At 42.5% G+C, this 60,948-nt stretch overlaps 2 protein-coding genes and 1 pseudogene across 3 annotated transcripts; all 3 read left to right on the forward strand.

The window, feature by feature from the left end:
• Positions 1 to 7,328: 7,328 nt before the first annotated feature.
• Positions 7,329 to 36,189, forward strand: LOC129819766 (tenascin-X-like). The gene is made up of 17 exons (XM_055876337.1): positions 7,329 to 7,505; positions 10,238 to 10,817; positions 12,590 to 13,771; positions 14,387 to 14,502; positions 23,925 to 24,078; positions 24,206 to 24,484; positions 25,261 to 27,578; positions 31,602 to 31,689; positions 32,153 to 32,272; positions 32,555 to 32,707; positions 32,849 to 32,991; positions 33,110 to 33,242; positions 33,345 to 33,496; positions 33,776 to 33,872; positions 34,423 to 34,584; positions 34,783 to 34,946; positions 35,093 to 36,189. Exons 2-17 carry the CDS (start codon positions 10,424 to 10,426, stop codon positions 35,192 to 35,194), a joined length of 5,757 nt encoding a protein of 1,918 aa, XP_055732312.1. The 5' UTR covers positions 7,329 to 7,505; positions 10,238 to 10,423; the 3' UTR covers positions 35,195 to 36,189.
• A 7,411-nt stretch (positions 36,190 to 43,600) lies between these two features.
• On the forward strand, positions 43,601 to 47,120 carry LOC129819760 (proteasome subunit beta type-7-like; annotated as a pseudogene).
• A 621-nt stretch (positions 47,121 to 47,741) lies between these two features.
• On the forward strand, positions 47,742 to 59,001 carry LOC129819765 (histone H3-like centromeric protein A). Of its 2 annotated transcripts, XM_055876336.1 has the most exons (5): positions 47,742 to 47,837; positions 51,250 to 51,421; positions 53,115 to 53,245; positions 53,724 to 53,798; positions 57,657 to 59,001. In XM_055876336.1, exons 2-5 carry the CDS (start codon positions 51,298 to 51,300, stop codon positions 57,783 to 57,785), a joined length of 459 nt encoding a protein of 152 aa, XP_055732311.1. In that variant the 5' UTR covers positions 47,742 to 47,837; positions 51,250 to 51,297; the 3' UTR covers positions 57,786 to 59,001. The 2 variants fall into 2 exon arrangements, with proteins under 2 accessions (XP_055732311.1, XP_055732310.1); XM_055876335.1 differs by lacking the exon at positions 53,724 to 53,798.
• The last annotated feature ends 1,947 nt before the right edge of the window (positions 59,002 to 60,948 follow it).

The raw sequence follows: 60,948 nt of genomic DNA on the forward strand, positions 1-60,948 counted from the left end.
TTATAATCCACATAACAATTAACATTTTCTGTTGTTGCAGGATTATTTTCCTGCTGTAGCAAACTGGCTCAAATTAAGCAAGGTATTATAGTATCTAATAGAAATGTTTGATAAGGATATTCAGTAGGCCTGGCAAAGCCTCTATCCTGGCTGGTTTAATCCAGTAGTTACTTCAGAGTTTCTAGTTCCGTTGAACACGAAACCAATCAAATCACTGGAAATAAGTATTCAGTCGGAGGGGGACTAAACACATCCGACACCATTCTAAAACTCAAAGTGAGTAGCCTTGGTATAAGACCTACGTTCTATTTGTAAAAGGGCCATGCTCACTCCAGGTTCCCTGTCCTCCAGGCTTTCATAGAATGAAGAGCACCATATGGCATTTTTTTTTAAAGTCAGTGAATGAGAGCGATAGTGGCTTGTCTTGTAATCGCTCTCTCTCTCTCTGTTGTTTCTTGATGTCCTTCCAGTCCCTACTCTGCCTTCTGAAGATGGACAAAACAGAATTTTCCTTCCGAGCCCCCACTTAGTGCACCATATGGCATTCACTGTTTGTTTGGAATTCCATAGCAAAGAGCATCCTGATTGCACCATAAAATGTACACATCTGTTTGTGTATCCAACAGTGTATTACGTGTGCAACCGCCAATAGTATAATTCAAGGCAAGTCCTGCATGAGCGGACAACAATCAGAATACGCGTTATGTCATTTTGAAAGATTTAAGTCGTCTTGAAGTCAGAAAGCTCTTTGATTAAATCTCACATCACAGCTGCTTGAAGCTTCGGTATGTGTGCCCGCATGTTTGTGTATGTGCACTCGCATTCCGTTTAACCTACCTGGAGCAGTGCTAGTTTGGATTGCACCGTTGCAAAGTCTGAGTCAGGACAGAGTGGATGGTGCTTCTATCTCTACGTGTGGCCAGAAAGCTCTGACCCCTGAAAAGAGCCTGGGTATATCGGATCACAGAGGGTAGGCAGGTCACGTCTGTATGGCACGTGTGGATGGATATGTGTATGTTTTGTTAGTGTTTGCGTAGGTGTGAGCCCATGTCTTTCAGAAAAGGGGTGCTATAACAAGTGTTGAGTAATGCTAACACAAAGCGGTGCTATAACAAGTGTTGAGTAATGCTAACACAAAGCGGTGCTATAACAAGTGTTGAGTAATGCTAACACAAAGCGGTGCTATAACAAGTGTTGAGTAATGCTAACACAAAGCGGTGCTATAACAGGTTTTGAGTAATGCTAACACAAAGTGGTGCTGTAACAAGTGTTGAGTAATGCTAACACAAAGCGGTGCTATAACAAGTGTTGAGTAATGCTAACACAAAGCGGTGCTATAACAAGTGTTGAGTAATGCTAACACAAAGCGGTGCTATAACAAGTGTTGCGTAATGCTTTAACAAGTGTTGAGTAATGCTAACACAAAGCGGTGCTACAAGTACCAAATGACCAGCTCTAGTATTCCGACTCCGCCTCAGAGACCAGTGAGGTCTCTATCGTCCAGTGGGCCATAAAGTCAATGGGCTGACCCGCCGTGGTGTCAATCAACAATATTACGGCCCATGAGTAGAGAGCGCTTGCCTGGTAAGTCCTAACGGATTTCAACTGGGCTCAGGGCCAGACATCCACGTCATGATAGTACAGTGAAACAGGAAAGTAACGCATATATAAAAATGTGATCCTCTGTGACGTAAAGCATCGAATCACTTGCTATTTACGTGAGACCCCAATCCAGAGAACAACATGGATGGCCATTCTAGGATATGTGCTCAGAATTCTTCAACAGATGCTACTGGTAAACTTTCTGAATATGAAACCTGCAATTACACATATTTCTTATTTAATGTGACAGATAAATTACTTAAATAGCACATGACAATGCATTAGTATTTGTCTTGTTATGGTTGAGGAACTATGGGTAAACTCTTAAAGTCTGATGTACCCTACGTTATTACATTCCATTCATGTTCACCTCACATTTGAGTGCTTTCTGAAGAAAAGAAATACCTTCACCAAACCAGTTTCATCCTAAAGCTTTCAACCATAACTGCCAAGCGAGGCTGGTGACTACCCTCTTTTGACGTACCTCTTTCTTTCCCTACCTTTTATTTGAAATGCCCCAGTTGATCTAAATGAGCTGTACAGTATGTGTGGCACAACGTGCATTGCATAAATATGCATGCCGTTAATATGCCTGCCAATCATTGCAAGCCTTTGATGGGGCACTCCTGCATGTATTAGCATGGGGAACTGTACATACAGAGTCGACCTGGAGGGTCTGTGATGGGGTTTTGTGGGAAGGGTGGCAGTGGCTCTTTCATGTGGCCTGGGACTCACTGCCGTAGGTGGATAACGTCACAGAGTCACATCTATAACACCCAAGACGTCTAGGACTGCCGCCCCACACACCCAGAGTCAGCCACAGAATCACCTTTCAGTCACACTAGGCCTCTACAAGCTCTCTATTCTGATGAATGGAAGTAAGACACTGATCTAGGATCAGTAAGTTTGGCAGCTTACACAAAGGGACCCATTTTGACAGCACAAATAATCTGCGCTTAAAACGAGACCATAGCACTTTGGCTGTTTTTCCAATGCCGTTCATTTCACTGTAAATAGCAGAGGGTTTATGCACATGGTCCAATTGTGAAACTGTTGCATTGCAAATTATTTGGAGTAATACAGGTCTACTTGGAATAAAAATCACAACGCTAGCTGCAGATGTCATTGACTGATTGATATCCTTATAGCGATATGATGTGATAGACATGAACGCAGCGGCTGGTGGAGAAACACTGATAAACTAACAGGATCCTCTGTACAGCTCTGATTTATGCTCAGCATACTGATGTCAGTTGGCTTCAGTGCCTTACCTGCAGTTGATTGACACACACTGGGGTTAACTAACCACAGCAAAAAACATTCAGTGACACATGGACAAATTGACCACAACAAACCATGCTGAAAATGTTCAACACCCCACTAGTGTGAGAAACCGGAGACCCTCTTTATATGCACCACGATATGCACCCTTGTCTTACGGTCCAACCCTTCATGTCAAAACAGAGAGGCTGTTTACAATGTGTTTGAATCGTTTCACTTGATTGATTGCCATCGCCGATGGTGCTCACACATACGGTACATTCATCAAAAGCCGGCCTGGACAGCTGAACATTAAACGAGCGTAACAGATCCCCCCCCCCCCCCCCCATCTCCTCAATTTTGCTGCCATGTGACAAAGTAAAAACATGCAGGGTTTGGTTTTTGTCATTGACAAGGCCCCGGGGAAATGGCCTAGAGGGAAACATGTTTTGCAAATACAGGAAACGGACTGGTAGTGAGGGTGAAAAAAAGGAAAACGAACAACTTTGGCTGCGGAAAATACTTAGAGGACTACATCTGCACATTAGTGATGTATTAATTGACATTTTCTGACTGTGAGCAACACTGAGCGGACCTCTGAGCATTGCTGGAAAACATCGGTAACCCCTCTCCTTCCTTCCTCTGACCCCTGACTCTTTAACTGGACGATTTCAGCTTGTGACAGGAGTCTGTTGAGAACTATTTCAGTTAAAAGTAGAGCTGAGCTGAACCAGAATGTATACCTGTGTCCCTTCGCTAAGACACACCCCTGGCCATTTGCAGGTCAAATCATTGAGAGAAAAAATAAATGCATGATACAATTACTAAAATCCATAAAAGCGGCAGTGCAGTTAAAAAACAGATTTTCCTGCTTTTTTAAATGATAATTCCACACTATGAGGTTGAAATAACACTGAAATTGTGACAATGATGATAATGCTCTTTTGGTGTAAGAACTCTCAAAATAATTGCCTGTAATTTCAGCCTGTTCAGGTGGAATGGAACTTTTGGCCCACATCATGACATCGCAATGTGATCTGATTATAATAGACCGATAACTGGCCAGCTGGGTAAGTGGGTGGGCTCTAGACCATCCTATTAACCAATCAGGACTATGTATGTAAATATATTTAAATGTATTTCCTAACACGATCAGACTGAGCATTGAAAGGGCCAAAGGAGGCTCAGGGAAATAAATTACATATTTTTGATTTAATTTTTTATTTTCATTAAATAAACACATTACATTTTTCTTCAAAGGCTACATGGGGGCTTTTTCCTCACACATTTCAAAGATCAAGTCTAGTCATTGATAGTGACCATAAAGAAGTGTTGATGGGTCTATGGAGGACAACCATCCCTTTGAGCTCAATAATAAACTCAATTGCCCTTAATTAAGCCCTTATCACTAGGCCTGAAACGACTCTAACTTCTATCCCACTCCAAATATGCAGTGGCCTGTAAATGTCTTCAGTACATAACCCATAGACTAAAAGGTGCCAATTCGACCCAATGGAATTATTATGCACACTATGAACCAAAGTAGACTTAGTGCCATGTAAATTGTGTTTTTGTGACTACTTGTCACCCTTTGTCCTCATTATTGATGTACAAACCCTCCTTAAGAAAACATGGCTGGTGAAAGTGCTGCCAGGGGTGACCCCAGAAAACTGACATGAATATCAAAGGAACATCTGTACCTATTCTGTTACACTCATGAGCCTTTTCTGACACAATATGAGCCTGCTATAAGCTTTTGAACAAAGAACGCTGTGTGCTTGGTTCAGACTGATGCCTTTGCATTTGAAAAGTGAAAAGCTGGAAATACAGATGAAAGATGAAGTGGCCTGGCAATGTAGATGAAAGAAAAGTCTGACCACTATGGCTGCGTTTAGACAGGGAGCCCAATTCTAAACTTTTTTTTCAATAATTGATCTGTTAAGAAATCAGATCTGAAAAAGATTGGATGTGAAAAGATGTAATGTGATTGGTCAAAAGACCAATTAGTGGAAAAAAGTTCCGAATTGGGCTGCCTGTGTGAACGCAGGCCATGAGTGATATAATGTATTCAGATGAAAACGGAGAAACCTGTCATCATCAGAGACCAATTAGAAAGTGCAGGATGACTGTCAGTTGATGATCATGATGATAATGATCACGATGAGGGAATGGTATAATGTTAATGATAAGGATAACAAAAAAAGACTGTATGATGACATTGAGGGGAAGATAGCGGTAAACATTATATGTCCACAATAGTTTCTAAATGATGGAAAAATATGAATAGATGACAAATTGAGAAATGTGTTTTGCTTTAACGATAAGAACAGCTCAAGAGATGAGGCAAGAGGTGCTGATAGTGAGTTGACATAAGGTTTGGGGAAAAACTACTCGTTGCCAGTGTGTTAGCATGGGACACAAACACAGGGGGGAAATAAGAGCTACTGTAGCACAGACTAAGCCTGTAGCACAGGCTACTGTAGCACAGAGCTACTGTAGCACAGAGCCACTGTAGCACAGACTAAGCCTGTAGCACAGGCTACTGTAGCACAGAGCTACTGTAGCACAGACTTGTGTTTATGTTGTGACCTGTTCAACATTTCCTTAAACAGAAATTGCACCTGCCAAGTTGAGCATTTCCTTTAGCTTTTCTATACATTACATTTACATTTAAGTCATTTAGACGTACATAAAGTATATCAACGGACTCAAATTAGACTCCTGTCCCTGAGTGGGATGGCCAACTTTAAGTTCTGCACCGGGTTATGTCCATTCCATCCTAAACTCAACCAGAAATTGAAGTGAAACATCACTGGTTACACTGGGACACACCGCATCTGACATCACCACTTTGATTGGCTGCCTGGCACCCTCTGGTTTCGTCAAAGATGATCTATTACATTGACAAGATAGTCGAGTGAGCGCTTTAGCAATAGAAGTACATGTCCTCAAAGATGGAAGGCAGGCGGGAGGAGGCGAGATTAGGTGGGACTATTCTAGCCAATGAGAGGGCAGATACATGTGTGAACAACAGGCACAACTCATTTTATAAAGTGTTTTTTCCCAAGTATCCGAAATGCCACGTGCGTCTACTTATATCAGTGCATTCGTAACAACCTAGCCATTATGAAACATATATTCCATCATATAAGCTTCATGTAGAAAATCAGCAATTCATTTTTTACCAAATTCAACACAAAATTTCCTCACTTAGTGGTCTTGTTTTCATGAACAGATTTTGGCCGGAGTAAACCCTCTCGCTGCACCTTTTGTGTCCCGGGGTGCCCTTTGACCCCAGTCTGCAGGTTCTGTGAACTTGGTGGGGTCAAGTGCGTGGGCCGAGCGAGGAGCAGTAAGAGGAGGAAGGATGGGAAAGAGACAAACACTCAAATTAATTTCAATTCAATTGATTCCTAGAAATCAAAATGTTAAACAGGAATGACCCCTACCCTGGTAGATGGTTTTAACCACAACAGAATATCTTGCCAATGGAGCTCTTCAATTGTAGTCTACTCAGATTGCAAGGGAAAGAACATTAATCACATGGGAGTGGTAACAACAAGTGAGGAAGACGGCATCTGTAAAAACTATAAATTACTTTGGGGTGAGAATGTGGACGATACGGTAGGTGGGAAAGTCTGGAGGACAATGACGAGTGGATGGATGAGGAGTTGTACTATTGTGGGACTAAGGATGCGTTTCCATGGTTTTGGAGTTGGAAAAGAGTGTAGTCTACTAGGCGAGGATAGGGCTGGATACTAGGCGAGTTAGGGTGAGATACTTTTGAAAGAGACGAGAGTGTTTACTATGAGAATAACAGAATTAATGAATTTGGGAATGTGCTATGGGTTGGTAGATAGCCGATTGATAGTGCTATCTGCTTATGTCATCTGACTTTACTGTGAGCTTTCCATACGTTCAACCATGCATCTATAAAAGACATCAAGTTAGGGATGGTTCCCCTTTTCTCACGACAGACATCAGACAATTCCATATTTTCACTTCCCAGAATCCCTCGATACCCCTAAAGCCTAAAACCACATTTCAATCACAGCACAAATGAAATATATTATGACTGTTTTTATTACGGTACAGAAAATACAGTGAGGATGCATATTGCAAAAGTCTGAAAACAGATGCACTCACAAGCCTTATGTGCAAATGTACTGTCTGAAGAAGCAAATACGACTGATATAAAACATTCAGATTTTGTCAACTGCCAAAAAAGAGCAAACGGAAGATAACGAGGAATGTCTCACTAACATCATAAATTGTCCAAGGAGAGGACAAAGATGAGTTCAAAAAAAGATTAAAGATTAGGCCCAGTTGTTCAAAACATCTAAAAATTCAGATGTTTTCCATCGAAATCCACCGCCCAAAAGGGACCCGTAAAGCACATAGAATTACATCAGAGAGAAAGAGGGAGAGGAGGGAGAAAGAGAGAGAAGTGAGAGAGGGAGGAAAAATTCTTGAAGTATGAGAAAATGTTACTGCTCTCCTCCCCTCTCTCTTTCCTTCTCCCTCCCGCTCTCCTATCCCCCTCCCTTTCTCATGGTCAGTCAATCAGAGCTTTCCAAGAGCAGGGAGAGGGAGCTTTGGACTGACTGACAGACATTGGTCAGGGAGAGAGGCAGAGTATCCAGGTAAGCCCTATGCATTTGTACTTTACATTAGCAATGCTTTTATGATCAAATTTATATTGACAATAAATGCCAAAGATGGTTAATTCATATCAATAAGAATTAAATCAATTCATTATTAGTTATATGAATAAAAAGTAGAGCTGAGTACATTATCTGGGCATCCTAGATGTACATTTGTAAGCAATGCATATTAGTATAAGTACTGAATAACTACATGAGGGAACGGTTTTAAACGGTAGGATCAAATCCATATGACTTTGGCCTGTAAACGTTTTATTACAGAAGTCTGTGATGTAGTTCATAGTGTCTGTGTAGACTTCAAATGGAAGCGAGTGAGTCACTAGTGCCAATACACAAAAGCATGCCATCCCTACCCGTTATACAATCCAAAACCACTCTACAAAAGGTGTATTGACAGGCATAAATAGTTTTGATATTCCATTGTATATTTTAATGTGTGTATGAGTGTGCTTGAATGTGAGAGAGCCGGAGGGAGGTGGGGATGTGGGAAGATGATGCAAACGCCAAAAAAGGATGCAAAGCAATTGGAAACACTTGACAGTCCATTTGACTAAGATATCTGCAGACAGAAGTGCTGTAAAATATATTGCTTTCTTTTGTGACTAGATAGTCATTACCAGCTGTGACAGGTATTCATAAGGAAACTTTTGGAGGATGTCAGTACTTTTGAGTCTATTACTGAGTTCCAGACAAGGATGGAAATCACAGAGAGTTGGAAACACCAGTTCCACTGTTAAAAATCCCCATGCTGCCTATCATTCAGAGAGGTGGCAGTAGGCACAGTAGTAGCTGAATTCCACAAAGCCTGGTCCCTGCTCAACTCTGTTGGAGGAGTTCATCAGAACTTCCTTCACCATGGAGTTGGGTTTCGTCAACTAGCGCAGTAGCAACCATCACTGTAGTAGCTAGGTGGACTTTAGTATTTTTTTCCTCTGCCTCTCCTTCCTCACTCTGTGATGTTAGCCGTATGTTGTGACTGCGAGTAAGGCTGGTGTGAAGTTTTGGTATTCCCGTGCCAGAGATATTATATGATTGTAAACCCTGAGCTACATAGCTTCGCGGGATTGGAAGCAGTGTAGCTCTGAGGGACTGAGTGAATCTATCCCTGAGTGATATGTGTCTGTGAGTCTCCTCATGCTGACAAGATACAGTGCATTTGGAAAGTATTCAGAACCTTTGACTTGTTCCACTTTTTGTTACGTTACAGCATTATTCTAAAATGGATTAAATTAATATTTTTCCTCATCAATCTACACACAATACCCCATAATGACAAAGCGAAAACAGGTTTTTAGAAAAAAATCATGTTTATTAAAAATAAAAAACTGAAATACCTTATATTCATAAGTATTCAGACCCTATGCTATGAGACTTGAAATTGAGCTCAGGTGCATCCTGTTTCCATTGATCATCCTTGAGATGTTTGTACAACTTGATTGGAGTCCACCTGTGGTAAATTCAATTGATTGGACATGATTTAGAAAGGCACAGACCTGTCTAGATAAGGTCCCACAGTTGACAGTGCATGTCAGAGCAAAAACTAAGCCATGAGGTCAAAGCAATTGTCCGTAGAGCTCCGAGACAGGATTGTGTCGAGGCACAGATCTGGGGAAGGGTATTTCTTCTAAAAAACTGTTTTTGCTTTGTCATTATGGGGTATTGTGTATAGTTTGATAAGGGGAAAAAAAACATTTAATCCATTTTAGAATAAGGTTGTAACGTAACAAAATGTGGAAAAATTCAAGGTATCTGAATACTTTACGAACGCACTGTACTTGCCCACCAAGGGCCTCGATTTATAAGCTTTTTCCAGGCTGCCGGAAATGTAATAACATGTTGTCGTTTCCTGGTGCTATTTTGTTTCCTATTCTCTTTTACTGCCCCCTCATTTTTTAAATCTCTGTATATTTATCTATTTCCCTCACTCAACTCTCTAGGTGCTATGACGTTATGCTGCTCTTAATGCTTTACCTCTCTGGTCATTTGAGCTGTACTGCGTGTGCATAGATCATTTGAACATCATCCACTTTTGTGCATATACATTCTGGGGATGTTAGGTAGGTTGTGACTTAACCTAGTTAATTTAGAAAAGACATAGCACATGTTACTGGACACATAGCAGGTCGAGGCATTAGGCTGGTGATATGGCAGCCATAGCATTCCATATTGTGAAACACGGCAGGTATGAAAAATGCCTGAGAGGACTGAGGATAGGCTGGTTAGGGTTCAGTCAGGTGAGAGAGGGAGGGATTGTGGGTACACTGACCCTAGCCTACGTGGTACGAACTGAGACTGGCTCCAGGTCAGACAATTGCATCCAAACCCCCTGCTGGAATGAGGAAAGTGACCTTATTGGGTCCCAGCGGTAAATCACATTATCCTGCATGGCTCTACCCTGTCCAAACACAAGCTTAACCCACACCAACTGGGCCACCATCCTTATAATGGGCTGTTCACAAATGGAAAACTGTTCAGAACCAGTTTGTGGTTCCACATGTGCCACAATCACGTTGCCGTAGGAAAATAGGAACGCTGGTCACAGAGTATATTGAATTACTCTTCTAGATAAACATTTTTTCCAAGCTAACATGCTGTGTTGACAGGGCCATAAACAACTAGAAGGCTATTCCAGCTCACTATAGCCACTGTGATAGTTGTTGTGCTTACATGAATTCAGGTGAATGTTTATTCTTAACTGTCTTGTTTCCCAGGGATACAGTGGTGACGGTTCTACAGAGTCACATGAATAAGGCAACCTCTTGATGACAAAAACCCTTGTCTTGTAGGCACCTCCACAGCAGAGTTCATCCCTCTGCCCCAGCCTTTCTTTGATAACTGTAATCATTTTTTAAGCGAATTGCCATCCCCCTCCACCTGAAGGCGACTTCCTGCCCAAAATGCCTCTTTTCCCATCCTTCCTCCTCCTGCTCCTCGCCTGCCCTGCCCTCCTGACCCCATCAGGTTCCCAGAGCCTGCAGACTGGGGGTCAAAGGGCACCCAGGAACACAAAGCCAGAGGGTGGCGGGCAGCCAATCAAAGTGGTGATCTCTGAGGCATGTGTTCAGGGGGACTCCAGTCAGAACCAGGGAAAGGAACTGGACCTTGAGCCTGGTTCCTCTCTAGTCCTTACCCATCGGATCCGACTGGTTCCGGGGTCGTGCGGAGGCGGGTGCGAAGCCGAGTTTGCTGCCCTGCGAGACCGTCTGGAGAGGCTGGAGAAGGAGGTGTCTGCCCTGAGGGAGAAGTGTGGAGGCCCAGAGGGGGGCTGCTGCACGTCCCAGCAGAGCAAAGGTACAGTAGGACTGCTGCCATGTGACTCACTGATCAAATGGGTCTGGTTTTGACCATTACACAGAATCTCCTCATAGCTCCTCTCATCTCACTGAAATCCCCCAACTGGTTCTAATTTGAGCGTGCACACACACACACACACACACACACACACACACACACACACACACACACACACACACACACACACACACACACACACACACACACACACACACACACACACACACACACACACACACACACACACACACACACACACACACACACACACACACACACGATCCATTACTGACCTCAATCATGATCACATTTATAAAACTGGCAGACTACAGCCATGCTCATATTATGATCTAACTGACCTGAGTAATGAGGACTCTACTAATGGGTTCGACCAATCAGAGCAAGTATAGAAAAAGGTCCAGCTCTAATTTTGTGCCCAATGTGATCTCAGACAATCCTCCTAATCTAGCTCTCCACCCTTCTCTCAATGTGGGACACTTTCTGCAAATGCAGGGATAGTTTATCCACTAATCTGTTTAAAATATCAATACACTCTAGCAATGTTCCTTCAAATTTTTGGGGGGCACAGAGTAAATTTCAGATCTGCTGAGTGCAAACTTGAACATTCTGAATATTCTGTGCAACTTCCAGCGCTCGTTTACTGTGAACAGAGGCTGTATCTGCTTTAAGTTACCGTTTTAACTGTGTCCAAGTAGGCTAATGTGTCTATTTGATCATAATGTAGGCCTACCTGAGCGGCCTACCATCAAAAACAATGGAGAAAATGCATTCCATAACATTTTAACATGGAAAAACCTGTTCTATCATTCAGCCTACAGTAGCAGCCAATGTGTGGTGTTCAATGTAGCCTACATTCCATGAGACTGAATAAAGAAAACATGCAGAGCTTGACATTAACCTGTTGATCCACTTGTCCTTCAGACAAGGAGGTGACTGAAAATGTTGTTGTGTTGTTTGATGCAAGAAACCACTTTACAAAATAAAATCCATTATTATTCCCATACCATTATTACATAGAATCAGACAAATTATGCTGCCCTATGTCTATTGACTACCTCAAAATACAACACTGCCCCTTTAAGACAAAAAAAACCTCTTTACCTGACTTGCTTTTCAAAGAGGTCTAGAAATGTACACTTTTTGTGCTCTTGTAGGAAGCAATCAGTCCCCCATTACTGACTACAAATGATCTATAACTGGGCTAATAACTCACTAACTAGTAAAGGATATGAACAAAATGTGCACACGTGGCTTCATGCAGATAATTCTATTTGATCTGGACTCACGACCACAGCTGTAAACACAGTCCAGTTCAAAGTAAACGGCACAAATCCATATATGGCAATGATCTATTTTCATATAGGCCTACTTGCAGCTCTGATTGGTTAAGCCGCACCGGTCTGTGTAGAGTATGGCCTGAGTCTTGCACAATAGAATCCTACTCTGATACGTTCTTGCATTGTTTTTTTCTTCTCTGTGTTGCATTGAAAGTGGTTAATATTGCGTTGATTCGATCACAACTGCCACAGTGAAGGGAAACGTTGATATTGTTAACTAAGAGGGAAAACTCTATAAAGTTGAGTGAAGTTCAATCTCGTGCTTCTCTCTGTGGGCTGATATTTATTTTACACTCTGTGCAGCAGTCCCGGGACTACTGCGCGCCTGCACATGTGCGCAGCTTGGAGGGAAAATTGCACTCTGGTGTCTTACTGTTTTACTCTTTGTCTCTGTCCGAACCCCCTCTTTAGGCGCTGAGTGCTCCATGCAGCCGGAGGGAGACGAGTGTCCTAACGAGTGCAGTGACCAGGGACGCTGTGAGGACGGCAAGTGTGTCTGCTTCCCAGGGTTCAGTGGGCCAGACTGCAGTTTGTCTGACTGCCCCGGGAACTGCAATGACAAGGGGAAGTGTGTGAACGGCCAGTGTGTGTGCGACCCAGGTTTCACAGGGCCAGACTGCTCTTCAGAGTCCTGCCCTGGTAACTGTAACAATAAGGGGCAATGTGTGAATGGCAAGTGTGTGTGCAACACTGGCCTCACAGGGCCCGACTGCTCCACCAAGGCATGCCCTGGTAACTGTAACAATAAGGGGCGATGTGAGAACGGCCAGTGTGTGTGCAACACTGGCCTCACAGGCCCTGACTGCTCCACCAAGGCATGCCCTGGTAACTGTAACAATAAGGGGCGATGTGAGAACGGCCAGTGTGTGTGCAACACTGGCCTCACAGGCCCTGACTGCTCCACCAAGGCATGTCCTGGTAACTGTAACAATAAGGGGCGATGTGAGAACGGCCAGTGTGTGTGCAACACTGGCCTCACAGGCCCTGACTGCTCCACCAAGGCATGTCCTGGTAACTGTAACAATAAGGGGCGATGTGAGAACGGCCAGTGTGTGTGCAACACTGGCCTCACAGGCCCTGACTGCTCCACCAAGGCATGCCCTGGTAACTGTAACAATAAGGGGCAATGTGTGAATGGCAAGTGTGTGTGCAACACTGGCTTCACAGGTCCTGACTGCTCCACCAAGGCATGTCTTGGAAACTGCAAAAACAGGGGGAAGTGTGTGAATGGCAAGTGTGTGTGTGATAGCGGTTTTACAGGGCCAGACTGTTCTACCAAGTCCTGCCCTGGCAACTGCAGCAACCGTGGAAAGTGTGTGAACGGCCAGTGTGTCTGCGATATGGGCTTTACGGGGCCGGACTGTTCCGCCAAAGCATGTCCCAATAACTGCAGCAACAAGGGAAGGTGCGTGAACGGGAAGTGCGTGTGTGAAGTGGGCTTCACTGGGCAGGACTGCGCCGCTAAGGGCTGTCCCGATAACTGCAGCAACAAAGGGCGCTGTGTGAAGGGGAGGTGTGTGTGTCGCCGTGGTTTCACCGCCCCGGACTGCAGCCAGTGTGAATCTGGGTTCACTGGAGTTGACTGTGGCACCGGTAAGTCATCCAAATATTCTCCATAAAACACTCTCGACTGTAATTGGCTTTTATATTGTCCAGTGAAACAGAGAGCACAGTGTATTAGCCACAGGGCAGTGCTAATACATCAGTGTCCAGTCAGTGTGGCATATAGGGTGGCAAGTAGCTTAGCGGTTAAGAGCGTTGGCCCAGCAACCGAAAGGTCCCTGGTTCAGATCCCTGAGCTGACTAGGTGAAAAATCTGCCGGTGTGCCCTTGAGCAAGGCTCTTAACCCTAATTGCTCCTGTGAGTCACTCTGGACAAGAGTGTCTGCTAAATGAGTAAAATGGAAATATAGTATTCCCTTCTATCCAAGTCAACATACTGTTATAAATGTTATAACGCGTTCAATGACTGTATGTAGACCTCTACCATATGTTGCAGCTTGATGTTACTTACACAAGTTGACTTAATGGACTTGGAAAAATACATTTACATTGACTTTACAGTTAAATGGGGGAAATGTAACAGCTGGTCAAAAGGATGCCTTATTGCCTTTAAAATCAATTCCACGGTAAACATTGCATGACATTGTTGGCTTGAATGACTGGAACTAAGCACCTACCCCCCCCCCCCCCCCCCCCTGTCTCTAGTCATGTCTGGTGTGTCCCAGCTCAACACCAAGGACGTCACTGAATCCTCTGTCACCCTCTTCTGGACCCCACCTCCAGTCCAGTATGACACCTACCACGTCACCTTCGCCAGCCAGGTAACAACACCCTACACACCCAACTCACAAGTTCTTATTAAGTTGTGAATCTGGGTCCTAACTAAAGCACAAAGTAAACTGAACTTGAGAAACAACTGTTAGACAACAGATGTATTAGCTGAGAATGAACAGTCACCAAAATGAACAGAAGGTTGCTCTCATGGCACGAAGCCCGGTTCTCATTCCAGGTTTTAAGACTTGTTTTGGGGGCAAATGTTGAAAAGGTCATGGTGGTGTGTTATTTCCATGACAAATCCCCAAATCGTTTGCCTAAAATGTCCCTGAAAGCCAAAGGGAATTCAATGGTGGCATAGAGTAAATAAAAACCTCTCATGGAAAAAGACATTGACTCCTTTGGCTTCTCATCAAATCAAATCAAATAATTGTATTTGTCACATGCTTTGTGATAGAAAAAAAGAGAAATCTTTTTTTTTTTTAAATAACACGAGGAATAAATACACAACGAGTAACAATAACTTGACTATATACAATCATGGCCAAAGGTTTTGAGAATGACACATATTAATTTTCACAAAGTCTGCTGCCTCAGTTTGTATGATGGCAATTTGCATATACTCCAAAACGTTATGAAGAGTGATCAGATGAATTACAATTAATTGCAAAGTCCCTCTTTGCCATGCAAATGAACTGAATTACAAAAAAACATTTCCACTGCATTTCATCCCTGCCACAAAATGACCAGCTGACATCATGTCAGTGATTCTCTCGTTAACACAGTTGTGAGTGTTGACGAGGACAAGGCTGGAGATCACTCTGTCATGCTGATTGAGTTCGAATAACAGACTGGAAGCTTCAAAAGGAACACGGTGCTTGGAATCATTGTTCTTCCTCTGTCAACCATGGTACCTGCAAGGAAACACGTGCCATCATCATTGCTTTGCACAAAAAGGGCTTCACAGGCAAGGATATTGCTGCCAGTAAGATTGCACCTAAATCAACTATTTATTGGATCATCAAGAACTTCAAGGAGAGCGGTTCAATTGTTGTGAAGAAGGCTTCAGGGCGCCCAAGAAAGTCCAGCAAGCGCCAGGACCGTCTCCTAAAGTTGATTTAGCTGCGGGATCGGGGCACCACCAGTACAGAGCTTGCTGGACTGGTCTACAATTATCTAGGCTGATTTCTTTTGATTTTCCCATGATGTCAAGGAAAGAGGCACTGATTTTGAAGGTAGGCCTTGAAATACATCCACAGGTACACCTCCAATTGACTCAAATTAGCCTATCAGAAGCTTCTAAAGCCATGACATAATTTTCTGGAATTTTCCAAGCTGTTTAAAGGCACAGTCAACTTAGTGTATGTAAACTTCTGACCCACTGGAATTGTGATACAGTGAATTCTAAGTGAAATAATCTGTCTGTTAACAATTGTTGGAAAAATGACTTGTGTCATGCACAAAGTAGATGTCCTAACCGACTTCCCAAAACTATAGTTTATTAATAAGAAATTTGTGGAGTGTATGAAAAACGAGTTTTAATGACTCCAACTTAAGTGTATGTAAACTTCCGACTTCAACTGTAAGTAGTACTTTAAATTATTTTTACTTAAGTACTTTACAACACAGTGAAGCATGGTGGTGGCAGCATCATGCTGTGGGGATGTTTTTCACCGGCAGGGAATGCCAGACTAGTCAGGATCAAGAGAAAGATATACGGCGGAAAGTACAGAGAGATCCTTGATGAAAACCTGCTCCAGAGCGCTCAGGACCTCAAAATGGGCCATAGGTTCACCTTCCAACAGGACAGTGACCCTAAGCACACAGCCAAGACAACGCAGGAGTGGCTTCGGGACAAGTCTCTGAATGTCCTTGAGTGGCCCAGTCAGAGTCCGGGCTTGAACCGATCGAACATCTCAAATCAAATCAAATCAAATCAAAACTTCAACTGTATGTTAATAAGGTATTTCAGTATTTTTTATACATTTGCAAATATTTCTAAAAAACTGTTTTCGCTTTGTCATTATGGGGTATTGTTTGTAGATTGACGAGAAAGTGTTTTGATTTAATCCATTTTTGAATAAGGCTGTACCTGTACATTTAGGCCGTACCTTAAATTTAGAATAAGGCTGTACCTGTAAAATTGAAAAAAGTCAAGGGCTCTGAATACTTTCTAAATGCCCTCTATACAGAGCATTCAGAAACTATTCATAACTCTTGACTTATTCCACATTTTGTTGTGATACAGCTTGAATTCAAAATTGATTAAATCTTTTTTTTTCTCTCACCCATCTACACACAATACCCCATAAGGACAAAGTGAAAACATGTTTTTAGAAATGTTGGCAAATTTGTTGAAAATGAAATACAGAAATATCTAATTTACAAAAAGTATTCACACCCCTGAGTCAATACTTTGTAGAAGCACCTTTGGCAGCAATTACATCTGTGAGTCATTCTTGGTACGTTTCTAAGAGCTTCCACACATGGATTATGCAACATTTACCCATTATTTTCAAAATTCTTCAAGGTCGGTCAAATTGGTTGTTGATCATTGCTGGACGACCATTTTCAGGTCTTGACATAGATTTCTAAGTAGATTTAAGTCCAAACTGTAAGTCGGTCACTCAGGAACATTCACTGTCTTCTTGGTAAGCAACTCCAGTGTAGATTTGGCCTTGTGTTTTAGGTTATTATCATGTTGAAAGGTAAATTCATCTCCCAGTGAATGGTGGAAAGCAGACTGAACCAGGGTTTTTTCTAGGATTGTGCCTGTGGCTTATCTCAATTCCATATATTTTTATCCTGAAAAACTCTCCAGTCCTTACCGATTACAAGCATACCCATAACATGACACAGCTACCAATATGCTTGAACATATGGAGAGTAGTACTCAGTAATGTGTTCTATTGGATTTGCCACAAACATAACACTTTGTATTCAGGACAAAAAGTTAATTGCTTTGCCACATTTTTTACAGTATTACTTTAGTGCCTTTTTGCGAACAGGATGCATGTTTTAGAATATTTGTATTCTGTACAGGCTTCCTTCTTTTCACTCTGTCATTTAGGTTAGTATTGTGGAGTAACTACAATGTTGTTGATCCATCATCAGTTCTCTATAATCACAGCCATTAAACTCTGTAACTGTTTTAAAGTCATCATTGGCCTCCTGGTGAAATCCCTGAGCAGTGTCCTTCTTCTCTGATGCCTGTATCTTTGTATTGACTGGGTGTATTGATACACCAACCAAAGTGTAATGAATAACTTCACCATGCTCAAAGGGATATTCAATGTCTGTCTGTTTCTACCAATAGGTGCCCTTCTTTGCGAGGCATTGGAAAACCTCCCTGGTCTTTGTAGTTGAATCTGTGTTTGAAATTCACTGCTCGACTGAGGGACCGTACAGATAATTGTATGTGTGGGGTACAGAGATGAATTAGGTAGGCATTCAAACGTCATGTTAGACACTTGCTCAGGAATGGCAGCAGGCAGGTGTGAGTGCATCTGCACGCACAGTGAGGTGAAGACTTTTGGAGGATGGCCTGGTGTCAAGAAGGGCAGCAAAGAAGCCACTTCTCTCCAGGAAAAACATCCGGGACAGACTGATATTCTGCAAAAGGTACTGCTGAGGACTGGGGTGAAGTAATTTTCTCTGATGAATCCTCTCTCCGATTTTTTGGGGCATCCGGAAAAAAGCTTGTCCGGAGAAGACAAGGTGAGGGTTACCATCAGTCCTGTGTCATGCCAACAGTAAAGCATCCTGAGACCATTCATGTGTGGGGTTGCTTCTCAACCAAGGGAGTGGGCTCACTCACAATTTTGCCTATGAACACAGCCATGAATAAAGAATGGTACCAACACATCCTCCGAGAGCAACTTCTCCCAACCATCCAGGAACAGTTTGGTGACGAACAATGCCTTTTTCCAGCATGATGGAGCACCTTGCCATATGGCAAAAGTGATAACTAAGTGGCTCGGGGAACAAAACATTGATATTTTGGGTCCATGGCCAGGAAACTCCCCAGACCTTAATCCCATTGAGAACTTGTGGTCAATCCTCAAGATGCGGGTGGACAAACAAAAACCCACAAATTCTGACAAACTCCAAGCATTGATTATGCAAGAATGGGCTGCCATCAGTCAGGATGTGGCCCAGAAGTTAATTGACAGCATGCCAGGGCGGATTGCAGAGGTCTTGAAAAAGGAACTGCAAATATTGACTCTTTGCATCACTATTACAGCACACAGAGAGTCCATGCAACTTATTATGTGAGTTGTTAAGCAAACTCTTACTCCTGAACTTATTTAGGCTTGCCGTAACAAAGGAGTTGAATAGTTATTTGACACAAGATATTTCAGCTTTTCATTTTTTATTAATTTCTAAAATGTTCTATAAACACAATTCAACTTTGACATTATGGGCTATTGTGTTTAGATTTTTATTTTTTATTTTTTTTATTTAACCTTTATTTAACCAGGTAAGCTAGTTGAGAACAAGTTCTCATTTGCAATTGCGACCTGGCGAAGATAAAGCAAAGCAGTTCGACACATACAACAACACAGAGTTACACATGGAATAAACAAACATAGAATCAATAATACAGTAGAAAAGTCTATATACAGCATATGCAAATGAGGTAGGATAAGGGAGGTAAGGCAATAAATAGGCCATGGTGGCGAAGTAATTACAATATAGCAATTAAACACTGGAATGGTAGAATGTGCAGAAGATGAATGTGCAAGTCGAGATACTGGGGTGCAAAGGAGCAAGATAAATAAATAAATACAGTATGGGGATGAGGTAGATTGGATGGGCTATTTACAGATGAGCTATGTACAGGTGCAGAGATAAGTGGTACAAAATCTCAATTAAATTTATTGTAAATTCAAGCTGTAACACAACATGTGGAAAAAGTAAAGGGGTGTGAATACTTTCTGAAGGCACTTTAGGTAGGCATAAAGTGACTAGGCAACAGGATAGATAATAAATAGTGGCAGGAGTGTACTGTATGTGAGTCAAAAGAGTTAGTGCAAAAAGGGTCAATGTGATAGCTATATAGTTAACCAATAGCTACCCGGACTAGCTATTTAGCAGTCTTATGGCTTTGGCTTGGGGGGTGGAAGCTGTTCATGGCCCTGTTGGTTCGGTACTGCTTGCCGTGCAGTAGCAGAGATCATTTTAGGGCCTTCCTCTGACACCGCCTGGTATAGAGGTCCTGGATGGCAGGGAGCTCGGCCCCAGTGATGTACTGGGCCATATGCAATACCCTCTGTAGCGCCTTGCGGTCGGATGCCAAGCAGTTGCCATACCAAGCGGTGATGCAGCCAGTCAAGATGCTTTCAATGGTGCAGCTGTAAAACTTTTGAGGATCTCAGGGCCCATGCCAAATCTTTTCAGCCTCCCAAGGGGAAGAGGCATCGAGAGTGCCTTCTTCACAAATGTGTTGGTGTGTGTGTGTACCATGATAATTCCTTAGTGATATGGACACCGAGGAACTTAAAGCTCTCGACCCGCTCCACTACAGCCCCGTCATTGTGGATGGGGGCGCGCTCAGCCCTCCATTTCCTTTTCCTTACTGTCGTTGAGGGAGAGGTTGTTGTCCTGGCACCACAATGCCAGGCCACTGACCTCCTCCCTATAGCCCGTCTTATCGTTGTCGATGATCAGGCCAACCACCGTTGTGTTGTCAGCAAACTTAATGATGGTGTTGGAGTCGTGTGCGTCCACTTAGTCATGGGTGAACAGGGAGTACAGGAGGGGACTAAGCACGCACTCCTGAGGGGCCCCCTTCTTGAGGGTCAGCTTGGCGGATGGGTTGTTGCATAGCCCCCACCACCTTGAGGCAGCCCGTCAGGATTCCAGGATCCAATTGCAGAGGGGAAGTGTTAAGTCCCAGGGTCCTGAGCTTAGTGATGAGCTTGGAGGGCACTATGGTGTTGAACGCTGAGCTAAAGTCAATGAACAGCATTGTCACGTAGGTGTTCTTGTTGTCCAGGTGGGAGCGGGCAGTGTGGAGTGCAATAGAGATTGTGTCATCTGTGGATCTGTTGGGGCGGTATGCAAATTGGAGTGGATCTAGGGTGTCTTTGATGATGGTGTTGATGTGAGCCATGACCAGCCTTTCAAAGCATTTCATGGCTACAGACGTGAGTGCTACGGGGCGATGGTCTTTTAGACAGGTTACCTTCGCATTCTTGGGCACAGGGACTATGGTGGTCTGCTTGAAACATGTAGGTATTACAGACTGGGTCAGGGAGAGGTTGAAAATGTCAGCACATGCTCTGAGTAGGTAGATAAGTGTTACATTTGCCTGCCCCTATTTGCCATTAGTGGATAATATGTAAGGTCATTTAAAGGTAATTTCCGATTGAGCCAATATATATAGCTTTTACCCTGAATGCAGTCTCCGCTAACGCCGGAACATTGCCTTTAAATTTCAATTACACTGTAACGCTGAACTTCTGCGATACGGACTGAATAGAGAGCCCTTCCCTTTCTATGCCAAATAAATCAATCCAATGATTGATCTTGAGAACAGTAACACACCACAGTTTGACAGCTGAGCAGCAGAGGTCCATCACAAAAGTTACTGGCAGGGGAGTCTCAGACCATGTCAGAAACAGATGACTCTCAATCCCTCTTAACTCACAATTACTGTGTTTTTCTATTTAAATTCAGTCATTAATTTCACTCAGCCTTGAAAGACTTTCAAATGGCAAAACCATTGTTTCACTGAGTAAAACCCTTTAGTGGACTGTTGGAGTACATAGCAAGGTTTATAGATCCTGTAAAAGTGCAGATATTCAAATGCTTTGCCAATAGAAATAGCAGTGGACATTATTCCAGTTTCTGTTTAATGATGTTTGGTGTTAACAAACTGTCACTACAGTAAGTACTGGTTTCAGCTGATACAGTATACTTCTATACTGGTTCAACTTATATGGTTGGATTCACAGGCATGGTAACCACAGAACGGAGGATACAATATAAAATAATAATAATAATATAAAATTAATATAAAAGCATTACATAAAATGTAAAACATATGACTGACATACCGGGACTTCATAACATGACATAAGTGTGTTGTTGTATTACATTTGTTCAGCAGCTCATGGTATCAATCAGTGGACTAAAAAGATCACACCCGGTATCCAATATCAAAGGTAGCTAACCGATGCAATAAATGAATTCCAGTGAATTCACAGAGACATATGCTACCAATTGTATTCAAAGCTGCCTTTGTACTCTTTGTGTTGAGTATAGGATGTTATTAGTGTTTCACTGATTTACATTACAGAATAACTTCCTATTGAGTTCAAGTTCAGTTAACATACAGTAGCCTGGACACTATGTATAAAGAACATACATTGTTATGATCTAATACAATATCCGGGCCATGTGAGGTCTCCCACTGTAAAAAACTAGATTTTCTTGTGTTTTATATATATTTCAACATTATGAGGTTGGAATAATACTGTGCAATTTAGAAAATTATGATAATGCCCTTTTAGTGTAAGAGCTGTTTGAAAAGACTGCCTGAAATTTCAGCCTGTTTTGGTGAGATGGAGTTGTGGTGACATCACCAGGTGGTAAATTAGCTAATAGACCAATAAGAAAGAGTTCCAAACCTCTCTGCCAATAACAGCTAGTTTTCAATGTTTCTCTCCCAACTCAGACCACTCCCAGACAGTCCTAGCAAAATTCTAGCTTGAGAAATTGCTTGTTGCGAAGAAGCTATTTTTATTTCTTTTTAACCATTTGAATTAAAAATAATCAAGGTAAGGTACTTAATTGTTAGCCAGAAATGATTTGATATTAATATATAAACGGCTGCAGTGGACCTTTAATTAATAGAACATATGCTCCCAACCTGCACAGAGGGGTGATGTCAGATGTACACAATGACAAACTGGATTGATACTCATCATGCACATATTGTTGGCCCTTGCCATTACAGTAGACACACGCACTCTAGAGAAGCTGTATCCATGTCCTTAAAAGTCTAATCTACAACACTGAAACCAAGAGAAGCACCTTAATGACAACAAAAAAGGACCATTGGAAAAGGTTTCTGTTTAATGATGTTTGCTTGTAGCACCCCCAAGTGCTACAAGATTAAACAACCCTCTTTTTCCTACTTAATGGAACTCTTTCAATGTGTGAATGAGATTGTTGTTCTTCGTAAAAGGGTTCCGGACGAAAAAAAGAGAGATTTTTTGTTGTTGTTGTGAAAAACAGAGACTATTGGAGGTTAGTAGAGTGACGATTGGCCACAGCATCAGCACCAGGATGCATTCCAAAACCTCATTGCAAAACAACAGCGGAAACAGCCTATTTCCCGTACATGACATGGGTAGGTGTGAGAAGAAATATGGAGGAAGGGAGGACATCCTTGTAAAGGGAATAAATTAAACTAGTCATAGGAGAGTCAGAGGAGAAAGTCATAGCAACAATAGTTAGGGAAAGGGAAGGATAATGGGAGATAGAGAGAGTGGGCAGCAAGGGAGAAGAAAAGATGCAGATGTGGGATGCTTGTTGCTAGGGCAGCCGTAAACACTGTCAAAAACATGGCCCTGGCCAGAGAAATTACTTCACTGGTCGGCAGCTGTGACACAGCGGAAGAGAATGAATGAGGGAGATACACATTCATCTCTCATGTTTACAGATAAACAACACACGCAGACTAAACAGGACACAAACCCCACATTGTGCAAGATAAAGCACAATGACACGCTCAAAACTAGAGGCATATGACGTACGCACTCTGTAGGTCAACACTGGGCAACCTGGCAACCCAGCTGGGCCCCATTTCCCATATGAGAGAATATATTACACAATTGAGAAAAACTTGGAGAACACCCCCATATTGGAGTAACTGAGTAAAACCTGAACGTACTGCTTTTAAATTCATGGAAATAATGGCGTTTTCCAATACATAGATTGAAGAATAACAACCTGATACGGTTTTGGTTTTAATAGAATATTTTATAAGTTGGTTTCTCGAATGATCACATATCAATTAAGGAAATTGTAAACGTGAAAGGCTGACAACAGTTCTCAAAGCTTTGTGATCTACTGGATTTCCCTTACGTGTTAATAATTTATTATTTTCACAATACTACTATTACATCACTGGAATATGAGGCTGTTCATCTCAGTGACAAGAAAATAATAATATGATAATGAATAAATCTGAGTCCAGTTACTAATTTAGAGAGTAGGCTCGGTTGATGTTTACAAAAAAATCTGAATATAGGCTTCAGCATGACAGAATTTGTAAGTTAGCCTACTCCCCCTGCTGGTAAGCATACATGCACCCATTCTATATCATCTTTAACAGGTTCTAACTACAGTTACTTTAGCAAATTAACTGAAATACCAGTAGACCTATGAAGGAAAAGGGATTAATAATCCTCTTGATATCTGTTCTAACATTGACTTTATCATTTTCTGTGCCACACAGAAAGAGGGAGATCAGCAGATAACATCTCAAGTTGGAGGCAAGCTCACGGCCTACACCCAAACAGGCCTGGCGGCCGGGCAGGCGTACACAGTGACAATCACTGGAGAAATAGATGGGAGAATGGGCGCTGAGAGCACAGCAGAATTCACCACTCGTGAGTCAGGAAAGACTATTTTGTATCCCCTTATTATCATTATCATCTGCTACTTCGGTTATCGATAGACATAAATGCTAAGTAGTTCCCCCCCCCCCCCCCCCCCCACTGCTTTTCCCTCACCCAGTTATCTCTGGTCCCACAAACCTTCAAGTTGTGAAGACAACCACAACATCTGCAGTTGTCCAATGGGAACAATCGCAAGGAGACATCGACAGGTATCGCTTAACTGTTACACCCAATCAGACAGACGGAACAGCCAGGGGAAGACAAGACCTGACCCTGCCCCCTGAGAGGGACTCGGCCCAGATTGACGGTTTGGACCCGGGACATTTGTATGACATCACATTAGTGGCTGAAAAAGGCGGGATCAAGAGCAAGCCAGCAACAGTCCAAGTCACTCCTGGTGAGTTTTATTGGATGAGGGGGTTGCTTACCTTACTTACTACATTGTATATGAAAAGATCCAGGGACTAGATTGTATGAGAAGCGATCTTGATTAAGTGTGTCAGATTATAATACTATATTTTGAGATAAGGGAGTTGCACAAATATACAGTCATGAAACAACAAAGAAATTGTGAACTAAGCAGAAGAAGCAGGAGAAAGTCATCACTATGTTGAAAAAGAGAGAAATCTCTGAAACAAATTGGATTCCCTGGCAATGTGAATATGCAAGGGAGGCCAGCCCTGCTCCTGTGAAGTGTTATCCCACTAAAGTTAACATGTCTAGACACGTCATTATTCAATAGAGAAGGTCATTGGAAGTGAAATTAAAATGAATTTATGTACAATATAAAAACTCCTGGAGCTAAGCTGATCTCTCTTCATAAAATACATTCTCCTTTTCTTTCTTTCTTTTGTATGATTAATGCTGCTCTCTTTCTCGACAATAGTAGCACACACTTAACTCACAACATTGAATATTTCAGCACCCGAACCACGAGTGGCAAGGTTGTGTTGATGACCAAATGTAATAATCTTTCCACTTCTCTCTGCAGGTTTGGACAGCACATAGGCCAACTATTTATTGCACTAATGTCAATGCAGGTGTTGTTGGAAAGAATACTTTTTTGAATTGTTCAGTTCAAAGATAATATTTGGGACTTTCCCATTTGGATCTAACAGTGCTTCCCTCCTGTAGTTTTATCTTTGATTCCAAACAATCGCTTCATGCCTTTAGGAAAATCCACAAAGACAATATCCAGGGTGACCATGCCGGTAGCACCAGGAGTAGAAAGCCATGAGGGAGACTCAGCAGGGAATACAAAGCCTGTGAAGGACATCTTCTACACGAAGGCCAAGGGTGAAGAACCAGAGAGGGTGAAGGATTGGAGTGGACCAGGCTCTGTAACAGTCGAAGGCACCAATGGAACCAAAGAGGACACATCTGTTAGAACCAGTACAAGACCACTTGTCAACACAAACTACAGGGTTATACCTAAAACAGGTGATAGAATAACCTTTCCCAGGAAACCATACATTGGAGGCTCTATCCATTTTAATGGTACAAGAGTCGGCCAGGGTGGGAGGAGAGTGGGTCACAGTCTTCTGAAAAAGCCTACAAGCAGAAATCCATTGGAGGGGCCAAAGGTCAAGAAGACCTTGGATACTGACTCTAAACCAGAAAATCCCTTTGTTGGGGACAAGACTATAGCCTTAACTGTGAAAGAAACTAACCTGGAGACAAGTCCTCTTGGAGAAAAAGATGAAACTTTGACAAAGACATATCCTGTTGGAATCCTTCCTGTAAATGCCACTCCAAGCTCTGGTTCTGAACAAACAGTGAGTCCTGGCTTAAAGGACCTACCCGATAGAAAAAAAGATACAGAGATTGAAACAAATGAGCCAGGGCCAGGGACAGAGGGTTTGGAGCATACCACCACATCAGAAAAAAATACTACGGTTCACCCGAATGGGAAAAAATGTGTCAACAAGGTTAAATTGACACACAGGAAAGTCAATGTGACACGTAGAGAGAGAGTCATTGGAGGGAGGGTGAATGGCACAATAGTGAAAAGTAAACCCACAGCAGAGCAGGGTTTAGCTGAAAAAGAGGACAGTGCCCTAAAAGTGTCTGAAACAGGACATTCAAAGACAACATTTCATGAGCGTAACCTGGTAATTCACACACAGAGTAAAGCAGATGACATTTCTCCACACACCACACAAAGTCCTACATATCCAACTTCCTCTTCACCAGTGTCACCTACTTCCTACATGTCACTTTCTTCTTCAGCTCCCGCAAAACATGATGAATCAATGACCGGTATGGGTCAACCTATGACTGACAGAGACGTGGTGAATGCAAAGACTTTGCCTGTTCCCCAATCCCAATCATCCAACCTCCCTCCAGAGAGGGAGCCAACATCCTCCAGTGAATCAGAACAGAATGGTAAAGGACCATCTCCCTCCAACCCTGAGGACTCATACTCAGGTAAAGATCATGTTGCAGTAGCAGAAGAGGGAGTCAGCAAAGATGGAGAGAAAACCGCTGACGTGGGATTGTTTGGAACCAAACAAAACAGAACAAAGACTCTGAGAGTGGGCGGCTCACCACCTTTTCGCCGCCTACCTCCAAAGGGGCCCTACCAACGCCGCCCGAACCTAAATATGAGACCATTCCAAAACAGGACACGTTCACCTTTTTCAGCTCCCACAAAACAAAATGAATCAAAGACCGGTACGGGTCAACCCATGACTGACAGACAACTAGTGTTTCCAAAGACAGTAACGGTTTCCCCAGCACAATCCTCAACCCTCCCTCCAGATGCTCAGCCAGAGAGAGCACCAAAGTCCTCCAGTGAATCAGAACACAGTGGCAAAGGCTATTCATCATCATCATCCACTTCAGAGGAATCAGACTTTACTAAAGAAAATGTTGCTGTGGCAGAGGATGGTATCAGCAGAGATGGGGACAGGGCAACTGACGTGGTGTCGTCTGGAACTGAACGAAACAGGTCAAAGACTCTGACACTGGGCAACACACCACCCTTACGCCGTCTACCTCCAAAGGGGACCCAGCAACGCCGTCCACACCCAAATATGGGGGCATTCCCAAACAGGACACGAACACACCTGATACCCCCTCACCATCCATCAAGAGGCCCCATACGCAGACCTTTCCCACCTAAACTGACAAACAGGGACAACGGCATCATCATTCAAACCTCTCAACCAGGGGAGCAGGGCACCTACAGCACCAGCCAGAATGACACAAACACAGACCTTAAGCCCAAAACTCTCCTCAGGAAAATAAATGCCACAGCTGGTAAAATAGCACGAGATCAAACATACATAAGAAATAACAGTAGCTTGGGCCAAAGGGGCCAAGATTTTAAAACAGGCCATTCTGACCAAGGTAGCCAAGTGAGTAAGAATGCTGACTCAAGAGACAGCCCAAACCAGATAAATGGGTCAGATGTCACTACTACTGGAAAAACAGGCCAGCCTCTAAACTCAGTGGGGGTTCAAAGCATAACCTCAGGAGGGTTCATACTCGTTTGGGAAGCACCAGAGGGGATGTACAGAAATTTCATAGTAACCCGGGAAGAGCATGGAAGTAAGAATGAGGCAGAGAAAGAGGAGGAGAAGGAAGAGGAAGAGGAGGAGAGTGAGTCAGAGGAGGATAGGCAGGAAGAAAGGGAGGCGGAGGGACAAACTGAGAAGGAGAACAAGGGGAATGAGGAGGAAAGTGAAATGGGGGTGAGTCAAGGTAAGGAGGGCGTGGAGGAGAACACTGTTATCAATAGCAAAAGTGATAACCAAAGACAGAGCAGCGACCGTAATGCTACGGCTAAAGTTGGTGACGGTGGTACAATCAAGTTCTTCAAAGTCCTTCCGGGGTCAGCTCGCTCATTCCCATTCCAGAATCTCCATCCACAGACCCGCTATTCCTTGTCCGTGTTTGGGAAGGGTCCCGGACTACACTCCAAAATTCACAGACTCATCGTCAGCACAGGTACTGGCCATAGTTTAAACTCTACCAACCTCTACAAGGGTTCATTCATTATTGTTCAAATACAGGACTTCGCTTTTCTTGAACTATGCAAGTTATTCCAGACACCCAAGTTAGATGCCGATACATCCTCACACCATTTTAGGTGAGGTACACTTGCACATCTGCTTGATCCATATCCATTTCAAGAGCCGTCACACTCTTGATACTGTAACTTCCTAAATTACAGTACTTCCTCATGTATGCTGTTCATTTGCATCATCTGCTTATTGGCACCGTGAGCCGTGTTTCTTTTGGTTTGTCCTTGACAACCGAGGGCTTTTAATTAAAGCAATGTCCAAAGCTTTAATTACAAAATATGCAATGACCAAATAACCATGCATATCTGCTAATTCAATTGTATTTCATGTTAACCCCTTGTTTATGCCACGTGGTGCAGTGATGCGTGCAACTGTGATGTGTGGTGTTCATACTGGGCGCATTGTGGAAAAACAGGTATGATTGCCAAAACACACAGGGGAAATGGGCAGTTGTTTACTGGGAAACTATTTGAAGTGCGTCCCATCAACAAATGTCATTTCCGAAATGTAATCCATAATCATTGCATTTGTAACAGTTGCAGATCCAGGTTTTTGATCAGTGATACATCTTACACAATAAACACATAGTCTCCCTGGTCCATATACGACATATCATATACAGCCTGTGTTTTCCATTTTGTACATGTACAGTATGTCAACCCAAACACATCCATGTGTTAAGCACATACGGTGCATTCAGAAAGGATTCATACCCCTTGACTTATTCCACATTTTGTTGTGCTACAGCTTGAATTCAAAATTGATTAAATCTTTGTTTTTTACCCATCTACACACAATACCGCAAATTGACAAAGTAAAAACATGTTTTTAGATTTTTTTTCAAAGGTATTGAACATTAAATACAGTAATATCTAATTTACATAAGTATTCACACCCCTGAGTTAATACTTTGTAGAAGCACTTCTGGCGGCGATTACAGCTGTGAGTCTTTTTGGGGAAGTCTCTAAGAGCTTTGCACTCCTGGATTGTACAATATTTGTCCATTATTCTTTAAAAAAAATCTTTGAGCTCTGTCAAGTTGATTGTTGATCATTGCTAGTCAGCCATTTTCAAGCCGATTTAAGTCAAAACTGTAACTAGGCCACTCAGGAACATTCAATGGCGTCTTGGTAAGCAACTCCAGTGTATATACGGCCTTGTGTTTTAGGTTATTGTCCTGCTGAAAGGGGAATTTGTCTCCCAGTGTCTGTTGGAAAGCAGACAACCAGGTTTTCCTCTAGGACTTTGCCTGTGCTTATAGCTGTATTCCGTTTCTTGTTTTGGAATATTTGTATTCTGTACAGGCTTCCTTCTTTTCACTCTGCCATTTAGGTTAGTATTATGGAGTAACTACAATGTTGTGGAGCCATCCTCAGTTCTCATTTCACAACCACTAAACTCTAACCATTTTAAAATCACCATTGGTCTAATGGTGAAATCCCTGACCAGTTTCCTTCCTCTCCGGCAACTGAGTTAGGAATGACGCCTATATCTTTGTAGTGACTGGGTGTATTGATACACCATCCAAAGTATAATGAATAAATTCACCATGCTCAAAGGGATATTCAGTATCGACAGTATCTTGTCGTTGAATCTGTGTTTGAAATTCACTGCTCAACTGAGGGACCTTACAGATAATTGTATGTGTGGGTACAGAGATGAGGTAGTCATTCAAAAATCACGTTAAACACTATTATCGCACACAGAGGGAGCCCATGCAACTTATTATATGACATGTTAAGCACATTTTGACAATTGTTTTGACTTTCTAAAATGTTCTATAAACAAAAATTCCACTTTGACATTATGGGGTATTGTGTGTACTCAATTTTAAATTCAGGCTGTAACACAACAAAATCTGAAAAAAGTTAAATGGTGTGAATACTTTCTGAAGGCACTGTACTAATGAAAATTACTCTGATATTCATGAGACAATCTAAAAGACTTGACTCATTCAGCCACAACCGCCCTTCACTGCTGGTCTGATTTTCTCTCACTTAGGGTAAACTTTAAGTCAGCAACCTTGATTGGCTCCCTTCATCACTCACAAAACCCAGGGTAAGACCATGGTTGGTCTCTATGGTTTTTCCTGATCTTAAGTGTGAAATGTACAGATTTTAATCCTGTGAGTCTTTTTTATATATATAAAAAAAAAAGAAGAGAATAATGAAATTCCACAAGGTTTTAACGATTAGCTCTTTTTTTTCTTCCCTTTTTTGTTCTCCAGAGGGTGAGGTCTTAAATGTTATTTGGAATCATTATGGCAGGATTCTGCTCACTCAAGGTTGAAAATCTGTTGGTCAAAACATTTCTTATTCCTTAGAAATGATATCTCTTGCTTTATCTCTCTTATTCGTGTATTTAAAAAAAAAATGAGCGTTCAACTGTATTTGTTATCAACATCTTAAGATTTTTCCTTCTGTTATAACTATTTTAACTTTTTCTCTTTCCTGCCAACTTCTTTTTTTCCCTTCAGGATCAAAAGACCAGCTCAACATTAATATCTCATCCTTTTCCCTTGCTGCTTTCCAGGGTCCAACATCTGCATTTAACAGTGACACCTTTGTCTGTTTTAGTATATGCTGTACTGCGTATACTGTATATATGTTTGCACTGTACATATATACACAAACTCATTGGAGCACTAATTATAACAGCGTGAGTAAAGTATGGGTGCACCTACAGTTTAGGGCATATTCACCACAGGAGGTCGATGGCACCTTAATTGGGGAGGACGGGCTCGTGAAAATGGCTGGAGCGGAATTAGTGGAATGGTTTTAAATACATCAAGCACATGGTTTCCATGTGTTTGATGCCATTCCATATGCTCCGTTCCAGCCATTATTACGAGCCGTCCTCCCCTCAGAAGCCTCCACTGATATTGACCTTCTAATATGTTACTTCTCCACACATGTAGTAATGACTTACCTTCTCCTCAAGTCTACCTTTTCTGTTTCTCAAATGTATTGTAGCTCTGTTTCCATGTCCACTATTTTTACCTTCCTTTCTTTCGTCCTGTTTTTATTTGTCTGTCTTTGTTTTTATGTCTTTCTTCCTGTTTTTATTTGTCTTCCTTTGTTTTTATGTCTTTCTTCCTGTTTTTACTTGTCTTTCTATATCTTTTTCCTTCTTTCGTTTCTCTTTTTCGCTCTCAATCACACATATCATTCCCGTGCCATGCCCAGGCCCAGAGCCTCCCTCAGGTCTTCTCTTCAGTGAAGTGACTGAGACGTCTTTCTCTGTGTCCTGGACCAAGCCAAAAAGTCCAGTGAGTGGCTTCAAGGTCACCTACACTCACACACAGGAAGGTAGGACCTTACACAGATGTTCTGGGAGTCAACATCCTGACTGTTGAGTCACGTCACTTCATTGTGTGTTCTTTACATCTGTAGAACACTTCATATTTCGCAATTTGTCCGCTCTATTCCAGGGGAGCCGATCTCCGTAATGGTGGACTCTGGGGATTCCACTCTGGCACTGTCAAAGCTCTCTCCGGGGTCCTCCTATGAGGTCAGTGTGATATCCGTCCTTGGACTGGACGAGAGCGATGCAATCAAAGACCTGGTTATGACACGTAAGTTTACTGTTGACTTTCAGTTTTAGGATTAATGTTAATTTACAGGAAATTATCAGATTATAAATGATAGTAAATTATCAAGACTATCGACATCTATTTTTTTTTGGTCCTTTGTGATGTCTCGGCCAACGAATTTAAGTTAAGCATTAAAAACCACATGAGTAATGTGTGTTTTATTTCTTACTTTCGTGTGTGTTCTTCAATGGGTTCTGTGTTCTAATAATGGTTCTAGCAGGTGCAGGATCTGGGAAAGATCTGTGCATTTTAATATTTTCTCAAAGGGTCTATTCTGGAGCTGCTTCAATTAAAATGTCTAAATACTTTTTTAGTAAGAATGAGATTCCTATGTTCCATATGTTGCGAAATCCAATGGTATATCAAAGGGGTTTGAATTCACACTTTGATAACTTACACTCACTTTCTCTTGCCTTCATTTTTTCACAACCCAAACCCATCTTAGTCCCTGACCCTCCAACGGATCTCCAGGCCATTAATGTCACAGACACCAAGGCCTTGCTGCTATGGCGACCAGCACTGGCAACGGTTGACCGTTACGTCATAGTTTATGGCTCTGAAAAAGGTAACGGGTATCACAGGTTGGATATTCATTACAACAATATCCTGTGGGACTTTTTAAAACCCCTAGCCATATTAGAGCATTTCCCTTTCCAGTTGGAGCTTTCACAGGCCACAGGCATTCAAGATGAGATCACAATACTTGTATTGGCCAGCCAGTTTATGACCACCCCAACAGCATTACAATATAAACACTGAGAAATAAATTCAATCCTGCTGCCTACCTCTCTCCCCTGCCACTCACCTGCTCTCTCTTTGCCGCTTACTTGTTTCTGTGTCAACCAAGGTTCAGATGATGTGAAGATCACTGTGTCGGGCAACGCGGCCGAGCAGCAGCTGAAGGACCTGCAGGGCTCCACTATGTACACCGTCACGGTCACCAGTCAGTTGGGCAACCTGGACGGCGCTCCCGCCATCACCGTCTTCACCACCACCAGTGGTCAGTCCGGCACACACTCTCAAACTACCCTAATGCTTTAAACAGTCAACTCACCCGAGACAGAGAAGAAAAGGAAGGCTGCTGTTTTTATTGAATCCCACAACTGAGCTTCTTGTGATTGTGTCCATGTCCTTCTGGCAGGATCTGGGGGAGACGGGGAAGGCCCGCGTGACCTGAAGGCCAGTCAGGTGACTCCTCGCTCAGTGTTGCTGACGTGGAAACCACCCTCTGCCGCTGTGGGAAGCTACAAGCTGACCTATCAGACGGAGGGACAGGAGATGCAGGTAAGGAACTGATTAAAAAGGTAGAGACAGACACACATTCTATTTTATTCAGTACAGTACACTAGGACAAAATGCAACAAACACTGGTCTCGACAGGTGGCCTTTTTCTTCTCAACAGGAGGTTACCATTGACGCCACAGTAACGGAGTTCAAGTTGACCAGGCTGCATCCTATGTCCAAGTACACCGTGCAGCTACAGGGAGAGAGGGGAGGGAGCTATACTGCTGCAATTTCCACTGAGATCACCACAGGTAAGTGGTCAAATATATTTGACTAAACTGAACAAACTAAATACATACATCGAAAGCGCAGTTTCATAAAGTTGGTCTCTCTCTATGATTTTTTTCTCTCAGGGAATCTCCGGTACCCCTTCCCAAGTGACTGTTCCCAGGAGCTGCTGAACGGGATGCATGAGTCTGGAGAGGTGGAGATCTTCCCAAAGGGAAGGCAGGGAAAACCAGTGTTGGTCTACTGCGACCAGGTGACTGATGGAGGCGGCTGGACGGTAAGAGAAGATGATTGTGAGAGGGACCACACAAAAACTATCTTGTGGTATTTCATTAGTCCACTGTTGATACAGTCCCAAAAGGTTTTGCATGTCAGCAATCAAGTTTTCAAGACATAAGTCTATCTTGATAGACTTGATTGCTGACATGCAGAAAATGTTGGGACTGTATCAACAGTGAACTAACAAAACAAAAGAGTGGTATTTTACTTGAACTGACATGTTAAGGGTTGATTTAGCCTGGTATATGTCAGCTGTATGAGCGTGTGTGTATTACAGGTCTTCCAGAGAAGGATGGATGGGAAAACGGACTTCTTCCGAGATTGGAAGAACTACAGCAAAGGATTTGGAGAACTGAGTGGGGAATTTTGGCTGGGTGAGAGTCATTCGTCACGCGAAGTTTGTTTTCACCCGCTTCAGCAGCAGTGCACCAGCATAACATCAAACAGAACTGCTATATTGACGACACAAAAGCTAAACCATGTCACTTTTACGTAAACAGTGCAAGCCTTCATGACAGATCAACTCTGTAAATAGACCCATTGCTAGGCAGAGAAATTAAACAGTACAATGCCAGATGAGAAGGATCAATTTAATGTGGAAACGTATGGCAAGAGGGTAGAAAAAAGCAGACTACTGGCACTATTGGTGCACAAACAGAAGGAAAACCAAGAGCAGTAGCAGAGGGCTCATCAAAGCCCTTTCACTTTATTGGAGCAATTGGCTGAGCATTAGCGCAGGTAGCACAGTATCCACTATTCTAACATTGAGGGGCATCATGCTCTACTGCGCAGATCTGATTAAAATAATAGTCTTCGGCGCCCCCTGGAGGCAATACATATAGTTTACTACAGTTGGCTTGGCAGTAAGCAGTTTTTTTGTGTGCTATAACACCTTCTTTCACACTCATCTCTATCCGTATATAGGTAATGAGAACCTACACAATCTAACCAGCATGGCACCAATGACCCTACGTGTGGACCTCCGTGCAGGGGACGAATCCGTGTTTGCCAAGTACTCCACATTCACGGTGGACACTGTTAGGAGGAACTACGCTCTCAAAGTGTCTGGGTACAGCGGTACAGCAGGTATGAACAGAATCTGTCCACTAAACATGATTGACCTCTTATTGTGCATACTTCCACATAATCATTAAACCCCATCGTTTATTTTCTCTCATTTTCCCTCTATTCCACACCTACTGTTTCCCCTCCTCACACCTGCCATCCGTCTTTCCACTCGATCTCCCTTTTCCCCTTTCCCTCTCTCCTTTTTACTCCCGGTAGGTGACTCTATGAGTTACCACAACGGGCGCATGTTCTCTACCAGAGACAGAGACCCCGCGCCTTTCATCACCCGCTGCGCCATGTCCTATAGGGGGGGTTGGTGGTATAAGAACTGCCACCAGGCCAACCTTAATGGCCTCTACGACACCAATGTCAATCACCAGGTAATCCCAGCTGACTTCATACCTCATTTCACTATTTCAGAGTCTAAATCACCAAATGAATCTAAGTCAAGTAATCTAAGTCAACTACTATAATCAGTTACATTTTTGGGGTGGTTTGTTAACTGAATTGTCTCTTTGTGTTTCAGGGTTTGATCTGGACTGCCTGGAAAGGCAAGGATTATTCCGTCCCTTTCACTGAGATGAAGCTCAGACCAACATCTTTCACCCCTCCAACTCAGGGGTACTGACAAAGTGGTGGACAGAAAATGAGAAGGGGAGAGAGGCACACTTTATGAACACACACACACACACAGCCAGGTAACTGCCAAAATAAAGGAAACACAAACAGATAGCGTTGGGCCATCACGAGCCAGAACAGCTTCAATGCACCTTGGCATTGATTCTACAAGTGTCTGGAACTCTTATGGAGGGAGGCGACACCATTCACCCAGAGAAATTCCATCATTTGGTGTTTTGTTGATGGTGGTGGAAAACGCTGTCTCAGGCACGACTTCAGAAACTCCCATAAGTGTTCAAGTGGGTTGAGATATGGTGACTGACACAAACATACACACACACACTTTAAACCTCCTATGCTCCTTTGAGACCCCTCTTTCAAAGTCAGAGGTAGCCAAAATAATGGGGCAACTGGGCATTTTTATACATGACCCTTAGCATGATGGGATGTTAATTGCTTAATTAACTCAGGAACCACATCTGTGTGGAAGAACTTGCTTTCAATATACCTTGTATGCCTTGTTTACTCAAGTGTTTCCTTCATTTGGTCAGTTTCCTGTACATAAGCACACAGGCAAACACACTCAATCCCACATGCATACACAGTACATGCATCTATTAGCTATAGTTGAAAAATCTCCAAATGCCTTTCTCTCCAGACTAAAGCGATTAGATTTTTTCAAATGTATAGAGGACAGTTATCCATCCGTATGTTATATTGTACAGTTTCTAGATTATCTTTGCAATGTCCTTTTTTACACTAAGTGTTGTGGCACCCCTCGCGTCAGCTGTAAAAATGTATGCACTGTCCCCTCGCTATGATGGTACAACCGTGGAAATGAGCGGGTGAATAATGGAGATTTATGTTTGTACTTGACTGGTAATTCTCAAGTTGTGTCCTTTGTTTGTCTTATTTGTGGTTGTATGTCCTGTATTTTCTGTTGCCCCAATTCTCAAATTGTAGTTGCTACAATAATAAAATAATGGTGGAACATAGGCAGCAGAAGCCGCTAACTAAAAGGATTTTATTGATTTTTTGCTTTCTGTTTTCGTGTATTGTCTGCTTCCAGTATTGTAAATGGGCTAATAGTTCAACATCAGTCTTTATTTACATTGCGCACACAAACTGCACTCAGTGTACCATTATATGAGCAAGTACTGTATACAAGTGAGGTTCTCATTGATAGCTAGGTGTTAGATTTGGAGACCATGAAGATAAACTGCACAGTGACAAAAGGTGTTACAATACACAGTTATTTTTATGTTGAATACCAACCCTCCTCACTCTACCAAACTCCCCAGTTCGTCCCAATTTATGTCTTTTTTTATTTTTTATTTCACCTTTATTAAACCAGGTAGGCCAGTTGAGAACAAGTTCTCATTTACAACTGCGACCTGGCCAAGATAAAGCAAAGCAGTGCGACACAAACAACACAGAGTTACACATGGGATAAACAAACGTACAGTCAATAACGCAATAGAAAATCTATATACAGTGTGTGCAAATGTAGTAAGATTAGGGAGGTAAGGCAATAAATAGGCCATAGTGGCAAAATAATTACAATATAGCAATTAACACTGGAGTGATACATGTGCAGAAGATGAATGTGCAAGTAGAGATACTGGGGTGCAAAGGAGCAAGATAAAATGCTTCCCATAGTTATACATTACTACCGGCCATTACTCACTGACAAAGATTACACCTACTGCACTTTACTCAAATGAAACAGTTGTACTACTACAAGACAATGAATGTCCACAATCAGATATATTTGAACATTCTATTATTACATATACAGTGAGTGTACAAAACATTAGGAACACCTGCTCTTATCATGACATAGACTGACCAAGTGAAAGCTATGAGCCCTTATTGATGTCACTTGTTAAATCCACTTCAATCAGTGTAGATGAAGGGGAGGAGACATGTTTAAGAAGGATTTTTAAGCCTCGAGACGAATGTGACATGGATTGTGTATGTGTGCCATTCAGAGAGTAAATGGGCAAGACAAAAGATTGAAGTGTCTTTGAATGGGGTATGGTAGTAGGTACCGGGCGCAATGGATTGAGTGTGTCAAAAACTGCAACACAGGGTTTTTAACGCTCAACAGTTTTCCGTGTGTATCAAGAATGGTCCACCACCGAAAGGACATTCAGCCAACTTGACACAACTATGGGAAGCATTGGAGTCAACATGGGCCTGTGGAACGCTTTCGACACGTTGTAGACTCCACGCCCCGACGAAATTGAGGCAGTTCTAAGGGCAAAAGGGAGGGTGCAACTCAATATTAGGAAAGTGTTCTTGATGTTTTGTACACTCAGTGTATGTATGGACTGTGTTCCATTTAATTATGTGGATTGAGTTTTAATATTTAATTCTATGGGATTGAAACCTCTGCACAGAATGTTCATTCCATCATCCATTATGACATGGAACCTTCCATTGTTCTCTACATGCAAGGTTCCCAAGAACACACATTTCCCTCAAACAGGTACACATTTCCTTCAGATCCACCATGCTGACAGGGAGAAAGGTATGATTTTTATGTTTTAGGATTATCCTTCTTTTTATTTAACCATTGATATTGCAGATTATTATTAAACCATTATGGTTTATGTATGTACTGCTAATGTAAATAGCATAAGCTTGTTTTAACAATGTGTACACATTTCTCACAATACCCAGAAGAGAACAAGCATCACTGCTAAATGTACTGAGGCTTCCAGGTAATGACTTCTCTACTTAACACACACCCACTGACAGACAGACAGACAAGAGTCCATTTTACCTGGTTACATGGTCAAATCTCCACAGTGACGCTGTAACAGCCCAGGTGGAGGTTCCTGTACCAACCCAGGTTCCTGATCAGCAAGTCCACATGAAGCCATTGGTGAACCCTGTGTTGAAGCCTGTGGTGAATTCTGTGGTGAACCCTGTGTTGGCCCTATTGCAAAAGGTAGGGAGAGTCTAATGTGTTACAAAGATAATGTATCTTAACAGAGTTACATACAGTATCATATTCATTTGTATAGCAATTGACAATAACCATGTATAGTACCAGTCAAAAGTTTGGACACACCTACTCATTCAAGGGTTTTTCTTTATTTTTACTATTTTCTACATTGTAGAATAATAGTGAAGACATAAAAACTATGAAATAACACATATGGCATCATGTAGTAACCAAAAAAAGTGTTAAACAAATAAATATATATTTTATACTTGAGATTCTTCAAAGTAGCCACCCTTTGCCTTTTATGCTTCATGACGAATGCTTTTCCAACAGTCTTGAAGGAGTTCCCACATATGCTGAGCACTTGTTGGCTGCTTTTCCTTCATTATGCGGTCCAACTCAGCCCAATCCATTTCAATTGGGTGATAGTCCCACTAAGCGCAAACCAGATGGGATGGCGTATTCCTGCAGAATGCTGTTGTAGCCATGTTGGTTAAGTGTGCCTTGAATTCGAAATCAATCACAGACAGTGTCACCAGCAAAGCACCCCCACACCATAACACATCCTCCTCCATGCTTCACAGTGGGAACCACACATGCAGAGATCATCCATTCACCTACTCGGCGTCTCACAAAGACACGGCGGTTGTAACTAAAAATCTCAAATTTGGACTCATCAGACCAAAGGACGGATTTCCACTGGTCTAATTTCCATTGCTCGTGTTTCTTGGCCCAAGCATGTCTCTTGTTCTTATTGGTGTACTTTAGTAGTGGTTTCTTTGCAGCAATTCGACCATGAAGGCCTGATTCATGCAGTCTCCCCTGAACAGTTGATGTTGAGATGTGTCTGTTACTTGAACTCTGTGAACCATTTATTTGGGCTGCAATCTGAGGTGCAGTTAACTCTAATGAACTTATCCTCTGCAGCAGAGGTAACTCTGGATCTTCCTTTCCTGTGGTGTTCCTCATGAGAGCCAGTTTCATCATAGCACTTGATGGTTTTTGCGACTGCACTTGAAGAAACTTTCAAAGTTCTTGAAATTTTCCAGATTGACTGACCTTCATGTCTTAAAGTAAGGATTGTCTGTCGTTTCTCTTTGCTTATTTGAGCTGCTCTTGCCATAATATGGACATGGTCTTTTACCAAATAGGGCTAATTTCTGTATCCCCTACCTTGTCATAACACAACTGTTTGGCTTAAACGCATTAAAAAGGAAAGAAATTCCACAAATGAACTTTTAACAAGGCACACCTGTTAATTAAAATCCATTCCAGGTGACTACCTCATGAAGCTGGTTAAGAGAATGCCAAGAGTGTGCAAAGCTGTCATCAAGGCAAAGGGTGGCTACTTTGAAGAATGTCAAATATAAATTATATTTGGATTTGTTTAACACTTTGTTGGTTACTACATGATACCACGTGTTATTTCATAGTTTTGATGTCTTCACTATTAATCAAAAATATTTTTTATTAAATGGGATGAGTAGGTGTGTCCAAACTTTTGACTCGTACTGAACTTTCAAAATCCCTGTCAGTTCTTTCATTTACTTGCAGCAAGCCGTTGCCAACCCACTTGAGGCAGCTAGGCGACATGGCTACAACATGGACAAATTAGAACAAGTAACCGGAATAACACCCTTCTGGCTCAATGTGGCAGAGAGATTCATCAACGATGTGTGCGATAATGTCTTTCAAGTTCTGCAGTATTACAAGTCTAAAGGGATCCCTGTAGATCTCTCTGATTTCGCTTCATTTCAAGATGTTGGAGATAAGAGAGTCTTTAAGCAGTGGGAGGACTACACAACAGACGAGTTTACCTTGATTGTTGGCCGTCTGACTGAGCTCGTCCTCAATAACCTCATGGATAATTTCATGAAGGAGTGCCGAGGGGACATCAGTAAGCCCGAGTGTCTGACAGACCTAGGTTTCAACATGGACGTCTGCAATTTTCTTCGTGGATGGGCGGATTTCGCAGTCAGCATGACCGTGGTAAACGGACAGGGGATCAGTCGCACTCCAGGACCACTGCCCATGCCCGCCTGTTGGCCAAGGCGCCATTGTCGACCAACGCCGTGGCCCGAGAGTGCTCTCAAATCCACAAAGACTGGTTTAGAGGAGAGAGCAGGAGTCAACAGAACAGCCAACTCTGGATCAGAATCATCTGGGCCCTTAGTCACCAATAACCACAGTCAGGTAGCCAGCCAGTAGTACACAGAGACGCCCCAAACTGCAGCAGGGACAGAAAGAGATCACAGGTTTAGTGACCCAAACAGTTCTACGGTCGATTGCTGATCTTGGAAGGCATGGAGATCTACCCAACACCATCCACTGGACATCGGTCTGCTGATCTTGGAAGGCATGGAGATCTACCCAACACCATCCACTGGACATCGGTCTGCTGATCTTGGAAGGCATGGAGATCTACCCAACACCATCCACTGGACATCGGTCTGCTGATCTTGGAAGGCATGGAGATCTACTCAACACCATCCACTGGACATCGGTCAGCCTCTGACATGAAAAACATTTGCATACTGCATTTCTGTTCTAGCAAAGAGCTCAAATTTGGCAATAAAGGCATTAAACAAAGAACATCTTGGTTCCTTTACCAATTATTCCCGTACCAATTATTGTCGGTATGGGTGTTGAGATTTGCAGAAGGCCTAAATATTGGAAATTGTCGTTTCTTTTTTGTCATGATGCATTTTCTGTTTTCTTTATGAAGGTCAATATCACGGAAAGCTCATGCTATTGCTCCATTATTAATAACATTAGTAAAATGTTGGTATTTTTTGTTGTTGATTGGAGCCTTTACAATGTTGCCCTCAATGCCATTGCACAGTGGCCTACTTGCAGACGTTCTTCAACTGAACAGCCTATGAACACTGTGGACTCTGTTTGCACATGGACAGCTCCCAGTGTTGAATTCCTAACCTCAGAATGTGGGCCTGTTTCAACATTAGTTTCCCCAAACCAAATCTAATTGTCGTTCTGGAGCAGGGGAAAGAACTGAACATAAAAGGGACATAAATCAGTGCGGTGTCTTCTGCTTCACATTCCTTATCAAGCCACAATAGGGCCCTCCATTCTCATTGCACGTGGTGCGGCATGCCGTGGTCATGTCTCTCGGTCAGATAGTATACGTGGAAAGGATGAAAGAGTCGCTGGCCTTTTATCAATTAGATTGGTTCACCTCCTGCGTCCTCTCTCCTCCGTCCTCCTTTTGGAAAAAGGTCAAGGTTAATTGTACAAACCCCGCCCACTCTCCGCCTACCTGGAGGGGAGCCCTCCCCTCATTGGTCGCCACACACCTCCATCAAAGCTTGTTAAGAACAATCATGTCCACCTGAAAGAGGCGGAGCTACACCTTTAAATACCCCACCTGCAGTAATTTGTCCCCTTTCAACCAAACAGCATGGCTCACTAGAGATGTGTTACTGACTGTGCATATTGTATGACTGTGGTATATGGCGAGCAAGGTATTTAATTCCTATTATCTAGATTTGTTGTGCACTTCCCTTATTTGCCGATTGTGTAAAGCTAGCGTTTTGAGTTTATTTTGGGTATGTTTGCCCTTTTTACCCTGCGCCTCTGTTTTACATTACATTAATATAATATTTCTGTATGTGCCAAGACATCCATTTCTCACCATCCTCTGCGTCTTTCAGCTGTGAAATTTTTTTACCTTTAGAAGCCTACAGACTTTTTCAATAAAAAGTCAAAAGGCTACCCTCGTGTTCTTGCAGACATGTCCATTATCTCCAATCCAATCTGTTATTTTACAGTAATAGATAAGAGGCAGCGAAGAGCGAAGTGGACAAATGCACTTGTATGAAAACTCTTCTCCAAATTGCACGTCATCAGGCAAATGAGTCCAGGGGACATGGGGAGCTATGCTGCAACCTGATGGTCTGGAGGTAGAAGCTATTGGCCAGAGACAGTTTGCCATGGTACTGCCCACGTCTGAGTGATGGAAGTGGAGAGAACAGGCCGTGGCTGAGGTCCCTGATCTTGGCCTTCCTGTGACACCTGGTGATGTCCTGGAGGGCAGGCAGTGTGCACCAATTGGTGATTTCGGCTGAGCGTACCCCACTAGAGCCTTGTGGTCAGCGGCGGTGGAGTGTCCGTACCAGGCTGTGATGCAACCGACAGTATGCTCTCGATGGTGCTCCTGTGGAACACTGGGTCCTCTGGGATAGGCCGAATTTCAACTTTCTACGGTTGGTCATCATGGTGTCTGTGGTTTGACCGTTTTGACTCCTGAGATGTGGATGCCGAGAAACTGAAGTTTTCCGTCTCCACTGGCCCCATTGATGAGGATGGGGCGTGCCCAGCCTGATTCCTCCTGAAGTCCACAATCGGCTTTTTGTTTTGCTAATGTTGAGGAAGGTTGTTTACCTGGCACCATGCTGTCAGTGCCTACCTCTCTGTAGGCTCTCGCATTGCTGGTAATCAGGCCTACTGTTGTAGGCCTGATTACGCAGTCGTGGGTATACAGGAGGGGACTGAGGATGCACCCTTGTGGGGTCCCCCGGTGTTGAAGATCCGTGTGAAGGTTGTTGCCTACCTTCACCACCTGGGGGTGGTCCATCAGGAAGTCCAGGACAGTTGTATAGGGAGGAGTTCAGGCCTGTGAGCGTAGTGGACACTATGGTACTAAAGACTGAGCTGTAGTTGAACAGTATCCTCACAAATGCTTTCCTTTTGTCCAGGTGGGTGAGGGCAGTGCAATGGCGATTGCGTCATCCGTGGATCTGTCGGGGCGGTAGGTGTACTGGAGGTAATGTGGTCTTTAGCTAGCCTTTTGACGCACAGGCAGCCCAATTCAGATGTTTTTATTAATTGGTCATTGGTCACGTGGGCAGCCGGTTTGGGTTCCGTGCCCTTGGCAACGCAGACGCTCGTTGGCACGCGCGAGCAGTGTGGATAAATCTCAAAATGTATTTTTAAACGCTCGCTTCGGTGTAGTCAGCTGTTATACGGAACTCAAACCGGCTGCGAGCTTGCACCATCGTGCATACATTTATTTTGTCCCCCCACACCAAACGTGATCACGACACGCAGGTTAAAATATCAAAACAAACTCTGAACCAATTACATTAATTTGGGGACAGGTCAAAAAGCATTAAACATGTATGGCAATTTAGCTAACTAGCTGTCTTGTTTGCTACCATTTTCACGTTAATGGAGTAGGGACGTCAAAACCTGGACCGTGAAGTCAGAATTGGGACGCCCAATGATCCCATACCTATCAGCCAAACAGCCATTGAGAATCCATTTCGTTCTGTTTTGACATGATGGGATACAGTTTCAGATTGGATTTTTGCAGCAAATTAGAATTTACGCAGCAGGTTAGCATAATTAACGTAGCAGGTTAGCAGGATTAAGTTTAGGAAAAGGCTTAGGTAAAATGTTAAAAATAAAACTACTTTTGAAGTTAATTTGACAAAAGCTGTAACCCTTCTAGCCATGACAATGTTGTTCTCCCTGTCCTATACTGTATTTGGATTAATCTGAGGCTGTGTTAAAATTGAAAGTGAAAGTTCACCCCAGGAAACGCTGACACATCCAACCGAGACAGTTTACCGTGACAGCGTTTAACAAAGTAAAAGGAGTTGAAAAGTAAAGTGCAGTAGACGCTCTCCTTTCACCTGAGGGTTCTCGAGTTGTGGATTCGTTCGCCCATCTTGATTGAAGATGCTCCATAATTCTCGACCTCCCCAACCTCAAAGCGCTGGTTTTTCCTTTGAGAACACTCGCAGGTGAGTTCCTTTCTTAGTGGTCCATAAGGTAATTTGAGAAACATTTACTGCAATTCATTTTTTATTATGTATTGTGACAGTTCTTGGTGGATGTCAGGGGTTCGAGTCAAGACCATAACAATTCGCGCACAATTAAAGGGCAACTCCACTTTTCAACCTAATTTTCATTATCTCAGCACAATACCAATGTCAACCAGAGGCTTTTGGGAGGAACTATACGAGGACTGGCTGATTGTAATGCTTTAATGGTATTAAACATATGGCAACCACATGTTTGACTCGGTTCATTTTTTTCTATTCCACCAAATACAATGGGCCCCACCCTCCTATAGTCCAAAGGAGGCTGGTGGGAGTAGCTAACATATGTGAAAAGGGCACATTTTCTATGTTTTGTAGAAAAAATATATAAAGTTCTACCAGATGACGACAAGTTAAAACATTTTCAAACACTGAGATTCACGGATGTGGAAACCAAGAAAATACCTTCCCTTGTTGCAGGTTTTGAAAATCACTTTACTTTTAATCCTACCGTGCGATTAAACAATTTTAGAACCTTTCTTTTTAACTACAGATCATAGAAACCCACTGTTTATACAAGCATTTCACTACACCCGCAATAACATCTGCTAAATATGTGTGACGAATAACAATTTTTTTTGTAGACCGGTTTGGTGCTGGAGATTGAGAAGTGGCAGAATTGTCTTTTAATTTTCTGAATTTTATTCAATTTGTCTGCTTGTGTAAAATTGTGAACCTGCAGAAAAAGAATTAACAATATCGCAGTTTAAAACAGGATAATTACTGTAGGCCTACATTGTTACCATGTAAATAGTTTTAGCAGAGACAGCAGAGGAAGATTCCCTGAATAATTTCTGGTTTTAGTAGGCTTAGGTTTATAGCCCGACAGTTTTTTGGGGGGCCCGATAAAGTTTTTTTTTTTTAAGTAACGCAAAATAACCAGGCTATATACAGGGGGTACCGAGTCAATGTGCGGTGGTTAACAGGTTAGTCGAGGTAATTGAGCCAATATGTACATGGGGGTAGGGGTAAAGTGACTAAGCATAGATAAAACCGCAAGTAGCAGCGTAAAATAAAAAGGGGGTGGGTGCAAATAGTACTGTTAGCCATTTGATTAACTGTTCGGCATTCTTATGGCTTGGGGGCAGAAGCTGTTAAATAGCCTTTTGGACCTAGACTTGGCGCTAAAATACCGCTTGCTGTGCGGTAGCAGAGAAGTCTGAGTAGGGTGGCTGGAGTCTTTGACAATTTTTAGGGCCTTCCTCTGACACCGCCTTGTATAGAGGTCCTGGGTGGCAGGAAGCTTGGACCCAGTGATCGGCCGGGCTCTGCTTAGGCCAACACAAAGCCAGCTTCTCTAAATATACCCAACATTGCATAATAACAAGTTCTCACTGCAGGAATGCTGTGTTGGAGGGGGATTTGTCAGAGCTTGGTTACAGTTCTCCTAAGGCAAGGAAGACTGGAACCACCATCGCTGGCATAGTATTCAAGGTGAGAATCAGTCATTACACATTTTCCGTTTACTGTGATGTAGTGGTCTCAGGATTGAGCTCAGCACAAAGTATGATTATAGTTTGCGTTTCCTCCCTCCACAGGATGGGGTGATACTTGGAGCTGACACAAGAGCCACTGATGACATGGTGGTAGCTGACAAGAATTGCATGAAGATCCACTACATTGCACCCAACATCTAGTAAGTGCCACAAAGAATACACCTTGTACAGTATAATAGTGTAGCTTGTTTAACCCATATGTAGTTGAGCATCAGCCCCTGTACAATGGTATGCACAGACTGGGGCTTTCGTTGAAGTCTATTTGAACCACCATGTTTCACCCACTAATCTCAATTTTTATTGTAGCTGTTGTGGAGCAGGTGTGGCTGCAGATGCAGAAGTCACCACTCAGATGATGTCATCCAATGTGGAGCTGCACTCACTAAGCACAGGACGCCCTCCCCTTGTTGTCACGGTTACCCGACAACTGAAACAGATGCTCTTCAGGTGAGAGCATGAATGAGTTTGTGACGATGGGAAAATAAGACATCTACAGTGGCCATTCTCATAACATTGTTTGAATGCTGACAATCTAGTTACTTTCCAGGCCATAATAGAAAACAACTGCCACAATAGTGCCTTCATCAATATCAAATCCCTCATTTGATTACAATTTTATCACAAACATTATGATGCTATTACATTGTAGCTCTCCACCTGAATTGTGGCATCTGCAATGCTTCCATTCCAGGTACCAGGGACATATTGGCGCCTCTCTGATTGTTGGAGGTGTGGATGTGACTGGCGCTCACCTCTACAGTGTCTACCCACACGGCTCCTATGACAAACTACCATTCCTTACTATGGGTATTGATCTCACTTTGTTTATCTAGTCAATGCTTGACTTTGTCAGCGATGGAGACTTTTTTTGCACCATGTCCTTGTGTTTCAGTCCAGCATAATCAGATGCCTGTATTGTTTGTCTTTGGTAATCATCTGCCATCAAATACTTCATCTGGGCCGTGGGAAGAGCTTCTAATGGTAAGTTGTATTGAATATTGAAACATTAGATAAAGGTAACAGTACTGCTGTTGTATTTGCAGGTTCAGGAGCAGGTGCAGCTATTTCTATCTTTGAAGACAGATACAGACCAAACATGTAGGTGAGATGCAGTTATTTACCATTGAACAGTTCATTTCATACAATCTATTGCTCACCTGTCTTATCTGTCTATCTTGCTCAGCTAGATGAGGCTAAAAAGCTGGTGCGGGATGCCATTGCGGCTGGGATTTTCTGTGACTTGGGCTCTGGCAGTAACGTGGACCTGTGTGTCATCACTCAGGCAAGGGTTCAGTACCTTAGGGGCTATGACCAACCTGCCCAGAAGGGGAAAAAGTGAGCCATACAAGTTTCTACTGGGCTACAACCAACACAATTGTGTGATTATTACTTGATTATTCATAATGTGAATTACAATATACTGTAAATCTTTCCTTTCTCTTTGCCCATTTCCAGAGAAGGACAGTACAAGTACAAGCCTGGCACCACTGCAGTTTTAACAAAGACGGTCACACCCCTGCCTCTGAACGTCGTTGATGAATCAATTCAACTTATGGACACTCAGTAAAATGTATGCTGCTGCAGGCATTATCAAACCCACATGAATTCCAAAACTCATTAGTAAAATTACTTACTACCAAAATACAATTAATGCATTTAGATGTTTTTATTAAACCTATTAGCACAGGGCTGCCCAACCTTCCTGGAGATCTACAGTCCTGTAGGTTTTCAGTCCAACCCTAATTTAACACACCTGATTCTACCAATTAGCTGCTCAACTAGACCTTAACTAGCTGAATCAGATATGCTGATTTAGGGTTGGACTGAACCTACAGGACAGTAGATCTCCAGGAAGAGGGTTGGGCAGCCCTGTTTCTACCAGAACATGCATGAAATAGTACAACAGTCACTGATAACCCCACACCTGAATCTGTTAATTTTGTCTGTATAATTGTTTTTACTATTACAAGCTATTTTGTTATATTACTAGAGTGTGACATACTACTGCTAGATATGCTGTTACTGTTAATATTTTTATAACCAACCATGCTTCACATTTGTACGTCCGGTGAAATATCTGGCTCATTGCTGTATCTGTGACACTACGATAATGTCATGTTAAATCACATACTCGAGCTGACTGACTTGTCCAATAAACAAGCAGCTTCATTTTCTCTAACACCACCCATTGGAGTAACGGTAAACAAGGCGTTTCCGTACGCCTATCGATACATCTCATTGGCTCTGCGAGGAGACCGATACCAAACAGCGTCGTTTGAATTTCGGTCACGTTGGTTCAGGGAGAGGTTTAGTCTTTGGTGCATTGTTGACAAAAACCCCTTCACATAAAATTTGTATCGGCTGGTAAGTGTGGAATTTCGACACGTTCAAAAGTAATGCTAGCTCTGTATGGTTTGCTTAGTTAGCGGTGGCATGCTTGCTCAATGTAGCTAGCTAATTTAGTAGATGAAAAGCTCTATGAATAACTAGTTACGTAACGTTAGCTTTCTTACCTCCTTAAAATGAACGTGCCAGTTGCCGTTTTTTAATTCTTGATTTACAATTCTCTGGGTTCAACCCGATGCTAGCTAGATAACTAGTTAATGTAAGTCGTTTGTGGCGAGTTGGCTAACTATCTGCTTGTTACCTTTTGAGAAAATGCGGTTTTTCATTGTTTCCAGTTTGGCCCTGGTTGAGTTCAGAGGCATCTTCAGGACGGTGCAACGTTACAGAACGTTCAGATACTTAACGTTAAGTGATAATGCCCAAAGGTTATTTTGATGAAGGCACTCATACTTCCATGAGAAAGTCAATTCGCTGATCGTTCCTTCTATCGGTTTGGTTTTTAGAGACGTAAGCCATTCGTTAAGTATTTTTGTTCTGTATCTATGGACGTGACCCAGTAGTTCGTTCAAAATGTTCCATTCTGGCTGGCAACGTTCGTATCCCTTGCATGCTAGCTAGTCTACAACTACGGCTAACTTGGTCATGTCAAACATTGCAGCCAGAATAACAGCAAAGTAGCTGCGTTTGTTTAATCTCTTTTCTAGCGACATTTATTTGGATAGGTCCATAAGAATGAGCTAATGATGCGCGATTTCGCCTGGCATAGAAAATGCGCTCTCTTGACAGGTCACTGTTCTGAGGAGCTAGCCAACAACACAGCTACTGCAATCACTTCAAACTGGAAATATAGACATCTAGCTGCCTTTAGTTTTAACTGTTTTCTGTAGACATTTCTTTGTATATATCCTTAATAATTTAACAGCTGTTCATGATTTCGACTGGCTAAGAAACGCTGCCTCTGCCTCGTCCCAACTCTTTCATTAGTGACAACTGTAGATGGAATTTCAATATTAAAACAGTTTTGCAAATGTCGGAGAGACTGACAGCAAGGTTTATAAAACATATGTTAAATTTAACAGCAGATGTTTTATAAACCTTGCTGTCAGTCTGCTAGTCTAACAGAAATGGGAGATAATGTCTAGATGCTTTTTATAGTGGAGATCAAGTTTATAAATTGCCTGGCTGGGCTGTTGAGACAGTGGATTTTGCAGTGAGATGGAACAGATTAAATAGGCATTTAAATGTCAGCTTTAGATGGTGGTAACTTGTGGAACAGACACTGGCTGGAATGCGGTTTTAACCAATCAGCATCCAGGACACGACCCATCCGTTGTATGTTTTCTGTATAACAGATTGCTTATCTTCAGAACGTTCAGATGTAGTGAAGAACGTTGCACCTATCAGAACACTCCCTTGAACGTGACCCCACGATGTCATGCCTGAGCCCAACATGACACAGCCAGAGTTACCAGACCATGGTAGATGCTAAGTGGGACCCTTGAGACAATCCTTCTCTAAACCCTACCTAACCTTGGGCCCGCGTGTCACTGAGGGGGTTTGATGAATCTGGCCCGGGGTACACCGGGCTATGGCCCGTCACGTCACCGGCGAAAGCGGGGAGGGAGGAGCACCCTTATTAAATATAAAAGTAATCTGCGTTGCTCGTTAATGTCAACAAGGCTCCATGGTGCATCGTCCTGAAACATATATCTCTTTTCCATAAATGTTTTAATAAAAAAATAAAAAGTTGGGAAGGCAGATAAATTGTTTCTCAGCAATCACTTTTGCATGTGAGTAAAGAATCCTACTACAATAATTCAGTGTTTGTCATGGTGACCCGAAGTAGCCATGGCAGAGAGCTCTGTAAATATGGTACATGTTTTGTGTTTTTTTACTGCATTTTTAAATCAACCTTCTTTGTTTTTGATAACTTGTTTTGGCTTGGCTAGCTAATATAGTGTGATTTTAATGATGCAGCAACACCAGATCAACAGCATCAGCTTTTTGGCCAACTGCCCTGGTTCTTAGAGGGAAGTGGACAGCGGTGTGAGGCGATGCAGAGGCTCGCCTCGTAGGGGGCTTTTCCAGACTACTGCTGAGGAGTAGTGGTTATACTGCCGCTTTTACAGTCACTGAAGCATCACCCAGGTGGGTCCTACATTTCAGTAGTGGACGATCCAGCTTGCCTACGGAGAAGGAGCTGTGAACATCAAAGACGACGACTTGCCCGATGAAGAGCTCCGTGGCCTGTTTGTCAGATGTTTCTACCTACCTCCCTGGCTGCTCCATCTATGCTCCATCCGCTCAAGATACTACTTTTCTGAACTGCCTATCATCTAATGCTGTTGAAGACCATCACCCAAGAACGGACACATGTTGTTTTTTAAGAGACTTTGAGATTCAACTTTTTTCTCCTTTATTTAACTACGCAAGTCAGTTAAGAACAAATTCTTATTTACAATGATGGCCTAGGAACAGTAGGGGGTAATGTAGAAACGGATCTTGTCAATGTGTTACTTATTGATGTGATCAGTCTGGAGGGTAATGTAGAAATGGATCATGTCAATGTGATCAGTCTGGGGGGTAATGTAGAAACTGATCATGTCAATGTGTTACTAATTGATGTGATCAGTCTGGAGGTAATGTAGAAATGGATCATGTCAATGTGTTACTTATTGATGTGATCAGTCTGGAGGGTAATGTAGAAATGGATCATTTCTGCCTTGTTCGGGGGCAGAACGACAGATTTTTACCTCGTCAGCTCAGGGATTCGATCTAGCAACCTTTCAGTTACTGGCCCAACGCTCTAACCACTAGGCTACCTGCCACCCCTTTTGTACTGAAAAGCGCTATATAAAATGTATTATTACACATGCATAATTATGTCACTTTTGTTTTGAACCGAATTCGCTGTCGGACAGAGGAGCACCTGGCTCACTCCTGGTAGGCAGCCCGGTTCCAAATCGAATACGATACTCTTTCAGCCGGTGTAAAACACGCCTACCAGTAAGCTCGGTCGAGCTTAATTGAACCCCCTCACTCATTCATTCCATGGAGGGCTGAGTGTCTGCGGGTTTTCACTCATCCCTTGTACTTGATTAATCAATTAAGTTAATTAATTAGTTCGGAACTACCTTCACCTGGTTGTCTAGGGTTTAATTGGACACAATTTTGAAAGGGGAATAACAAAAACGAGTAGATACTCAGGACCTCTGTGGAATGAGTTTGACACCTCTGTCATTTTTTCAGTATGCATTTTGAGTCCAACCCTTTCTATTCTTCTTTTCCAATATACACCATATGGCTAAAAGAGGGTCGTGTGTGTGTGATGACATGCAAGATTAATGACGAAGACCATGCAAACCTATATGGTCAATACTGGAGCAAGTCACAACGCATTTACTTTTCTCTATCTCCTCTTCACTATCAGGCAACCGTTTGGGTTCATTGACGCTGTTTTGTGAACTAGTATTGGAGGATGCCTCGTCGCGATCCTGACAGTTCTGCAAACCGGCGCAAGGGTGCAATACCCAAGCGTCGACCTCCAGCCTCGACCGCGACTGCTTCAACACCAAAGGCACCACGGCTGAGCGGACCATCAGGTGAGGAGAATAGGGAGAAGGGGGAATGTGGGTTGGACTCATGGCTTCTCAATGCTTACACTGAAGCAAACTGTTTTTGTTTAGCTATGGACAGTGCATTGGGAAAGTATTCAGACCTTGACTTTTTCCACAATTTGTTACATTACAGCCTTATTCTAAAATGATTTATTTTTATTTTTATTATCCCTCATCAATCTACACACAATACCCGATAATGACAAAGCAAAAAACAGGTTTTTAGACATTTTTGCAAATGTATAAAATTATTTAAAAAATGGAAATAATACATTTACACAAGTATTCACCCTTTACTCAGCACTTTGTTGAATCACCTTTGGCAGCGATTACAGCCTCGGGTCTTCTTGGGTATGACGCTACAAGCTTGGCACACCAGTATTTGGGGAGTTTCCTATTCTTCTCTGCAGATCCTCTCAAGCTCTGTCAGGTTGGATGGGGAGCGTCGCTACGCAGCTATGTTCAGGTCTCTCCAGAGATGTTCAAGTCTGGGCTCTGGCTGGGCCACTCAAGGACATTCAGAGAGTTGTCCTGTTAGAAGGTGAACCTACTCCCTTTTCTGGGGTCCTCAGCGCTCTGGTGCAGGTTTTCATCAAGGATCTCTCTGTACTTTGCTCCGTTCATCTTTCCCTCGATCCAGACTAGTCTCCCAGTCCCTGCCACTGAAAAACATCCCCACAGCATGATGCTGCCACCACCATGCTTCACCGTAGGGATGGTGCCAGGTTTCCTCCAGGCGTGACACTTGGCATTCCCGTCAAAGAGTTCAATTTTGGTTTCATCAGACCAGAGTATCTTGTTTCTCATGGTCTGAGAGTCCTTTAGGTGCAGTTAGGCAAACTCCAGCGGGCTTTCATGTGCCTTTTACTGAGGAGTGACTTCCGTCTGGTCACTCTACCATAAAGGCATGATTGGTGGAGTGCTGCAGACATTGTTGTACTTCTGGAAGGTTCTCCCATCTCCACAGAGGAACTCTGGAGCTTGTGTCATAGTGACCATCGGGTTCTTGGTCACCTCCATGACCAAGGCCCTTCTCCCCCGATTGCTCAGTTTGGACGGACAGCGTTAGGAAGAGTCTTGGTTGTTCCAAACTTCTTCCATTTAAGAATGTTGGACCTTCAATTGCTGCAGAAATGTTTTGGTACCCTTTCTCAGATCTGTGCCTCGACACAATCCTGTCTCGGAGCTCTACACACAATTCCTTCGAGCTCATGGCTTGGTTTTTGCTCTGACATGCACTGTCAACTGTGGGGCCTTTATATAGACAGGTGTGTACCTTTCCAAATCATGTCCACTCAATTGAATATACCACAGGTGGATTCCAATCAAGTTGTAGAAACATCTCAAGGATGATCAAAGGAAACCGGATGCACCTGAGCTCTATTTCAAGTCTCATAGCAAAGGGTCTGAATATTTATGTAAATAAGGTATTTCTGTTTTTTATTTTTAATGCATTTGCATGTATTAAAAAAACAGGTTTTGCTTTGACATTATGGGTATTGTGTGTAGATTGAGGATAAAAAAAAAAAAAAAGGCTGTGACATAACAAAATGTGGGAAAAGGGAAGGGGTCTGAATGCTTTATGAATGCACTGTATGTGACCACTAGTTGAAAGTGTTCCAATGAAGAAATATAAGGTTCTGTTCTCATTGTGTAAAGATGATCTGGGTCCCTCTAGCCTCTGCAGGTCCAGCTCCCTCCCCGCGAAAAAAGAGAAGGTTTCGCCCTGGCACCCGAGCTCTGATGGAAATTCGCAAGTACCAGAAGAGCACTGACTTGCTTTTGCGCAAGGGACCGTTTGCACGCCTGGTACGATACCCCTGGTTCTGTCCTTTCTTGTATGGTAGAGGTTGGTTAGCACATGGCTCCTGCGAACCGATTTTATAACCACCATTTTGTCTATAGTCACCTTACATTCCTAGATGGATGCTGCCACTGTCTGACAATACATTACTTGTTGATAATGCATAGTTAGCCCTGTGAACTTTACCCTTTTTTTGGTTGCAAAATCAACAGTTCCCCGCATATTATCCGAGAGCTTGCATATTTGACCAATCACCATACTATTACCGCATACAACAGTCAAATCATCGCAATATTATCTCACACAACTGACCAATCACTGCACTACAATAAGGGGGTTTGCAATTTGGACCAATTAAGTCACATGTCACCAAACATTCCCTTGTCAGTGCATTTTCTTGACAAGTTGGACAAAATCATTGCAAAATGACAGAATTGGCGCAGCAGTGAATTGCAAGGTTGTTTACTCAGGTTGTCTACGCAGGTTCGGGAAGTGTGCCAGACTTATAGCAGGGACTTCATGAGATGGCAGGTGAACGCTCTTCTGGCATTGCAGGAGGTATGTTGGTTCCCACTTCTGTGCTTATTTGAATAACTGTTATATCAATTCTCGACCAGGGGTCTCCAACATTTTCTATCATGTGAGCTACTTTATAAAAATGAAACAAGTGTCGGGTCTTTGGCTATGCCGGATTAAGTGATATGACATGCTATTCTATAAAATCGTTTCTCCGTAATTAATATTACCTGATTGAGCTAATCATGTAAATGTAATCAACTAGAGAGTCGGGGCACCACGAAATAATGTTTATAGAGCTGTTATCTTCCGAATAAATTCTTAAAGACCTAGTAATATTTTACATCAATAGCAGTCAATATTAATCGTCACCTTATTTCAGTCTCATCTGAAAGTTGTAAATGCTTGGTTATCTTCACGAACCCTGGCTAACAAGTTGAATCAGCAATACAAAATTGGGTTTAATTATTTATTTACTAAATACCTAACTAATCACACAGAATTACATATACACAGAATGAATCATACCTTGATTACAAATTACGTCATAAAGGAAAACGTCCCTAGCGGGCGGAACAGATATGACAGCTAGTTACACAAAAGAAAAGGGGCTGGGTTTGAGTGAAAGAGCGGGAAGACTGAGGAACAAAGGGCGAAGCTGTGCTATCGTAAATGCAGTATCTTATGCATTCTAAATTTGGAAAAGGAAAATGCAATAAATATTTACTCTGAGCTGCACTTCGGTAGGTTGGTGGTAGATCGGAGGCTGTGTTGCCCAACCAAGTCCTTTGTCCTTTGAAGAATGTCTCTGGTGGTCAATTGGATACGTTGTAGTAACGTCGTTGTGTGGTATACGGGATACTCTGTCTGTTCTAGCCCTCGTTTGCAGCTGCTGTTGCTAACCCAATTCTCACATTTTAGAAGCTAAAATCACATTTCATCCCATCACGAATAATTTCATATTCAAACATTTAAATTGAACAACAATTCCATGTGAGTCCGATAACTACAATGTGCAGACTTTCCACTGTAGAGTTTGTCATCCTATCATTGATGAGAATGTCCCAGATAACAACCGAACTGACATAATATACATTTTATGTATACACACAAGTACCACCGCATATGTTCAATTGGTCGGATTACCAGAATATAGTTCATTTCCCCCCCATCTTCTGATGTTCCCAGAATCTCTATGTTAACCAAGGGGTTTTCTAATGTCACATCAGTAGGGTAGAGAGAGGAAAAAGGGGGGAAGAGGTATTTATGACACAAGCTACACATTTTTTTAAAGCTTTCGAACAAGCACATTCTTCACTCCCCTGCCACTCTTCCCCAGCTCCTGAGTGTACAAGAGAAAATAGTGCGCTATGTTTCCTGTCAATATACTGTTTTCAAAAAATAATGGTTAAATAAAACTCAAGTGGGGCACTATAAAATCGGATGAATTTTCTTTTTTAATTTGACTGTTTTTAGATTTATTTTTAAATTGATGTTCTGAGTCAATGTTTAAATCACATCAGAAATTTTGTTTTTGTTGTTGGTATGAATTGATTTGTGTGTAATTCCCCTTTAATTGCACATCTGGCCCTTTTTAAATGCGCATCTAGTGTGCCGGTCTAGTGATGTTTCTGTACTGCTGCTGTCTATTTCATGGCAAAGTTTGCAAATAACAAATAAATGATATCATTTCTCATTATATACTTCTGCCAGGTAAGCCTACTTTGCAGTTAACATTCAATTGAGAAGGTTTCTGGAAAAGTATTTCTGTCAACCCACAAGACAGTTATCACATCAAGTGGCAGTGGCTACACATGGAGTGATATACAAAGCCCCGCACCACACCGGGGGGAAAAAGGGGCAATATTGCTGGAAATTAATTGGCATATATTGTGTTTAAGTTTGGCTTTTTAAGCCAATGGTGGGATAATGTCAATGTTGCGTTGGTTAAATAATACAGTCGTATGAAAAAGTTTGGACACCCCTGACAATTTCCATGATTTCCATTTATAAATAATTGGGTGTTTGGATCAGCAATTTCATTTTGATCTATCAAATAACTGATGGACACAGTAATATTTCAGTAGTGAAATTAGGTTTATTGGATTAACAGAATGTGCAATATGCATCAAAACAAAATTAGACAGGTGCATAAATTTAGGGCACCCCAATAGAAAAATCACATCAATATTTAGTAGAGCCTCCTTTTGCTAAAATAACAGCCTCTAGAAGCTTCCCATAGCCTCTAATGAGTGTCTGGATTCTGGATGAAGGTATTTTGGACCATTCCTCCTTACAAAACATCTCCAGTTCAGTTAGGTTTGATGGTTGCCGAGCATGGACAGCCCGCTTCAAATCATCCCACAGATTCTCAATGATATTCAGATCTGGGGACTGGGATGGCCATTCCAGAACATTGTACTTGTTCCTCTGCATAAATGCCCGGGTAGATTTTGAGCAGTGTTTTGGGTCGTTGTCTTGTTGAAATACCCAGCGCCGGCGTAACTTCAACTTTGTGACTGATTCTTCAACACTATTCCCAAGAAATCTGCTGATATTGAGTGGAATCCATGCGACCCTCAACTTTTAACAAGATTCCCAGTACCGGTACTGGCCACACAGCCCCACAGCATGATGGAACCCCCACCAAATTTTACTGTGGGTAGCAAGTGTTTTTCTTGGAACGCTGTGTTCTTTTGCCGCCATGCATAACGTCCCATGTTATGACCAAATAACTCAATCTTTGTTTCATCAGTCCACAGCACCTTATTCCAAAATGAAGCTGGCTTGTCCAAATGTGCATTTGCATACCTCAAGCGACTCTGTTTGTGGCGTGTGTACAGAAAAGGATTCTACCGCATCACTCTCCCATACAGATTCTCCTTGTGCAAAGTGCGCTGAATTGTTGAACGATGCACAGTGACACCATCTGCAGCAAGATGATGTTGTAGGTCTTTGGAGGTGGTCTGTGGGCTGTTTTTGACCGTTCTCACCATCCTTCGCCTTTGCCTCTCCGATATTTTACTTGGCCTGCCACTTCTGGCCTTAACAAGAACTATGCCTGTGGTCTTCCATTTCCTCACTATGTTCCTCACAGTGGACAGACATCTTAAATCTCTGCGATGGGTTTTTGTAGCCTTCCTCTAAACCATAATGTTGAACAATCTTTGTTTTCAGGTCATTTGAGAGTTGTTTTGAGGCCCCCATGTTGCCACTCTTCAGAGGAGAGTCAAAGAGAACAACTTGCAATTGGCCACCTTAAATACCTTTTTTCATGATTGGATGCACTTGTCTATGAAGTTCAAGGCTTAATGAGCTCACCAAACCAATTGTGTTCCAATTAATCAGTGCTAAGTAGTTACAGGTATTCAAATCAACAGAATGACAAGGGTGCCCACATTTTTGCATAGCCTATTTTCACATTGATTTAATTTCATACAACTTAATATTGCTACACTAAAAATCTTTGTCTGGACAATACCCCAGTACTCAGCTTTTATTAGAAAATTAATGGCATGCCACTGTGATCATTTTCTGTGACGACAGAGTAAATTATGATGCAGCCTCAGAGGGGTGCCCAAACCTTTTCATACGACTGTAGCTGGGAGTTTGCGGTGTCTGGTACTTGTGAGATTTGTTTTGACAGTTTGTGGTGGAACATTGCAGCTACTGGTAGCTACTGGTAGCTCGCGATCGACATGTTGGAGACCCCTGCTCTAAACCCTTCTTACAGTTTAAAATGATTAACAACATCATAGTACACATTCTTATTATTATTTGTATTTTTTACATATCGGCAATAAATAAAAAATCCCCTCTGCATTTTTTGTATCTCTATTAATGGTGTTGTCAATATGAACGTTTGCTGGTCATTGTTTGACACCATTATTTCTCTTCCAGGCTGCAGAGGCTTTCCTCGTTTTACTGTTTTCCGACGCCTGCTTGTGTACCATACACGCCAAGCGTGTAACGCTGTTCCCCCGTGACATTCAGCTTGCCCGGCGAATTCGAGGAGTGGATGATCTCTGAGAATGCTCAGATGAGCAGTTTGGCTTGGGATGAGGTCTGTTGTAGCCTCTCTTTTTTTTTTTTTTTTTTTACTCAAGCTCAGCCAAGGTGACCTTGGATCATGGACCATGGGGTGTTGAGGACCTAACAATGCTATGTTTTGATGCAAAGCATTAGTGGACCTAATTTGCCCCAAACATACATGCATTATGTTCATGCCAGTTATAACCTCAGTATATTCTATAACAAAATGCTAACTCAGGCAAAGACTGTTGACCAATGTTTTGCATTTAGAAACATATTTTTTGGTACATTGTGAAGGAAAAACACTGTGTTGGGTATACTGCTTTAGTTCATCTGTGTTTTGGGCCTCGTGGTACCTAAGCCAAGTTAGTATACTGGTAAAATCTGTAAATATTAGATTTTTTGTAAATAATTTTTTGATAAATTGTTTTCATGTTGGATTTAAATAAATGTTTTTATTCGGTACGAAAACAATTAGAAATGGCTCACATTTGTATACCTCTGTTTCATATGTGCAGGGATAAAATCATAGAATTACATGTAGTGGACTATTTTAATGAAGGGTTATTGTACCACTACAGATCCATTCCTTAGAACCTGGACATTAGTTTCTTTCATGTTAACCTGTTATTTGTCATGCCCAATTTTAACATGTCTCTGTGGCGTTGGTGTGCATGTGGTTTCATCCACCGCCTTTTGTCTTCATCTGATGGTGTGGTGTTGCCAGATGCCCCTTTTGGCTCCCCTTTTTTAATTGGTCCCTTGGGACAGCCTGATCTACAAGCTTTCCCAGCAGGCAGCCAATCATCTTCTCACACCTGCCTTGAACAGCTTCAGATGGTCCTGTTTACAGGTGTGCTAGGGCATCACTTGTGACTGCGAAACACACCGGACAACATTTAGAGAGTTAGATGTTTAAACGGCGCAGCAGTTGAACGACTACAGACAAGTGGGAACACTGTTTTTGCGTAGCATCCCTTTAATGGCGAGGATTTTTTTGAGTCAAAGAGTAGGTGTTCATGTATTCACATGGACAGAGAATAGTACTGTTTTATTCAAGTGCCATAATGTACATTTAATGTCATTTTAAAGAGGATATTATTCATGGTTCCAAAATAAGTGGATTCTTTCGGGCCATCAACACATCAGGTAAGACAATTTTATGCTCTTGAGTCTAGTCAAGCCAATTCATTGAATAGCAATGGTAAGAGCAATACATGCAAGTAAACAACATGGAATAAGAATGTATTGTAAATGTTTGTTAAAGGTGCATTTTAGGATTGGAGATGGAAGTATCCACTGCAAGGATAGTGTTAGAAATAAACTTAATGAAGTTGTGTAATGAATAAACAAGAACTCTTTAAATGTCTTATTGTTATTTGATGTGATCCACATCCCTCTTTTCCCCCTCTGCCACAAGGGCAATCATGGTGTCACCAGAGCAGCACCCTGGAGGGCTTATTGTATGGCAGCCTCCATGGTGACAAGGGGGAGGGGTCTGTGAACCAAGGGAGCAGCCAGTCAGGAGAGGAGAATTCCATAGCAAGTGTAAGCCCCAGCTAGCCGGAACCAATTATGTTTGTCTGTAGCCTGGTCCCAGACGTTTCTGACGGCCAATAGTCAAAGGAGTTGGCTGAAACCCATACACTCCTGTAGAAGGGGCCTATATAATAGCATATGCCCCAGGTTTGTGAGCGATCAAATATTTTTTATTAACATTCCTAAACAGACATTGTATCTGAATTAAACAAATTAAACAAATTTGGGAATTGGATTAATTCTTGACCAAATATGATTACATTTTGATAGTATTTTTTTTTACAATCTAGTGGTGTGAGAACAGCCTCAATGCTGACCCAGGGGCCCTACACGCCATGTGTTTTCTATGGGTTTTTATGAATAGACCTTGATTTGCAAGCTTCGCATAAAGAGAAGCTCTGCTCCTTTTTTGCACTGCTCCAGTAGTGAGTGTCTGACTACATCATAATTAACATGCATGTGCGCATGATTATTTGATGGAAGGAATAGTAATCGCAGGATAACCAGGAAATGTGTGTCTCTTTTTATAGAGTGGCCTCCAAATGGCCTGAAATGTCTCTTCATGGCCCTGTTGAATTACCAATGTTAATCATTGATCTGACATGAGTCAGCTTATCATGTCAAATCTGTGATTACCTCAAGTAAGAGAGGAGGGAGGGATGCCTTTGTAAAGTATTAGAACAGAGCCCTTGAACCCAGGAATTACCTTTCTATTCTTGCTTTGCAGTCTCCAGCTACAGGCATAGCAGGAGCCACTGGTGTGTGCCAGCTGCAGGGAGTGTGTTTGCAACCGCTTTCTCCTATTGGCTGCCGGGCGGGCATGGCACGCGGCGTGTCTCCGCTGTAGCCAATGTCAGTGTGAGCTCAAGACGCACCTCACTCTACTGCCGTGACGGCAGCATCTACTGCCAGCAGGACTACTGCAGGTGACTCAACAGTCTTCACCCACTTTACAAACCTCTGCTCTGGTTGATTTGAATCTCCCTCTACCTAATGTACTTATCTGCACCAGACTACCCATTTGGTTGTTTTGGTCCCATCTTCATTTTCTTGTGCTGTACTACTCTGTAGGCTACTGGCAATCTTCTATTTGTACACTTTTCTCTTCCGTCGAAGGTGATTTCCTTAAGTGGATGTTAATGTTGTAAAAGACCTGCTCTGGCCTCGTATTGTTCAAGAATAATGAGCGCTAACTGATCGTATTTCTCTACCTGGCCAGGTTATTCAGTGTGGGACGATGCGCCGGCTGCTCCCAGCCAATGCCGTCGTCAGCAATGGTCATGAGGTCTGGTGATCTGACCTTTCACCCCGAATGCTTTTCCTGTCAGCGGCAGCACATACACAGTTTATTAGGTACACAATCCTGTTTCTGAAAATGGTTCATTCCTACAGACAGTGAGTCATGTGGCTTGCTATATAAAGCATGCAGACAGGCATCAAGGCATTCGGTTACTGTTCAAATGAACTTCAGAATGGGCAAAACGAGTGAACTAAGCGACTTTGAGCGCAGTATAATCGTTGGTGCCAGGCGCACCTGTTCCAGTATCGTCGACATGGCCGGCCTCCTGGGCTTTTCATGCACAACAGTGTCTAGGGTTTACCGACAAAGGTGCAACAAACA

The sequence above is a fragment of the Salvelinus fontinalis genome, chromosome 22, assembly GCF_029448725.1.
Source record: "Salvelinus fontinalis isolate EN_2023a chromosome 22, ASM2944872v1, whole genome shotgun sequence".
Classification (NCBI taxonomy): Eukaryota; Metazoa; Chordata; class Actinopteri; order Salmoniformes; family Salmonidae; genus Salvelinus; species Salvelinus fontinalis.

Bases quoted from the DNA above. Each gene is read 5' to 3' on its own strand.
- LOC129819766 (XM_055876337.1), top strand. From the start codon at position 10,424: ATGCCTCTTTTCCCATCCTTCCTCCTCCTGCTCCTCGCCTGCCCTGCC. The intron at 24,485-25,260 runs GTGAGTTTTATT...TCATGCCTTTAG, and splicing joins AACAGTCCAAGTCACTCCTG to GAAAATCCACAAAGACAATA. The intron at 33,497-33,775 runs GTAAGAGAAGAT...TGTGTATTACAG, and splicing joins CTGATGGAGGCGGCTGGACG to GTCTTCCAGAGAAGGATGGA.
- LOC129819765 (XM_055876336.1), top strand. From the start codon at position 51,298: ATGCCTCGTCGCGATCCTGACAGTTCTGCAAACCGGCGCAAGGGTGCA. The intron at 51,422-53,114 runs GTGAGGAGAATA...GGGTCCCTCTAG, and splicing joins ACGGCTGAGCGGACCATCAG to CCTCTGCAGGTCCAGCTCCC. The intron at 53,246-53,723 runs GTACGATACCCC...TTGTCTACGCAG, and splicing joins AGGGACCGTTTGCACGCCTG to GTTCGGGAAGTGTGCCAGAC.